The following is a 72089-nucleotide window of genomic DNA, read 5'->3' as shown; positions in this document are numbered from 1 at the left end:
CAATGTTTTTCAATATATTCAACCCACGTTGAAAGTTAACATCTTCTTTCCAAGTAGGTAGGCATGTTTGCAGAAAATGTGTATTTATCGAAAATCTTGAGAAACATGTCTTCGAATCTGCGGAAACGAAGCCTGAGAATTCTTTTTCTCTGAAGCTGTTGAGTTCTGCACTATTTATAGAGTATCGCTTTATTTGGTTTTGTGCATCACATTCTTCTGTACTCCCTTTTATATTAAGAACCATTTTTTCTTTCACATGTTGTGGCACTTCATCATCAAAGAATGCAAATGCCGCAGTTTCTGGTGACAGATACCATAAGTGGTTAGCGAATTTTTTCACAGTACAATTGCTAATTTCTGGATCTACTTCTCTGTATTCGATTAATTTCTGTAAAAACTTGTAATCTTGATACGGAGCTTTCACAGCCAGTGGTGCAAGAAACCAAGCTCGTAAATAGATTTGGACGAGGAAAATGCATAGTCTCTTGATTGAATTCTTTTCTTTTCTCGTCAGTTCAAATTGGTCTTGGAATAAATATATCTTCAATGCATATATAGCCTTTGCCATCCACCGAGCATGGCTTACACCTCCAGGAATGCGAAATGAAACTCCTTGTGGAGGGGTGCCGCCTAGGAAGATAACGGCCAATTCTAATAATTCGCGATAGTCATCTGTATGATGTTTCTGATGTATCTGTTGTTGTATGAATTCCAACATATTGACACGGACATCTTCCGGGACATCATCTACCCCAGTTCGGTAATTGCTTTTATCTATTGACGACCAGGATTGACCAAATCTCTTAAACAAAAGCACATCAGGTCCGGAACTTGTACTGGCAGCTGTAGCACCATCCATTACTGCGTGAAAGCTACTTTGAAGAACTAATTCAAATTTGTGGTGTCGACACGGTTGCTAGAGCAAATCACGATCAAATTTCTTATCAAGGTTTGCACACGCGCCTTTTATTATGTCGGTGTTGCTTGCAGTTGTATCGAAGCGCAATGCCTGTATTTTGTGCTCTACGTCCCATTTCTCTACCGCTTCGTAAACAGCTGTGGCTTGTGCTTCTCCTGTAGATGACGGTATTTCTGGGATGCCTAATAATTGTTCTTTGCCGTTAAAAGTTACAAATATCGCAAGTCTGTCAACTTTCCCTATATTACTTGTAGCTGGAACTAGCTTGCCATCCCAGTGAAGCACCAAAGCATCAGAATCGGCGACATCAAATCTCCCTTTAATTTTTGCTTGCCTTTTCTCCCGCATTTCTTTCCTGCGAAGTCGAATGGAAGAGCGATTAATAATTAAGCTTTCAATATTACAGTGAAAAGCTTCTGCTGCTGCCACTAAAAGATGAACTGCATTGCGGTCGCTGATTTTGCATCTGTCCAGTACTTCGCACAGACCTGGAGTTAAAATATCCTGAATACCTCTTGTACCAGAGGTACGTGGTTCATTTACCAACATTGGATCTCCTAAACATGATTAGGTAGGTGGAGTGGAATTAGAATCTGTATCTTTATTATCACTGCCAGACAATGTTGCTGACGAAACTGTGGCTTTTCCTTCCATTTCTTCGTAAGTTCGTTTTCTTCTTCCTTTTTCCTAAGTTCCTTTATTCTTTCTTCAGTTGCTTTAAGTTTGCGGTCAATGCCACCCATATAACCTTGTCGTCCTTTCATGCGTTGCATTACTAAAAATTGCTTATCCTCTTCCTTCTTGATCATATCTAACGCATTCTCGTGGGCAATATCAAACAAGTCATTAGTTGGAAAATAAATGTCGCTCTTTTAGTTTCTTCCACATCAGTTTTTCTGTGTAACCTTTTCTGTAAATCTTGCCATTCTTTGTATAGTACTAGAACTTTCTCAATACAGTGATCACTTCGTTTCGTAGGAATTCGTATCTTTTCCCAAAACACAAGAACTTCCTTCACAATTAAAGTCGCACTTTCTTTTATGGTCAACTTAAGTACACGCACATTGAAAAATAAAACACTAAGTACTTGTCGTTTTGAAGGCAGTTTTGTTCCTACAATTTGGTTTTTAATAGGTCCAATGAGGGCGCATTCGTAGTCTTTGCGTAAACAGCGCGAAGCTGACTTCGGGGATAATGCCATTGCATTGCATAAATTGGTTACACTTCGTAAAAAACTACAAATTCAACAGCACTGTGTGCGAAGAAACTAAAACAAACAATCGCACAGGAAAACAATCGTACTTTCTCGAAGCCTTCAAATAAACTGACTCAGCTGAGCATTGCTGTTATCGTTTCATTGTTGGCAGATATGCATTTTACTAGTCCCCTTTCTAAGAGATAAAAAACCATTCTGAATATTTTTTCATTGATAAATTGGAACATATTGTTTAAATTATTGATTAGGAAATAATCATATTTACTTTTTCTTGCACTGGAGAGAAACGAATGTGCATTTCTTTCTTTACTTTATGGTTTAATTCAAATAAGGGAGACTATTCAACAATCTTATAAATCTGCAGCCCGTACAGATATATAAACTTACAGAATATTAAGTTTTATTACTTGGGAGCATCTATTTTCCATAATTGGTAATTATTATATGTTCAGAGGTAAGTGGAAAATAAAGGCAGACGTCTGTTGGTCGTCAAAAGCTACCTCAAAATGATATATCAATACGAGGTCATTTCTATTTAAAATTTTGTGCCCGAATCCAAGATGCCTCATCTCGGTCACTACTCAGTATCACGTATGGAGCTACTTCTACAATCTCTATCCAAGATATGATTCCTTTCCCTCAGCCATTTTTAAGTTACAAGAGTTTATTACAAACTTTTGCCATATAATATATATTGTAAATGCATTCAGATCTTTAGGTCGCTTGGGGGTCGGTTAAATATTCTTCGATTGAGCCCATTTTTTTCACAGATTATTTTGGTCCGACATGGAACCAATTTAGGGGTTGGGAGCAAAGAAATTCGGAATTCGAAAATTAAGGACCACCCTAATATATATAAACACTGATTTCGTGTTATGTGAATTTGCACTAATATTTGCAACTGCACTACACTGAATAATTGTGAATATATGAATATATAGATATAAGTAACATGAAGATGATCATAATTATATCCATCACCATAACTATTCGTGGGTTCACTCTCATCTTTCTTTTCTTTTCTTCTTTTACTAAAAATTAAATATGCACTAAAATCACCACACTATTTACATAATTATATATATATAACATTTTCACTATTGATACGACATTATTTCACACATAATCACTTATCACTGTTCACTTTCACATATAGACTTGGAGGAGGGAAATTCACACTAGAGGGTGGAGGTTGAGACGAGTATTTTTCTGGTCCATTCTATTTCCAGTTGATATGGCGGGAATCCAGATGTGTTCTCTTCCGTGGCACTTGGCGAACTTTTAGTGTCCATGGAAAATATTGGTGGAATGAAGTAGTTAATATCGTCTTGATGTAGAGATGATTATTTATTTAGCATATAGGTATGTCGACATAGCCGTCTTGAATATATTCTTTAAAGTCAATGGTTGGTGATTTGCAATTACAAAACTCTTGGGGTGTTTTAGAGTATATGCATGTTGGTTTGATTGACACGACACAAATTTGACATAAGGAGAAATATTGGAAGTATAGTTGGAATATGTAACTATGTAATTTAAACCATGAATGCGCATTTGAGTTTGCCCATTTTCGTAGTAGATATCCTCATATACAGGGTCTAATTGAGATAAAGATGGGATTTGAATAGAACTAATTTTCTGCTGTGGTTGTTAAATTACATTTTCTGAAGATTTTCTGCATTGAAAATAAATAAAAATGGGTAACATAAGAAAAATTAAGATAGGAATGACAGTCAATATAATTATATAGAATATGGCGAAGTTCATGTTGATTATTTGCCTATAAAGAAAAACAGAAGAAAATACTATATAATTTTAGTATGGGAGTTTAATGCATAGATTTATATAATTACATAAGACACAACATATATTTGTTTCATATGCGCATACACATTTCCGAAAATTCGCTTTGCGAATATCTTTTTGTGTACTTTTTTTTTTTTTTTTTTTGTCCATTTGATGTCTTCGTCTCGCTTTGCAAGAAATTGATTTTCAAAACTGGAATTTTTCTTTCAAGGAAAATAATAGTCTGTCTTTGGATTTGCTTTGCAAATCATGTGACTATTATTTGATTACTTCAGCAATATAACCTAGGTTTCTATCATCATGTTGCAACAATATTTTTCGTATAAGGAAACATTTCATACATTATTCATTTGCACGTGCTTAAAATCGTTTAAAGTTTCTTCATTATGTAGATGTAATTTCGTGTTTATATTCGATAACTCCCTATTAATTTTAAATAATTTTATAGATAAAAATATGATAATGAGAGGTGACAGTACAGAACTTGTAATAGATATTATTAATAGTATTGATATTGGGTCATTAGAGATTTGTAAAGATGGAGTGTAGGCATTTACAGTTATATTTTCTATTTGCTGCGCTAAAGATTCCAACTTATTCGAAAAAGTATCCATATGAGGAGAAAAGGGAGGATAAGTGATGTTAGGCATTAAAATTTTGTGAGTTAAATTTAAAGTGCGTCGTGAATCAAGAATTTGATCGGCTATTGTTATGGACTCAAAATCTTCGTACACGAAAAATGAAGCATTTTCATGATTGACGTTGACACTGCTATAGACTGGTTTTCCATGTATCCTTTTAATTAGGTGACCATTTACATTTGTGGAGATAACTATTCCCAACGAAGTATGCTTGAAAATAAACTTAGCATTTGTTTCTTTGGTTTGCATTTCACAAAATTCTGTAGAATTATGAAACAATAAGTTTGACAAGTTGTGTACTTTACTAATATAGAAAATATAACATTAATTAATCTAAAATGCTATATATAATATATATCCGTTTCAGCTAATATCTCCAACGAAAATGTTTATTCTAAGGGGGGGAATGGGAGCGGATTCCGATTCGAATGACGTCCTATTCTGCCCCAAAGATAGATGAAAGAGACAACACAATGTTACAAGAGTACTAAATCGTATTCAATGTTCGAAAAATGAAGGTTTGAGCTACATTTCTGCAGCTCGCTTTTGCAGCTTTTAGCTTAAGGTTTGGTTGAGTTTTAGGAGAGCGCCTTATACTCGCTCACCCACAAAGAATACTGTTTAGTACAAATAGACCATACCAACTTAAACCGTATTTACAGAGGGGAAAAGGGGATGAAATGAAAAATATTCTATTTCACTCTTTTCTTTCATGAATTTCACTAGTTATGATATTTGAGTTATTTTGATAATTTAGATATAAACTACTACTTCATGATATAAACCTAATAGTGCCTTCATTTCTACGAGGTTTGTATCTCGAATGAAACTTGGACCTTCATTGCCAGCCATACCGTCATTAGAGTTGTATTTTTCACACTGAACTTAAATTTCAGCATTCGTAAACGTAACAAGTTCATTTAGTGTGTTGTCATCCAAGAGCATTAACAAGTCGAGCACTACCTTTTTATTTCCTGGCAAATGAACAACCAAGTTCCGTTTTGGCGTTCGACTTGTAGCAGGCTTAGCTCTACTCCACTTGTATTTATTTCTTCCATAAAGGTTCACTGGAGTCTCATACACTGTTAGTAAGTTAGTTTGCTCTGAATCACTTGATTTTTCACTCACGTGGACGTTTCTTTGACTGAAGTTCTTTCCAGAACGATCCAAATTCACAGGAGAGTTTTCTCTGTCACTATCATTTGACCCTTCACTTGACGTAATATTTTCAACAACAACACTCTCCTCACTGTCCGAGCCATCTGTTGAAGAAGTGTCAGTTGAATCTTCCATCAAACACTGTTGAATGTGCTGAACGTTGAGACTTTCCATTCTGACATTTACTACGATCACAACAAAAATCACTATACGTTAACCGTACACAAGGGTACAGGTGCGCCCCGAAATTGCCACACAGCAGTTACAGACAACAATATACACTGGCTGCTATTAACAAAGTAACCGGCTACTCAAACAATGAAACTAGAAGCAGAGTGATTTCAGTGTAGCAAACTACAGATTTAAAATGGAACTTAACATTATAACAGGTGTATACCCCGTGTACGGTTTCAGAGTTAAACAAGAACAACACGTCACATTCCATCAACGCAGTGGTAGCTGACATCAAGTGACGGAAAAAGTAATCACGACAGTTACCGGTATCTGCGAGTAACAATATACAATAATGGATATATTTGTTTCTACCGGATAATTAGAAACAAACATACATTTTGTTACCTGTAAGTAAGAATATGCAATGTAGGGTTACTAGGAAAATCTTATGAATCTACTGTGGTTGAAGAAATTAGAAACAAAAACTCTGTTCGTATTTAATAACCATTTAATACCTTCAACAATAAATATACGAATTTGTATTATTATTATTTTTAGTTGTCCCCAAATTCTAGTTCGTAAAACATCTGTACGCTCAGTTTTAATTTTGCCTGCTGTTGCGCACTTAATCTCTCCATGCTTTTAGCAACAGACATGCAAAAATGTTTATCTTCTGTTAAGTCGTTTGGATTTCTTAATTCAGCAAGGAGTGCATCTTCGAAGTCGCTTCCTGACCTTTTCTTTGCTGAAATACAAAACATTACAATAATTACTCTTCCGTAACATAAAAAATAAAATGGAGAAGTTTATACAATAATATTTGGTTCGTATACTTTAAAAAATACACTATTTTTTCTCTAACGCAAAAATGTCAATACGATACGTTTATTGATTCACTAAAATATGGAAAACTTGTTATAAATGCCAATCAAGCTTGTTGATAAACTGTTTTCTAGTGACTACTGTAAACAATAAAACTATATCTTTCTTCTTGAGTCTCATATGTATGAAGTGTAAGGCAAAAACCATCGATAATACAACTAGTTAATGATGAAAGAATTCACCATTTGTTCCATTCATGGACTAGACAACGGACTGAGATGCGGGAAATCTTAATACATCTGCAGATTCCACTGTCTTTTCCATAATTCTACATAACCTGTTATCATTGGTTGTGTCACACGTATTCTGAATAACTGTGCATAAACAGCGCTATACAATATTCTTTGATGCATACGTAGGATAGAAGTATTTATTTATTGGCATTCTTCATATATCTGATCACATTATCTCTGATCTTGTTGAAATAATTTTTGCATATTGTAATCTTCTGTAAATTCTCGTACCAGAAAAATACATTCCTTTTTATTTATTTATTTTTTTACAGGAAATTGGAAGAAGGTGAAATTACATATCATTACTCACAATATATAAAAGTTGTATTATATTTACTTACACTTCCAAAGCAGGTTTTCTCTTTGACAAATAGTTTCTGGACCAGTAAGGAAATTTTGCCTCTTAGTTTAAACAATGAGACTTCGTTGACATCACAAAATAATTTCCCATAATTAATCTAACGATTTAAAGATCGAAGCACCCAAATCGCAATACAACGGAAGCGTTTCAACGAAACGACATTGTGTACCTCACTGCACACTCCTTAACAATTCTGCTTGAAGAAGTATTCATTTTCATTAGCTTCCTTCATTGTAGAAGGAATGGACATGTTTTTTTTTTAATTATTGCTGTTAACTTTCGCTGTTATCACTTTGCTGCCCCCCCTTCTTTTTTTATCTTAATCCAAACCCCAAATAGCACCATCATTCGTTCTCTCAAGTACTTTTGTCTCCCCGTTCTGAATCTCCTTCGTGTTCTGTCCCGCCGCAAATGGGATACTGATCATACTGTTCTGCTTCGCTTATACCGTTGTCTAATCCGGTCCAAGTTAGACTATGGCTGTATTGTGTATTTTGCTCGCTGTTCTCTGCTGCGGCGATACAGTCAATGACCTGGGTGTCCGACTATCTACTGGCGCTTTCCGTACTAGTCCTGTTGCCAGCCTTTGAGGCCAACGAACCTCCGTCAAGATTTCGTCGTGAAATTCTGCTGCTGAATTATTCTGCACATGTGCCCTGTATCTCTGGCCATCCCTGGCGACCATGTCTCCGTGGGGCCGGATTTACGAGCGCTATACCGCACGTCCTCATGCTACACGCCCATGGTACGTTCGAACGTCTGCGAGCTCTTTCACTGTCTTTTTCGTGTGGCCCTCTCCCTCGCTGGCTCAGTTTTGTGCTGTCGCGCCATGGATGCTTCTGCCCCCAAGACTTGATTTACGCTTGTGCTGCTATTCGAAGCAGGATACAAGTTCCCAGGTCTACCGGCAGGAGTTCGCAACATTACTCGAACAATACCCCGATATTAATGTGTTTTATACGGGCGGTTCTCAAGATGGAAATTCTGTTGTCTGTGCCATTTGGAGTCCGCCATTTTGGGTACTTTCCCCCAAAAATTCAGCCTGGCATCCGGCAAAGCGTGTTCCAGGGGTCTATGCACTATGACTCTACGGTGGATGCCTGTTGCTAACACGCAAATGCCATCGGTTGACAAGTACCGATAAAGTGACCGGCTAACTAATAGGACTAGGTGTTACTGAAACAATTTTAACTAACCAGGCAGATTCTGTTACTCAAAATATTTTGTCTAGAGAAAAAGTGTTTTGGTAAATGTCTGATTTCAGAGTAGTTAAAATGAAGCTTTTTATTATTTATTTATTTATTGATTGATTTATTAATTTATTTTTGCTCAAATATAGTGACTTTTGATGCCAAAAAGTGGATTTGTGCCCTTGTACTTCCGAATATGCAAGAAATTTTAAATGACAGCTTTGAATATTTTCTCCCATTGACTTTAATAATCTACAAAATGGAACTATGTGTCCTTATTCAGAAAGCAGTTTGTAACAAAAAGTCCTATGGCATTGAATCGGTTATTTTGATGCTGTAAATTAGGAATAATGGTGTTATTGTCTGTAAACCACCTGTTGAGTTAGGTATAATATTAATGCAGTGTAACCTTAGGATTATTATTTCACACAGTTTTTTTTCTGGCAGCATTTTGTTTTATTTTCAGAATTTCTCTGGTGCAATTACTATACCATCTCGTGGTAGGAAATGCAAAAGAAATGGGAGCATGGAGAGTAAAATGCGGCGACGACGCGACTCCGGTGAAGAATACAAATCAAGAAGAAGGAAAGAACATACCTTACCACGAAGAGAACCTGATCTGATTGCACGTGTAGAAAAAAAAGTGCTTCGGGAAGGTAAATGCTAAATACAGGGAAAGTATTTATAATAATTTTGGAGTATGGGAAACAGTTTATTACACGGGTGCAACAAGAAAGTTGAAATTAAACGAAGAACCAAGAAGAGTCAACGTGCATCTCCTCGTAAGGTTTCTATATAATACTTTGTGATAGTTGCTGGGTTCGCAATGGAGGTTTGTGAAACTGAATTCATGAATATCAATGGTTTGCAGAAAAACAGAGGACGTGTTGAGTATATCGCTTCTCAGGTTATGGATAACAGGAAAGCATTCGAAGCATGTCCTAAAATTTTCTTTGGCTGGTATTCAATGTCAATACTTGCAGAAGGTCTTCCTTTCTTTCTCATAACACCTTTCCCTGCATTGCATAATGCTTCAGCTAGGGATGCGTTGAAGGTTTAAAGTAGGTATTGGTTCTTTTGAGGAACACCGAAAAATTTACAACCTCTTCTGTATAATAGCCATCCTGTAACGATTCTTGTGTCCAGGAAGTGGAAAAATAAGTGCATGTAGTATTTCTTAGACTTTGTTGTGATTCAGTATAGTGATAGAAGTGAATCCAGCAAATTAACTCTCATAAACTTATTGTATGTTAAAACTGTAGAAGGGCAACTGACTCCAATTCTAGTTTACATTGACGATTTACTTTCCAACAAGGCTCTGCTGACGCAGGACCATCGCGTATGCGCCACAACAAAGGGGGGTGCCGGAACGACAAATCAACAAAATTCAAATGGTAAATGATTATTTTTTAAATTAATGTTAATTCAGATATTTTAATAATGATCAGGCTACTTCTAAGTAAAATTACCAGTAATGTAAATCATCGTCTAGAATTATTGAACGGGAACTCTCTCCAATTCTTTGTGAGAAGAGATTTTATTTTGGAAAACACTAAGATCCGCTATTACTTACTTATCCCACAGTTTGGTACAAACTGAAGAAAGTTTAGTAGAATTTAATCACATTTCTTTATTCCTATTCCGTCCAAGAAATGCTCCAAGAACAGAATAAACATCTTTCCAGTCCTTCAATTCTGTACTAACCTCATACAACTGTGTTTATTAACTATCAGGGACGTAGCTATGGAGGGGGCTCAAGAGTCCGCGCTACTAAAATGGAAAAAGAAATCTTATTAAAATTAAAATTTAGGCTCTTGTATATTGGTTTAAACTGAAAACAGTTTTAAAAAGGGCATTGCAATCCAAGTTTAAGGCTTAAGTTTTACAGAATGTTTCGAATGGACTTCGTGTACTCGGGGCTGGATATTCCCACAAACCCTTTCCCGGTGTCCTCGAATCGAAATCCTGGCTGAGTCCCTGTGAACTATTACAATATCAACCACAGAAAACGTTGTCGTGTCCAAAAACATCTATTTTTTTTTTAAAAAAAAATAATTGTCTATTTTTCATATTTATGTAAGATTGCCTGTTCCATTGACATTTTAGTAAGTTAAAGCTGATAAAGACGTATTTATACTCAATAATGGCCCAGGAAAAACTTAATTAATTGACCATAGTAGCTATTGAAAATTAAGCCACAAAGTTAGATTTCAAAGATATATATTGTCCATATTTGCTCACAGAAAAATCGGGAGAATTCCATTTAGTGTTTGAATGAAGTATGTATATGTCATTATGCAGTTAATTTTGCTCACTTCTATTTTAATATATTAGTATTTTTATGTTACCATTATATGATCTTTACATGTTTTGGAACGTATCGTTAACATCGTCTTGCAAATACACGTTAACAAGCCATATATTTTGATTTCAAACATAAATTATAATTGTAGGGTTGAATTGAAGCAAATGCAAATGCAGTACAACCCCTCAAATTCGAACCCCGGAGATCCGAAAACCCGGCAAATCCGAACACGTTCTCAGGAAAAAAAATTAACTGGAAAATAAAAAAAAAGATTTAATCACACAAATTTAGTTTTTTTAAGGTTTTAACAGTTTTAGACTTAATGCTTATTCAAAACGTTATAAAGTACAGTTAAGTTTAGATAAAATAGGAAATAGTTTACGTCTACTTACGTATTACGTATAGTGTCTGAAGAAGGATATGCTGGATATCCGAAACAGTAACAAATTATAATTTAAAATAAAGTGGGTTTTAAGCTTTGGTCAGTGTCTCTTTTGTTAAAAAAATCCAAAACAATGAAATTATTTTAGGTTAACTGGATTACGATTAACACGAAAAATTACAACACAAGATTGAACAAACACTGATTTTTCACTTGAAGTTAGTTATTTTTAACGGTCGAAGATGAGAAAATCTTCCCGCGGAGGCAATTCCAAGCCAGCGTCGCATTAACATCACGTCGTTCGGAGTGGCTGACGGGTGTTGTTCCAGAAAGCGTAGTGCAACGTCAAGAGCAGAAGCAGCCTCTGTGTACGTCACGACGTCCGTAGGAGCTTCCTCTCCCTCACTGTCACTGCCACGTACATCGCTGTCACGGTGTCCCTGGACCATGTTTACTAAGTCGTGGTCACTATATTCTTCGTTCACATCAACTGTTGCCCACTCTTCTAAGCAACCTTCTCCTTCATTCTCACAGCCTGGGACCTGCTGCACAAGATTAAGGAGCTCTTGTGTGACAGGGGTAGGGTCAGGTGCGTCTTTAAACTGGAGATCAGGCCAAAGCTTCTTCAACTTTTACGCAGAAAGTTCTCGCTTGTGTTTTCCCATGATTCAGCTAACCAGTAAATAACGTCTTTAATAGTTATTTTTTCAAGTTTTCACGAATAGAAACAGAGTCATTTTCAATTAAAAATCGGAGCTTCTTCCTGTAGTTTAGTTTCACGTGGTTGAGAATCCCTTGGTCCACTGGCTGCAGAAGTGACGTAACATTCGGAGGCAGGAAAATCGCTTTTATGTCCCCGCACATCAACTGCATGTCGGACGGATGGGAAGAGGCATTGTCGATGAGAAGTGCTCGTTGTGGCAGATCATTTCCTTTATTGAACTTCTTCACTGACGGAACGAATTGCTTATCGAACTACTACTTGAAAAGAGTACCTGTCATCCATGAGTTACTCTTGATTTCTATAAAATACTGGAAGTGAATTCATATTTAAGTTCTTCAAAGCCCTAGGTTTGGCAGATTTTCCTATCACCATCAATAGCAGCTTGTCTGTTCTTGTGACATAACTGCAAGCTAAAACTGTAAGCCGCTGTTTGTTCATTTTGAAGCCTGGTGCAGAGAATTCCTCTTAAGAAGCGAGACTTTTTGTAGGGAGAGCTTTAAAATTCCAGCCTGTCTCGTTTGCATTACAAATTTGCTGAGGCGAATAATTTTGCGATGACACTATTTCAGCAAATTCTGTAATGTACTTTTCAGCGGAAGCTGTGTCAGCTGACAGTTTTTCTCCACAAATCGATAGCTGTCTAATTCCATGCCGCTTTTTCCATCGATCCAACCATCCGTTGCTCGCTGAGAAGGATGAATCATCGTTCATCAATATTTTCAGATGCAACACTTTTTCCTGAATCAATGGACCACTAATTGTCACACTTTTCTGTTGTTCTTGCGAAAACCATAAAAAATTGCTTCATTGATTTTTTGATTGACAGACACTGCAGCGTGATGGCGCTGTTTTAATGCCTTTTCACTTGTGGTTGCAGAACACTGTTCGATTTTAGCACGATTATTGTTTTTAGTCACTTATTGTTGCTTTTCCAACTCCGTACTCCACCGCTAACGGTCAAACTTTCGCCGTCGTCTAAACGTTTTAAGGCTTTTAACTTTTGTTCCACGTTACACGAACTGTGTTTCCGCTTACTCGACTCAGCCATTGCAGTACGTACTTTTAAAACGTCAATTCAAGCTGTTTATTAGAATACGTAAACAAATATTAACCGCACAAACGTTTAAACACTTAACTAACGCCTTATTTATACGCACGATCCGCACTATTCAGCAGGTGAACGCTCACTAGATAGACGAAATAATTACATCAATAAATACAGTAAGAAGAAGTGGTAGGGGTAGAGTGATAATAGGCTATTTTTAGCACACGCTCGCCTAGCAACAATGACAACATACCGGACGTACACTTATGTCCAAAATTATTGTCTCATGTCTATAAATATGTTGTTGTAGGAATATAATTTGATAACGAATTCGCCCGGTATTTCTTACAATGTTAGTACGTGTATAATTGGCAAAGACATGTATGTGGCAAATTTCATGTCGAAAGAGCAGTAATTAAGAACAATAAAACAAAAACAAAACTTTCTTGTCCATTTAGCAACATTTTGTTTTATTCATTCTAATTTTCGTATTTGTAATTCTATTCCTGTGAAATTTACCACAAATATACATTTCCCGATTATACACATAGTATCAGTATTAAAAGTATCCTGCAAAATCATTATCTAATTATATTACAAGAAGACAGTTATAGATATGCGACAATCATTTTGGACATGAGTGTACACCCGCCAGTCAAGGTCACTGCCCTTTTGACCACTGGGCCACCCTGTCTAACCTCAGTCGCTTTACCGCCAATTCAGTGACGAAATAGCTACGTAATATTATTTCCCCGGTAATCCGAACCCCCCGAAATTCGAACAGGCTTCAGCCCTAATTAGTTCGGATTTGAGGGGCTGTACTGTAATTACAAACGTCATCTGTAAAAATTAGTATTCAACGCTATAATAAATTTACTGAAAAATTTATGTTCATCACAAGGAGAGAAAAGTTTATTTTGTTGTTTTTTCCTAAAGCAAAAGTCAGAAAATTACAAAGTTTTTATCACTTATACATTGGGCTTTAATATTTGTATCGTTATTTGTATATTATGCTATTACTATGTTGATGTGTATCAAGCTCAAAACAAACAAAAGTAAAACTGGATTTCAATAATTCAAAACCATGTTTTCTTTAACTTTTATGTTTTAACTACAAAAGCCATTCAATTAAGAAAAATGACATAGTACCAACTTCTTTTATCTTACATTTCATATTTCAATCTAGGAGTACAGAATAAACTATGGTTGTTTTTCATAACACACCGGGGGGAAAGGGTGCCTAGGTGTTCTCGTCCCTGGTGCAAACAACCCAGACGACGGCCCTGGGCTGACGCAAATGTGAATGCAAGAATCACTGGCCGATTGTCCATCCAGTTCACAACACGAACTTTTTGGCCATTTGTTGTTCCTTCTTTCTCTACGTGTGTTCCTTTCCCCTTCGCTTTCAGTTCTTGGTCAGATGGGAGCTTACGTTCCCGTAACCGATTTGCTCTAACTGTTCCTAGGCAGTACATTCCTTTCTTTGCAAATTCCATCATTAACTCAAGTGAATTGACCCACATATCAGAGTATAGTAAATGAATCACATTTGTAGGAATAACTTCGGCTAAACGAAGCACTATATTTGAACTTACTCCCAAATCTTACTCGACCACTATATATATCTCAAAGTTACGTATTACACCATTTGAATCAGAAAGCACGAAAGTTTATACCCTCATTTGTTTGACTTCGAAGGATTGTACTGCTTGAAACAAGATTGTCCTTTGAAAGGAACTATTTGTTCATCCACCACTAACATTCGATCTATAGGTATTCTCGTGAATACAGAAAGAAGATTAAGATTATTGATCACAGGCCTCAATTTGTAGAGTTTGTCTCTGTTTGGATCACTAGTTGGAGGCATGGCTGAATTGTCCTTGAAATGGAGATTAGATTTGATTTCCCATCGATCTCCCACTCATGTCACTTACTAATGTGATATTCTGAAGAAATTTGACCAGTAGAGACGCGCACGTGGAATAACGATGTGTGACGTACATTGCTCCTCCAGTAAATTGTCCCAACTGATTTTTGAGGGGTCAACAAGCGCCTGGTGTGGTATTTGGAATCCAATTCACTTCTGAGCAAGCATCAAAGTGGATTCCGTCGTTTCCGATCCACTACAGACAATCTCGCTTATCTTGAGGGTCATTTTCAAGACACCTTTCTCAACGGCGAACATCTTGTCGCTATATTTTTTGACTTAGAGAAGGCGTATGACACCACGTGGCGTTACGGAATCCTAAAACAATTATATGACTGGGGTCTCCGTGGGCATATGGCCCAGTTTATCTCGAATTTTCTTTACGAGCGACACTTTAGAGTGCGTGTGGGATCTAATCTCTCAGAGCGCTTTGTACAAGAAAATGGTGTTCCACAAGGCAGTGTCCTTAGTGTCACGTTGTTTGCTGTCGCCGTCAACAGCGTTCTTTAGGAGATCCAGGCTCCTGTGTCTGGCTTGCTTTATGTTGACGACCTTGTAATTTTCTGTCGCTCCCGTCATCTTCGCGGCGTTACTCGACAGCTTCAACTGACTCTCAATCGTCTTGTTCGCTGGTCGAATGAGACTGGATTTCGCTTTTCTACCGAGAAATCCCAATGTGTACACTTCTGCCGGCTGCGTACGTGCGTTGTTGACCCGGACTTGTACCTCGATGGCACCCGTCTGTCATTCGTTGATACAGTCCGTTTCTTGGGTCTGGTGTTTGACCGTCGCTTGTCGTAGGCACCACATGTACGGAATCTTAAATACTCTTGTCTTCGAGCTCTGAATCTCCTTCGTGTCCTTTCCCACCGCACGTGGGGTGCTGATCGTACTGTTCTACTTCGTTTGTACCGTAGTCTAATTCGGTCCAAGTTAGACTATGGCTGTATTGCCTATGGCTCTACAGGTGATCCCTTGTTGCGCCAACTTGATACAGTGCATCACCTGGGTATTCGGATTGCTACTGGCGCCTACCGTACTAGTCCTGTTGCAAGCCTGTACGTTGAAGCCAATGAACCTTCCCTAGCGTATCGTCGCAAGAGGCTCTTTCCTAATTATTTTGCACATGTGCGCTGTATTCCAGACCACCCTTGTAGACCACGTGTCCGTGGTGGTCGGAATTACGAGCGCAATGCTGCACGTTCTCGTTCTACACGTCCATGGTACATCCGGGCGTGTGAGAGTTTCCTTGCTGATGATTTCGTGTGGCCCTATCTTTCTTTGGTTCAGTTTTGTGCTATTCCACCATGGCTGCTTCGTATACCTCGCTATGATACCAGTTTGTCTCTGCATTCGAAACAAGCTACTAGTTCCCAGGTGTACAAGCAGATGTTTGCCGCACTGTTAGGTCAGTACCCCGATTTTAGTGTGTTCTATACGGACGGTTCTAAGGATGGTGATTCCGTAGGCTGTGCCTTTGTCACTGACGAGGGCAGCTCTGAATTCCATTTGCATCGCCTGTGTTCTGTGTTCACTGCAGAATTGACTGCTCTTAAGCTTGCCATAGACCACGCTTTCACGCTTTCGTTACGTCGTGTGCTTGTTTGCACCGATTCTCAGAGTGTGGTTCTGAGTCTACAGAATGTCTTCAGTATGAACTCTCTCGTGCAGGACATTCTTGTGAGATGCCATCACTTGCAGCAACAGGGCTGTGTCGTCGTTGTCTGCTGGGTGCCGGGTCATGTCGGCATTCGGGGAAACGAACTTGCTGACACAGCTGCCAAGAACGCCGCTTTGGCAGGGGTTGCATTGGAGCATAGCCTTCCCTGCTCCGATCTTCATTCGTATTTTTCTCCCTTGATGCGCTCTCACTGGCAAGCAGATTGGGACCAGGCGATTGAAAATAAATTGCACGCAGTCAAGCCACTCCTAGGAGAGTGGCGTACGTCCTCGTCCTCTCGTCGTCGAGATGAAGTGCTCCTGGCGCGTCTGCGTATCGGACACTCTCATCTGACGCATGGCTACTTGCTGGAAAGATTGAACCGTCCATACTGTGAGGAGTGTATAGTCCCGCTGAGTATTCGGCACGTTCTTCTTGAATGTCCTGAATACTCAGCTCTCAGAGAACGTTTCAGATTGCCTTCTGCTCTTGCCCGTGCTTTGGGGGATTCAAGTGTTATTGTTCGCCGGGTACTTGAGTTTGTTAATGCTTCTGGGGTTGCTCACGTTCTTTGAGCTGTTTTAGTGTGTTTCCACTTTTTTATTGCTGCCGCATTTTTAATTTCTGTCAGCTTTTATTGTGTTTCTATATATTTTTATTGTTATATATTTTAATTTATTTATTCCATTTATCTTTTACTTTCTCTTATTTAGCAGCAGTTTTGTTTTTCCTATTCTTTTAAGCTTTTTCTTTACATGTTTTATTCCAGAGCAACCATGTAAATCGTGACGGGGACATATAGCCTAGCTGCTGACGTCCCCATTACCCCCATAATCACTCACTCACTCACTCATTTTTGAGGGGTGCAATAATCCATTAGTTTCTTTTTGCGCAGGATATAAATTTGACTGGTAAAGAATATGTTCAAACAAATTATCAGTGGAAAATTTTTTGAAGTATTGAATAGGTTCCCTAACTGATGTTGAAGCAAGAATCTTCCTCAACCACTTAGGAAAATCCTTTTTACTTGCTTCCGTTCTTACATTCTTGCAGTTGATACTACTACCAAAGGCTTGTGTCGTGGCTGCTTGAGTTGGGTGATCCTCATACTCAATGTCAGTGTGTACAGGGCTATTATATTTATCCAGAACAGAATTTATGTCATCATTCTCAAGTCCATGCTCAAACAACTATCATCACTTTCTCCGCTTTTAACTCTTACAGAATATAATGTTTCCTTTGCGACCGAAAACGAAACTGGATCCATAATCTGGAAATAATAAAACGTCCTATGGTGTCCCGTGCCGCAGTAGAAGAAAGAACATGGTAGAAAAGCGAGGTAAGAGCAACTTTTGCCGGTGTCCTGTGATGCGCTATTTGAAGCCAAAGTAAAGTAGAGTAGAAGGGTGGGCACTTATCCTATCAAGTGACAGTCCATGTTGACCTGTTGGTCTTTTAGCTTCCGAACAAAGCAAGTATACGGTAAATGAACCAGTAACACCGTGCTGCCTTGGATTATATTCATACAATTGCACATGTGGATGAAAAGAAGGCTACGCATCATTCTCACTTCCCCCTTTCTCTTATATCTCCCCTTAGGGCAATTAGCTGAAAGAAGTATCTTTACAGTCTTCTAAAAGTTGAGGCAAGAAAGAATGCAAGAGAGTTGTTAGAGTTTTGGGACAGAATGTCTGTATATCTGTATCATGAGGGGCCGGATGGTGCTCTTTAATATCGTATCTTAAATTGTGGTGTGTGTGTGTGTGTGTGTTTGAGTAGAGACAAAATGTCTCTCTTGAAGTATTTTTAAAAATTCAGTGGCAGTAGTAGTGTCAATTCAAAAAGAAGTGGAGAGAACTCCTCACTGTGAGTGCTGCGCAGAGTACACTCGAAACTGGTGAATCATCTTGTATCAACAGTGAAGATAGCAATTCCAGTGTAAGTGTTGAGTCGAGACCGGGAAGTTCAGATGTCAATAATGTGTCTGACAAACAACAGCTGTTTAACACATCGCACGTAGACAGTGATACTATAAAATTGCAAGATATTAGTGCTCCCAATCAATCACGTGATATTTCTATGCCTCAAGTGTATTTCGGTAAAGTTCGTCGATGCTTTCGGGCTTGTTGGTTCGATAACTACCCTTGGCTTCATTGGGATACATTGTCAGAGCGGGTGTTTTGTTTCACTTGCATTAAAGCTACGGAGAAAAATCTTGTTTCGTTTTCAAAAAATATGGACGAAGGGTTTACAAAAAAAAAAAAAAAATGGTTTCAAGAACTGGAAAAAAGCACTTGAAAAATTTTCTTGTCACGAAAATTTTCATGTTCACCGAGAAGCAGCTTTAAAATTAGTGCTTAGTGAAAAAGTGAACATGAACTGTAAATTGAACAAACAAATAGCCGAAAATGTGGTGTCTGCACAAAATGCGCTTCTTAAGGTGATTTCCTCAATTCGTTACCTGGCGAAACAGGTATGTGCTTTCCGTGGACATTCTGAGGAAGCAGGAAACTAATACCAGCTCCTGCAGTTGAGAGCAAAGGATTCCGAAGATTTAAGCAAGTGGCTTCTTCGTCGAAAGAAGTGGCTCGGCCATGACATTCAAAGTGAAATTTTAGAACTTCTTGCTCAATTCGTTCTTCGTGGCATAGCATCTGATATTAAACGGCAACAGTATTTTTCTCTTATTGTTGACAAAACTTCAGACATTTCGCGTCAGGAGCAAGTGAGCTTGTGTATTCGTTATGTAAATGAAACATTCGAAGTATACGAGGATTTCTTTGGTTTCTATAAAGTAGAAGGAATGGATGCATCTACATTAACAGCAGTGATTACAGATGTGCTTCTACGAATGGATCTATCACTACAGAACATCCTCAATACCCTCCAACCAATCAGTCAGTCAGTCATGCAGTTTGAGGCCAGCGATATAACGTGATCGGCAATGTGAAACGGAAAAAGAAAACCTGCTAAATCAAAAGATAGATCCCCACCAGCCCAGAGCAAAAATAAAACGGTGCGGATATTTTGGATTTTTGGTTCTGTAATTTTTTGGTTTTCTGTTTTAATTTTTTTGTTTTTTAAATATCTACAAAAACTCAGCATGGCGGACAACGCAAACACTGGACGAACACAATAGTAGGCCGGGCGTGTGCACGTCCTCCCTACATGGGGGAAGACATCCACAGACCTTCCTCTTCCTTCAACCACCCGCGAGTCCGGTAGCGGTATTCGCGGCTGAGAGGGTATGCAATAATGTGCAGATGAGGGGTGAGAACTGAATGAAACCGCCCTCTCAGCTCCACTCTCTCCCCGACAATGACGTTCCGCTACATGGAGGGGGCATATCTTTACTATAAATAAAAGTATTCTTAGAGTACTGATAGTATGTTACTTCTTAAAGTACTCATTCTGAACATACACTTTGATATTTAAACAAGACTTATTTTAGGAAGTTTCTGAAATTCACCACTAACTCTCATACTCTGCCTTTTTGAGCTATTTTTTTTAAAAGGGAAATATCTTTGAGGAATTTATTAACTATACTCTTCTGCTGATGAAGCGAGATTTCTCTTATTTTTCTTTAAGTGTCCATTAACAATGTTGCGAGATTTTTCAGGGGTTGTTTCATATTTCTTATCACTAGATTGAAAATTAACCTCTTCCAATATGCTTTCTTGATATTCAGACATTAACAAATCTTCCTGCATGTCAATTTTTATTTCATTGATTTTTCTTTTTCACTGAGCTGCACTGCCACTCTCCATAGTTAAAAGCAGTTTAGAAATGTAGGTGTCTAATTAATATCATCAGCAAAACTGTATTCTGCTCTGTATGCCCCATAAATGCAGCTAATTGTTCTGTCACCTGTCATGCTAAGAACTTGAGTAATGGTTGCCAGGTACCTTCTCAGCCGAGTTCCCGTCAATGCTGTGGGATTTTTCACTACATTTAATTGTATGTTTCTCTGCAAAATCTTATAGCGAGATATAGGTGTGGAATGTAGAGATCGACCAAAGAGGAAAGAATTTGTGATAGCAATGAAGAAATTCGAACGAACTGATCGGAAATTACTTATGTGATCTTTGACATCATTACTAAAGAGAACTGAACACTGTGACCTCTTTTCCCACGAATTACTACTCTCTTGAATGTTTTCATAAGAATTTCTTTCGGCGTCATAACTTCTTTTAATATCTTCGTACCTCTGGTAACCTTCCGAATCAGTGTACATTGACACATGAATTTTTCTAATTCCTCCATTCTCTTCCTGTCAGTATAAGGATTCTCCAGAATACTGTTTGCAATAGTTGTTTATAGGTATTCTGGTCTTTGAGATTCTCTTTTAGTTTAGCAACTGCAACTGACCCTTTTGAAATTAAATACTGCTTGAAACAGCGTAAATCACTTGAAAACAGTATGGTGGTAATTTTGTTTTAGTTTTTCGTATTAAGTTGTTTGAAACTTGGCTTAACACGTCGTTATTCCCGCTTAGATTCAAGCAAATGAAACATAGTTTTGAGCTCTGCTTTTGTTTCAGCAACAGAAACTGTAAAACTTATTCCTTTCCTTTCCATAAGATTTATAATGACAATTCTGCAACATTCCTTTAAACTCGTACATATGTTAAGGCATAGGATGGAGAAGAGATCGAATCGTCACTGATACACTCCTGATACACTTTTTGTTGCGTGTACTAAAATATCAAAATGTTGCGGTCTTAATGCTTGTTCGAATTTTGATACCACAGGTGTAGTTTTCAATTTAATATTCTTGACAGTTCATGGATCTTTCTTGACGTGACTGGTATATTATGTCACTCGCTATGTGCAATAACATATCTAGCTCCAAATATAAAAGTAGAGTATCCTTCTTAGCCACTAGGGTTATTTCGTATACTCTCATAGTATGAATACTCTGCTCTAGAGAAACGGCTATTTCCTGAATTATGGCAGCATCTTGCCTGTGAATCCACAAGCTCCTTCTAGAATAAAATCCGTAGCAGTATATGCTACGGTAAAAATTTGTTTTACACAGTTTTCACTGTTTTGTAAGAAGTTTCCCTTTTTCTTATGAGACAAATAATATCTTTCTTTTCCTTAATGTTTGGGTGGCTTATTAAAAAAAGCTTGTAAATAATTTTCTGAGAAATAGTTACGTTCTAGATGTATTGCGAAGTTTAATACAGGAGTTACACTGTACATGCAGAAGTCTTTTGCACGTATTCTCTTCTTTGGAGATTTATTTGGTGTGTCAGTTGTCTTATTATTTTCATTAAAAAAATAGTTTGGTATTGTTCTGAAAGGACATTATCAGTATTTGATTGGGGTGAAGAAGAATGAAGCAAAGAATCAAAAGAAATATCTTTGGATGCTTCATTATTGGGAACATAATCAAAATCTTCATCTGTGTCATATATGCTTGAAAATCAAGAAGAAATGCCATCAAATTCATGGCTATTACTAGAGGGATAGTTACCCTTTTTGAAAAATGTAAGTGAAGAGTAGTGACACTAGAAGAAGTGGTCGCCATCTTGAACTTCTAAATACTCAACCATCGTTTCTTTTTTTAAATTTAATAAACGAAGTAAGTTGATTGCTAAATTTAATATTATATTTATTTATTTAATGGTTATACAATGAAACTTCCGAAGATAAAACGAATTAAATCTATTGACCGCGCACATGGTGACAACTCTCAGTCACGACTTCCTTCAGTTTTATTAAAATAGAAAAGACTGAGAGAGATATAGGAAAGTCAAGGGGAAGGTAAAGGAAGCAGAGGAGGAAGAAAAAGTCTTAGGAAGGTCTTTTGATGGAAATATATCTGAGATAGTAAAAGAGAAGAAGAAAATGTTACATGAAAGGTATAATGAATGGTCTGTGGTGAAGACAGAAGATAAAAGAGAAAGGAAAAGAATAGATAGAGACGAAGAAATACGGGATGATTGTCGAAATATAGTAAAGAAACTTAAATAGGTACAAGAGGTTCTTTATATTCCCGTTCTATTATTTGAGAATCGAGTTTGAATTGGTTGTTGTAAGACACGTGTTTACTCATATAACTCTGACATGGATCCAGGTAAATACACAAGTCGGAGTTATCTAGACCCAGCCGAGATGGTGAGAAATTTTAAGGTGATTGTGCTATTCGTCGTTGCTTATTATGAAATAATCTTTATTTGCTTACTGAATCTTGCTCAGTGAATCACAGTCATATTTGAGTAAGTCAAGGAAAAGCAATTTAGGTCATAAATTTATTATCCATGAATTGGAGTTCTTGAAGTCTTAGATAGAAGTTATTATCTCTAGTTCCATTTCATTGCTTCAGCTTGCCTTATAAACCTGTTTCGAGTTAACGAGTCAGAGACTAGTAACCTTCATGATCTAGGTCATGAATCATACGTAACTACTTTTTTCAATAAAAGTACTTATGTAACAAAGCTTACTAGTTTACACTAAATTATAGGGTTCTCTTCTTAAGACTAAAATTACCATTAATGCAGTCACACATTCATACCATATTTGACAATTTATTAATATAGGCAAATAAATTAAATATGGCTTTAGAAGGAGAGCTATTTAGTTCAGTAAATAGAGGCCAAAATAGGGGTTACCCTACAAAAGTTCCGGTAGTTCTGGATTTTTGATATGTTGTATAGATTGATGGGCTAAAGAAAAATCGAAGTTTTTGTCACTCTATCCCCTGTGCTTCCTCCGCCATCTTGGAGAAACTCACTTTTGGGATTTTTTCAGCTTTGCAGACTGATTACCTATAAAATCTATCAAATAGTTTTTATGTACAATAGAAAGAAGTGAGAGTAAATTTGGAGGAACATGGAAAAGTTGCTTTTTTCAAGTTGTTCTTTACTTACATTTTACGTTTATTGTTCTTTACTTACGTTTTAAAGTGAAGAGAACACACAAAAAAATCGAAAATTATGACGTACAATATTTACTCAAATTATTCAAATCTTGAACGTTTTGAAGGAGGGGGAGGAAAATAGGCTAAAGAAGAGATAGATTCGGTATTCAATTCTTCTTGAAAAGCAGACAGTCGGTCGACAATTTCTTCTTCTTCGTCTTTATCAAAAAGCAATCCTGGGCGATTTTCGCAGGATTGGCCGCTGCACATCTTGCGCATGATAGAACACTTTAGACCCGCCTTCCTACAGCCACAGGCTCCCATGCAAACTGTGGAGCATTTACAAGACACGGTTTGTAAGAGTTTGAGAGGAACAGCATAACTTTCTGTTGTAATAGGTTCTAAACCTCTGCTTCCTGTCTTCCAACCCCATTTAAGTGGATCTTTTTTCTCCCAACCACCACATCACCTGGTAATATGTCCGAAAGGCATGGAATTTTGCGGTATCCGGCGTTGGTGGAAGTTTTGCCAGATTAAGTTTGGTACTGCTGGAAATAAATTTATTTTATCTTAAAGTGCTGAGGGATTGATACAAATCTCCACCATACAAGGCTATCAAAATCATCTCTCCTGTCTCCGAAATTTGTGTAGCTGTGGTATTAGGATCGAGAAACTTCTCTGCTTCATCAAGCAACAGTGGGCTTTGTTGGAACAAGCGGCAAAATCGTTTTTTTCCGAAAACCAAATACATTGGAGGCAGTGTCGCAGCCACTTATTGCGTGGAGGAGCAGAACGTTCTCCTGTGGATTGTACTTGAATGATGATGAGCTGTATATTGCGTCCGGTGAATTACCTCTCCGTTTTTTTTGTGTTTTTTTTTTTTTTTTTGGAAGTACACGTTATTGAGCATAGCTGCAGTTCCGGTGAGTAGAACGAGCAACACCTGATGTTTATGTCCAAACAACAGTCTGAAATTCTACTGCAGTCTGAATGCGCTTCATATGCCCGCGTGAAAAATTGTGTCGTGTAGCAAGATGCTTAACTGAACCGCCAACACTGTCACATGCTGATTTTAGATGCCCAGTGGCTGTGAACATCCATTTCCTGATTGGAATGTTGAATGTTCCAAATTCATGGAGTTGGTAACGATTTTTAAAGTGACTTGCAGCTCCATCTGATATAACCGTTAGTGCTGCAATTGCACCTGCATTCTCACAAGTAAACCTTACGTTTGGGTGAATCGAGTTGCTGACTGAGATACATATGAGAAAGTAGTACTAAATGTGGTCAGTATTTCAGTGAAGTTGTAGGTGCGAAGCTCCAGGGGTTTAGGAGATACAGCTACCAGAACATCAAATGAAAGGACAGAATAGTCTTCATACAGTTGGAGGTAAAAGCCCTGTAAGACCTCTTGTAACGGCAAAAGGTGAATAACAAATACATGGGTACATATTAGGACTAGGGAGAAGTCATATAGTAAGGGTATACCTGACGGCGGCCATCTTGAAATCCGCCATTTTGAATTAAGGTTAAGTTTTTAAAATAGGAATAGGGTCATGTCATACATGATTTAAGGCGCAAATTTAATCAGAAGAACAATGGTGACGTTAATTTTGATTTACGCGCAATTGGTAAAAAGTTACAGGGAAATTAAATATTGTTGCAGCATATGTATTAGTCTTTTACGCCCGCCACCTTCGCAATATGATTCGATTCGCTTTCAATCAGGCTGGATATTTGAATAAAGAACCTGGATGTTTGATCGCTCCTTACGACTACTGCTTTGACGGAATTGTTAACGACAAATGTGTCAAGTGTAACTCGATTGCCTTTGTCAGGTGTGCTCACTGTGAGCAGAGCATTTGTGCAAGTCATGCACTCTTTTTTGAACTACATATTGATTGTACTAATTGAGGACTTTTCTGGAAGAAAGACTCAAATTCAATTATGACTCAATTCCACTTTGGTCATTTTTCCTTAAATTAACAACTTGTTTATGCGATAACAAATGCTGGTTAATGATAAAGCAAAAATGGTTATACCGTTGGACTTATGGTAAAATTTGCTATTAATAAGGTGTCAATGTTATGCGTTTTGTTTAAATCTTTTGTCTGATTCAAAATGGCGTATTTGAACATGGCCGCCATCAAGGCAACTCTCACCATAGACCTAATATTTATCCACCTGCTTTTTATTTAATTAGTATCATTAACACAAAATTTACAAGGTGGGGTAAAAGACTAATAGGCCCCTACATATGCTGCAACAATATTTAATTTCCCTGTAACTTTTTACCAATTGCGCGTAAATCAAAATTAACGTCACCATTGTTCTTCTGATTAAATTTGCGCCTTAAATCATGTATCACATGTCCCTATTCCTATTTTAAAAACTTAACCTTAATTCAAAATGGCGGATTTCAAGATGGCCGCCGTCAGGTATACCCTTACTATATGACTTCTCCCTAGTCCTAATATGTACCCATATATTTTTTATTCACCTTTTGTCGTTACAAGAGGTCTTACAGGGCTTTTACCTCCAACTGTATGAAGACTATTCTGTCCTTCCATGTGATGTTCTGGTAGCTGTATCTCCTAAACCCCTGGAGCTTCGCACCTACAACTTCACTGAAATACTGACCACATTTAATACTACTTTCTCATATGTGTCTCAGTCAGCAACTCGATTCACCCAAACGTAAGGTTTACTTGTCAGTAATGCATGTAATGATTTTCTTAATAGCCAGAAGAGCATACCCTGAATCAGGGTTCTGTCATCACTGACAATAGCAAAACTGTGTACAATCTTCCTTATATGCTACTGCAGTGAATATAGACACCTGGTCGTTTTTCCAGTGGTAGCTTTGAATCTCATTTTGTAGCAGTATTGCCCAGTTTTCAGCTAAATCAACATGAAGCACTACATGTTGAGTGTCTCTCATTGCTCTGTTTATTCTTCTGCCACTGCTTTTCTTTGAATGTCTTTCACATGCAAGTGTGGAATAGCTTTGACTGTTCATTTAGCAATGTCACAAATGAACAGACCTACTGGAACTGTCTTTAATTAGGTCCTTATTCTTCCAGATGGCAAACGATATGTCTTCACTGTCCTCTTCATCACGTAATTCCAAAGACTAACCTGATTCCAGCACTCCTGGGACATTCGCCACATTTACCAAGACGACAGGACTCTCTTGGTGGATAACACACTACAAGCTTTTGTAAATGTTGCATTACGTCAGGACAGTGGTTGATAACGTACTGTGGTTTGTCACTGCTATGGAACAAAGATCGAAATTGGCACAGTACATGCATACACACTCGTTTTGTGCAGGATGGAGAATAACTCATGTAGGCCGTAGGGAATAAAACTTGGAACGACCTATTTTAATATCGGGGTGGTCTTTGCGAAATTTACTGTACACTTGCTTTATAGTTCGAGAGAGGTAACGTTTTGGTTTCGGAATTTTCACACCATTTTCACGGATTAAAATTACAGCTTTTGCATTGGGATCTAGAACAGAACAGTCCACATCATTACTCAGGAAGTAGCTTGTTGCCAAATCAGTACTTGAAGATGGAAGTGGATGTGCTTGGTAAGGATCTGATGTGTGATACATTCCTTTCATTTTCGGAATTTGCCGTGATTTGTCTATCATGTGTTTTGCTGTCTGTGGTATTGTAGTTAGTACCTGCTTATTTGATATTCCTGCTGGGACAATTGTCAGTAACCGCACTTTGTCATGATACGACTTGCATGCACCAAAGGATTCTGTGATATTCTGTAACCATTCTGCACATTGCCCACATTCTGCCGATCCCGAATCATTGACTAGTTGGCTCAACATTAATATAGAGTTTCGCTAACTTTGCACCTGTAGTAGTCGCAAATTCTGTTGCCAACTGCTGACGTTTCCCACTTACGTAGGCTTTCCTTCTTTCTGTCCTCACAAGACGTGGTGTTTTCAAAGGACTCATATTCATTGCAAGGTTAGAGGAGCTCCAAAGCAAAAAGCGCTAAGCGCCAAATAATTTTTCTCAGGAGAGCAGAAAAAGTAATAGCGCCTTAACTGTCATGAACTGAAGTAAACTGTTAGTGCAATATGTTGGTTAAAGTACTACAAGTTCAGATGACATGATTAGAAAAATCAGTTATTCTGTAATAGCGGACTTATTGTTAGAAACATTTTGATGCGAACACACCGAACACGATATATTTGAGACTATAAATGAAATACAAAAGTACGTTTGAGCATGTTTTTTTTTATAAATGCTACACATAACAGTATATGGGCATGTAATATAATTCTCTGTATATATATATATATATATATATATATATATATATATATATATATAGATATAGATATATATATATATGATTATGAAAGGGTTACCGCCATAAAACGAACACACACTATTAAAAACAATGAACTTTTGTTATGAGAATACACAATAACATATACATTAGCATTCTCTCCAGTAATATGCTCTCAATTTTGTTTTGTGTTTCATACAATATTCACTTCCTCGTCCAAGCAGTTGCATTCAAACACACATTCGTTTTCAGTGCAACGTACAGCCTGCACATCCAGTGCATCAAGAACTGCATCAGATAGAGCTGCAGCACAGGTTCACCTCTCCAGTGATCTCCGAATAGTTTCTTCAGAAGATTTGCAACGTCAGCTTTCTTTGCATCTGAGATTCGACTTTCCAGGGGTAGTGCTGCGGCATCTGGTATGCTGTCAAACATCATCCCTCGTTTCAGTGGTGACACATACTGCTTAGAAGGATCGTCCAAAGTGTACGTTGGTTCCATTTTGAAAACCTCTCCGGGACGTCCTTTGCGCATTGCTTTCTTTACGAATACACGTTTTATGTCACTGATACCTGTAATTGGTTTTAGGGAAGTGCCTAACGCGTTCACATCCCGCAAATGCCAGTCGACGCCTAGAACTCTCACAGACCCAATTTCACGGTATATTGCAGTGTAGCTATCAGGATTCAGAATTAAGGAATGTTTCCGAAACGACTTTTCTAACACTCCAAACATTCGGTCGGCGGGGAGATAGGAATGCCCTCGCACTGGAAAGTGCATAGTAATATTCGTGAAGAAGAAGGAAATTTTCGCAGCAACCACATGATTAGGGCATGTACAACATGTGTACTTTTATTTTGACCACAACATCCGTCGGAAAAAATTCTAATTGACTTTGTAGAGGCGTCAAACTCCTGCCTTTCTAAAAATTATCAAAGCAGACGCCACCTCAACAGAGCCTCTGGATGCTTGTTTCTCTGTCCACACATAAAACACGGGACTCTTACTCTCAACATCCGTTACGCACAATGCATAATACGAAATTTGCCTAGAATAATACGTATCGCCAACATATAATTTCGGAAGGGGTTGCACCTGCTGCAGGTCAAAGCAATACAATACAGATTCAGGTACTTTTTTTCTTCATAAGAGTGTGAAAGGCACGTACTCTTGCCTTATGACCAGTGACGTGAGCACACAACATTTTCCTTTCGCTTTCATAGTTAGATGCTTTGGCAAGATGATGCATGCGCGTGCAATAACTACAGGTGTCAGTATCAGGGCCCCCAAACCCTATATTGCATTATTGCCTGTTAAAGATCTTATAGAAACAAATTCTTTTCACTTTCAACGACTCTGATACCTTAGCATTTTACATTTTGAATAACTTGTTGATGGACAGTTCAGAAGGGAGATACAATCTTTGACTTCTTTTAACGCGAATAATGACTTGCTCTTGCTCTTAAACTGCCAATGAAATCCATCACCGGCTTCTTTTTAGCAGCAAATTTGCCAGATGTGCGATCCCCTCCTCTTCTTTCTGTAATCTTTTAACTTGCTTGATGCAGGCAGCAATGGTATTCAGGCATCTTCTTGATACACTGAATAGGTTAGCAAAAAAATTGGCACACACAGGAATGTCCTCGTTGTCCTTTCGTATTTGTAAAAATAAAATAGAAAAAATAGTCAAGGAATCTCTATTGTAATTGCATAATTGAAGCTAATTAGACTAAACTTTTAATTGATTGATTAATTGGATTTGATTCAATTGGATTAAATGCATAACACTCGCCACAATTCCATTAAATTAGTTTATAATGAATGCCTCAGTGACAGTAAAATAGTCCTATCATTGTAAGAATGTTGGTAAATACTTTCTTCGACACGAGCCATACCTTGGTCACTTACAACAGTTCAAACGTTGTGTTAATACGTCATGAAGTACGTTTCAGCTTTGCACGAGGCAATACAGTACTAAGTGGTTATTCCATCTACACTTTTCACACGTTACATCACATAATGCTCTGTAGTTTCTTGGTTTATTGTATATATTAAATGCTGAGAAAAGAGTGAGCAAAAACTACAGTACTTTTCTAAAATGGAAAACCTACAGTACGTTTGATATATTAAAATGAATACTTAGGATTCTAGTTTCTACATAAATACATAGAGGCGTTGCACAAAAAGTCTAAAACGTTTGCAAAAGTGTGAAAATCATACCTAGTATGGTGAGGGACCTCCTTTTCAGTCTATTTGATTCTGCTCTTCGTGAATCGTACAATACTGCTCCAGGGCTAGATCGTATATCCTACGAAATGTTGCGCAACCTTTCCCGCGATACCCAGCTTGCTTTATTGCAACTGTATGATCACATCTGGGTAGAGGAGTTTTTTCCACCCTCTTGGCGTGAGGCAGTCGTTCTCCCTATCTTAAAGCCAGGCAAAGTCGCAAATAGTTCCACAAGCTACAGACCCATTGCTCTCACGAGCTGCGTCTGTAAGCTGTTTGAGCGCATGGTCAAAAAGAGCCTGGTGCGGTATTTGGAATCAAATCCACATTTGAGACAGTTTCAAAGTGGATTTCGTCGTTTCCGATCCACTACTGACAATCTCGCTTATCTTGAGGGTGAAATTCAAGACGCCTTTCTCAACGGAGAACATCTTGTAGCTATATTTTTTGACTTAGAAAAGGCGTATGACACCACATGGCGTTACGGTATCTTAAAACAATTATATGGCTGGGGTCTTCGTGGGCATATGGCACAATTTGTTGAAAATTTTCTTCACGAGCGCCATTTTAGAGTTCCTGTGGGATCTAATCTCTCAGAGCGCTTTCTGCAAGAAAATGGTGTTTCAGAAGGCAGTGTCCTTAGTGTCACGTTGTTTGCTGTCGCCGTCAACAGCGTTCTTCCGAAGATCCAGGCTCCTGTGTCTGGTCTGCTTTATATCGACGATCTTCTCATTTTCTGTCCTTCCCGTCATCTTCTCAGATTTAATCTCCTCATCAGTAGCATTGAGGAGATCCCAACAGGATATCACACCTCGAGAAACGTTTAGTAGGCGATATGGTTCTACTGACACGTTCACCCATCCAGTAGAAATCAATTTCAGTAACTTCGCCGTTTGCTTCTCGTCCATCGTTTCCACCAATAAAGTGCCATTACGCAATTTCTTGATATATTTAACCTGTCCGGCGTTGTAAGTGATAACTTTATGAATAACAAAAGGGGATAAGCCCTTAATAGCACTCGGGCGGCTTGCATTAGAGTTGGCGCTATCAATCTCTTTATCTTTAATTACAAGATATCGGACAAGATGAGTCGCGATACTTGTGTTTTCCACATTTTCGATAATTACACTCCCACCTTGTTTGGACGCTTTCCGTGAGGGAGAGCCCGGATCACTTTTTAAAGTTTTAGTACGCATAGAAAGAGGATATTAAGTGAACATTTGTGAAATGAAAACGTGGTGTGCATGCCGCAAAGGCACACCAGGGCACTAACGGGGAGCACTTACGGTACCCTCTGGCAATCCTCTTGTCATGCCCAAAACCGTAGAATGAGCGTGGGGTCGACACGGTTTAAGTGGAATGCGGGTGGAACAAAACTATTCCCATCGACAAAAACGCGTGTTCCCAGAAAAAGGAAGAAGGAAAAAAGTCTGGCCAACAAAACATAGACCCCCATCAGGCAGGGAAACCAATACAAAAGTTGCGTATTTATTATTATTATTATTATTTTGAAGCTTTTAAGTTTTATGATTTTTTCATTTTTTGTTTTCCAAAAGACTCGACACACAGGACAGACATAACAGCACGCCGGGTGAGTGTACGTCCTTCCCAGATGGAGGAAGACGTCCACTAGACCTTCCGCTTCCCGACTTCCACCATCTACCGGCAAGTGCGGTACCGGTATTCGCGGCTGAGATTTCATGCAATAACGCGCACCTGAGGGGTGGAAAATGAATGACTAATGAAGCCGCCCTCTCTGCTCCATCTCCACCCCTACGATAACGGTTCGCTACATGGAGGGGGCGTTGGAAATCTGTGGCACTAGTTTTGTGTATCGAATTATTTTTCAACAACAGTCTGTTTCGATTACTATCTTCACTTCAGTCATGCATAGTTTCTGAACCACCTAGGTATATAAATAAAGAACACTCTACTCAATAATAATAATAATAATAATAATAATAATAAAGCGGTAGCTCAGTATTTGAAAATATGATTGGGTTCCCGATTGCTAATTTCCTCGGGTAAATTTTAGGTCAGTTTACTGTACATTTACTTCACTCTGCTGGCAACCAGTGATACCACATCACCTCCACGCGGAAAGGCCAAGCATAAACCATTGTTCACTCGTAGATTCTGAAAACAGATTTGGCCGAAGTCTAGGCGTGAGGTCTGTACCCCCATGCTAAAAAAAAGAAAGAAAAAAAAGAAATGCGCATATACTGTAACTCACAAATATTTTACTTTTATTCCATTTTCCTTACATTTATGGATAAAATTTTGTTGTTAGTATGTTTTTTCTGTATATTGTTATTGTTATAAATTTTATCTTATTTCTTCTTTTATCTTCCACTTTTGCTTTTGCTTCCTTTTCCCTTTCATTTAGCAGCACTTTCGTTCATTTGAACTGTATTCGTTTTAGCCTTTAATCCTTTAAATCTTGCACTCAAGAGCAACGTTAATCGTGACGGGGATTCCCCACCATCATCTCCACCACGCAAATGCACTTCCTCATCTCCTTCATCTTCCGCTTCCTGCTCTCCTTCACTTCCCCCGTCCTCACTATCATCCCCTTCCAAACCTTCCCTCTGTCTTCCTGTATCAGCTCCTTCCGGGAAGTCAAACTCATCTTCCATATCCTCAACGTCAGTGTCAAAGCCTTCAAGGGCATTGCGTATTTCAGCGTCGGTTAGAGAAGCTATGACAGATTTCGAAACTTCCTACTAGAGATGGAACACGAACCTTCCTCACTACTCAAACCTTTGCAAGCACTGCAACCCTTTTGTGAAGTCAAAGGACAAATTGTGCACGTAATGTATCTTGTAAAGTGCAACAGGACGATAATTACTGCAGCAAACAAACATAAAATGTTTCTTGATACCAATAAATGCAAAGAGAATTTTCTCTTCTGGATCACACAAGTCTTAAAAAAAATAGCAACACACTGAATTTACCGACAAGAACTCACGAACTGAACAGACTCCATAAAGAGAAAAGAAATACTGCAAAAGGGGGTTGAAGGGATGAGAAGGGAAGAAGTTGAGTCTAGACATAGTTTATTGTTGCTATTTTCAACACACAACAATCGGGCTCTTTTATTTTTCAGCAGAGGTGCAGGCATTTAACTTGTAAAACCAATGGCTCTTAACCTCTTGTAAACAAAGATAAGAATGACTGATTACAACAGGGAAAGGGGGGAGAAGGCAAAGCGACATAATAGACGAACGGATAGCAGCAAGTGGTGTGTGCTGGTCACATATAATGCACCTGTTTGTTTTGTTCTTGTCTGACTAACGTAGATAATCATAGGAATTCCTCCAACCTTTTTTCCTCTCTCTTTCTTCGTAGAACAAAACCGGTAGAAAAATTATCAATAGCAGAGTTATAACGAAAAGCACCATGGTACACTCGTGTGCTAAAAAAATATAAACGATGTAATATGACGTCACTACCTCTATAGGGCGCACGCGATTGCTCTAAAGCGAAAAGAAAATTACTTTCCAATATTTCTGCGATTGAAAAACAAAACAAACCCGGAAATAGAAGATTTATAACGCGAAGTGCCATGGTACACCCGTGTACTAGAAAAATATACCACATTGATGATTTATATGACGTCACTACACCTACGGGGGCGTACATATTCGCTGTAAATCGTACAGAAACTTACTTTGGAATGTCTCTGTGGCTGGAAAAGAAACAAAAACCAGACGAAAAGGCTAAAATAGGAGAGTTATAACGCAAAGTTCTAGAAAACACCCAATGAATACATCACATTGATGAGGTATATGACGTCACTACCCCTACGGGCCGTACGCATTCGCTGTAAAATGTAAAGAAACTTAGTATGTGATCCTTCTGTAGCTGAAAAAAAAACGGCCGAAAAAGCTCAAATAGGAGAATTATAACGCAAAGTGCCATGGTACACCTGTGTACTAAAAAAATATATCATTGCCGATGGATATGACGTCACTACCCCTACAGGGCACACACGATTGCTCTAAAGCGTACAGAAAATTACTTTGCAATACTTCTGCGGTTGAAAAACAAAAGAAACCCGGACAAGAAACCCTAAATAGAAGATTTATAACGCGAAGTGCCATGGTACACCCGTATACTAAAAAAAAAAAAAAAAAAAAAATTGATGATTTATATGACGTCAGTACACCTACGGGGCGTACACGTTCGCTGTAAATCGTACAGAAACTTACTTTGCAATGTCTCTATGGCTGGAAAAGAAACAAAAACCAGACGAAAAGGCTAAAATAGGAGAGTTATAACGCAAAATCCCAGAAAACACCCGTATGGTACAAATTGTACCATAGGATCCCCAAAGGGGTAAATTTAAAATAAAAGGATAAGAAAAGAACGCATGCTAAATACCTTTTAATCACTTTCACTGCTACCACTTAAAGGTGAAATGCCTTCCAGGTATTCAGTCTGTAGCTGCAAACCCGAAGAGCAGGGTTGAGGTGACGACGACGATGAAGTTGAAGATGATGATGATAGTGCTATGAGAAGACGTTCTCGATCGTCTTGCAATTCATCGGCCTTCCGTATTTCTTGTTCCAGTTCTTTACATGGTCCACACGATTGCTTCATTTTTGTGGGGAAATCTGGGAGTAACCTTCAGATATTATTTTTTTCTATATCACTGACTTTCAATGTTGTTGTGTAATTTAATGAATGCTTTTAATTGCGCTCTAATCAATTCTTTTGGGATTCAGCTCACAGTGGTATGGAGGTAGCCGAATCACTGTTTTCCCCACACTTCTTGCCATTTCATCGAGACTACTTTTCATATTTTTCTCTTACTCCTGTCACTATGTGTAAAAGCTCTCGTTTTATCATATTATCTTCGATTGCAATGCTTTTTTTGCTTAACCATTGTTTGATTTCACCTACACGCCATTTTTGTGTCGGAATGGATTCGCACAATCGACTATGTTAAGATGAGTTATCAAGTACAATAACAGCCTTTTCCGGTGTATTTGGTATTAATTGTTCCGCAAACCAGTTTTCATAAGTATCTGCTGTCATCTAATCGAGGACGTCAGTGGTATTTTTCTTACAAAGAAATGTCAACTCGGCATTGTTTACAAACCCCCTTTCATTCCCCGCCTGGACTAGCGCAAATCGCGGCCCCCTTTCACATGGAGGTTTCAAGTCAGAACTCACACCTAACACAGCCTGTCGAGCACTTTTAATGTTGGTGTCTTTCCATTTTTTATCCACTGTAAGCCCAACATTTACCCAAGATTCATCTGTATAAAAAAATCGGTAAACCCATTGCCGGAAACTGTTTGATTTGCCTCACGTACCGATGACGCCATCATCGCGTTCTATGAAACCCCACTTATTACTTCGCCTTACATATCGGAATTCGATGTCATATAGAAACCTGTGCAAAGTACTTCTTGAAAAATTATGTAAGGTTTCGTCTCCATTAACGTTTTTAAAAATAACATTCAGTGTTAGTGGAATATTTGCGAAAAGTAACGAGTGAACAATACGGCGCACTCAACTCTGAACAATACCATCGTAGTCACCGATCTTGCATTTTTCTGCAGTCCTTTTTTCTTTGCTTGACCTTCGCAGGAGTCGTCAATTTTCCCTTTTGTTCTTCCTTTCATAATGTGTAAATAGTTCTTTCTGAACATCCTGTAGCTCTTGGGACTTCTTTAACTGCAGAACTAACACTCATACTTCGTGCAAAATGTTTAAACAAGTTCAGCACTATTTGACGGTCTCTCCCACGCAGCTTAGCAATTGAACGTCTTTTTCGCACTTCACTTTCCATGGTGAACAATACAGTAAATACAATATTATTGTACACGACACACCAAATAGTTTAAATATTTCAACAATCTACACCCGAAACTGAACCGCTCTTGTTTCTATACTGACTTCTGACACCTCAGATACACAATGACAGTCTGGAAACAGAAGAAGGACGAAAAGAAACCCTATTATATTCATTCTAAACAAACGCACCAAGTTGTGACTTTAAATCATGTATAGCGACAGCCAACAGATCGTTGGGGAAGGAAACAAAACCAATCCTCCGAAAATTCATTTTGTTTCTTCCATGCTTTCTAAAAAAACATCGAGGAAAAGAACAAAGAGCCTTTTCATTCTGCTTTGTGTTTTATTATTAACAGATATTGGCCTGTTTTTTCTCTTCTATAGATATTGTTCTTCTGAAGAAACAGTTCGTTTTGTTTGAGTACCGACTGCAATTTTGTGATTTATGTTACTGCTAACTGAATTACTATCCAGATTCAAGTGTCCACTGTAGTTACCATTGATCCGCGATTGAAATTTGTCTTTCTCGGAAAAGAGAAAATAAGAACTGTAAACTCGCGCACGTCTGTATGTTTGTCTATAGGGTGGCCCTAAAGTAGGTATACAGTACAGTATTGCTTTTTATATAATTTCTTATTGTTATCGATCAGGTAGACTTAGTTTTTTCATTATTTGTTCTGAATATGCTTTTACTTACATCTTAATCTCGGAAGAGCCGAAGCAAATAAACCCATAAACTAGAATATTATATTTGATCAATGCAGGGGTGTATACCTACTGTATATCAGTAGATTCATGCTCACATAGCATCAACAGTGAATACTCATCGGTATAACACGACACTCTACATCAGTAAATTTAAAATAAACATTATAAGAAAAATAGCATTGGCAAGATTTGTCACTGTCTTTCTTCTGGTCAGATGCGCGCGCTTTGGAAAGTTGACTCTTAACTCTAAAAGTCATAAAACCCAAATAAAGAAAGATATCGAACTGCGAATTGTTTTTAAAATAACTTCAATCATTTCTCAATATTTTCCTCGCTTTGCACCCCCATCTCACCTGAAAAATAAAAAAGTTTCTCACTACTTAACTTTTTAGATATTGGATTGCAATAGTATACGCATTTTCTCTTACATTTTCTTTTTTATTTTAAAATTCAAAAAGTTTTTTGAAATCAAACTTTTCCAACATTGGACCAAATATGGTGTGAATAGCTATATAAATCTCAATTTCGTATCTCTTATAGTTCCGAGCTTATGACGTTATATATTTAAAGCAACGTTAGAATTTGCCATTAGCAAGATTTCACTATTTCAATTTATTTCAATACTTGAAAATTCTTCTTTATATGAGAAAAACACATTATTTGATAGAGAATACAATGTTCTACAAAAAATTATCCATATCTAGTAAATAAAACTATTTCTAAAATTCAGGCTAAATTTGCAACTATGGACATAAGGAAAAGCATTGCCATTTACTCCTGTACTGCAATCTAAGGGTGAGACGCTCTATAGTAAAAATTGTATATCATGTAAGAATGCAGTCGTTGCGTGTAAGACGTTAGTTACTAGAAATGCAGACATCAACACCGCTGTGATGGTAACATTGTGCGTGTGTTGCCACCACGTGGCAATTGGTGTTGGGCTCTGCTCTGCCATCTATCGATGATAATGAGAAATAATAGCAGGTTATACGTTTCGGGGCTACTCTGAAGGAAATTTATGAGGTGACTCTGAACGCTGTATTGTGAGGGAATAATCACGAAGGGAAGCATAGGGAAATTCTTTTCTGTATTGTTGCAGATGCCCACAACGTACAAAAGAGTAGAAAATGGAAAGAAATATAAACATTGGTCAGAATTGGATAGATTTCAGCTCTTGCAGAAATAAAGAACAATGCCTTGTCTTTATCAGCAGCTTGTAAGAAATATAATATACCGAAAGGACATTACATCTCAACATATCTGGTAATAAGTATAAGAAGTCTCCACGTAGACAAACAACATTTACAGCAGAAGAATAATCTCAATTAGCAGAAATACGTCAGTTTTAGACAACGGGCGGAGATTTCTAGTGAACATCTACATATCCTATACCACTAAGCTATCTGGTCCACTTACTTAGTAACTCAAGAACAACACTTTACCAAGAGTATGCCACATTACCATAATCATAGATCTTAGCAACTTGTAGCTTCATCTTAATGTATAATTTAGACATTCATGCATTAAATGTCTTTCGTTCAGAGTCACCTCATCAACTTTCAGAGTCACTCGCCGCTGTGGGGTCACTCAACATTATAATGGGTCAACAATTTGTTCTTTTTCTCCATTGTTTCACTACAGCAGCACACTAAACTTTATGCACTCGCTCCCCCTCCATGTAGCGGACCGTCATCGTCGGGGAGGGGGTGGAGCTGGGAGGGCAGCTTCATCACTCATTCATTTATCACCCCATTTTTTCGCCTCATTGCTTGCCCTCTCAGCCGCGAATACCGCTACCGGACTTGAGGGTGGTTAGTGGGAGTCGGGAAGCGGAAGGTCTAGTGAACGTCATCCTCCTGTTGGGAGGACATGCACCCACCAGGCCTGCTGTTGTGTATGTCCACTGTTTGTGTTGTCCGGCGTGTTGACTCTTTGAGAAAATTTTAAAAAAAGGAAAAAATCCTAAAAATAAAGGCCAAAAAATATAAAACAATAAAAATAAAAAAATCCGCACCTATTGTTTTGTTTTGTTTCTTTTGGGCTGGTGGGGGTCTATCTTTTTGTTGGCCAGGTCTCTTTTGTTTAGTTCTACTTATTCCTTTTCAGCGGCCGCGCGTTTTGTCGACTGGAATGGTTTTGTTGCACGCCAATTTCCCTTGACCGCGTCGGCCCCACGCTGATCCTAAGTTTGAGGGCGTGGCGAAAGGATATCCAGGCGGTAGCGTTAGTTCTAACTATTAACGCCCTGGTGTGACATCACACCCTTTTTTCCTTTATAAATGATTCCTAAAATTCTTTTCTTATGGTTAAAAAAAAAACTTTCATCACTGAACCAGACTCTCTCTCACGGAAGAAGCCCAAACAAAATGATAGTGAAATTGAGGAACAGACAAGTATCGCGACCCCTGTTGTGCGATATCTTGTAATTAAAGAGAAAGACGTTGATAGTGCCAGTACTGAGGAAAACCGTTTCAGTGCTATTAAGGGCTTATCCCCTTTTGTAATCAATAAATTCATTACTTATCAAGCCGGACAAGTTACAGATATAAAGAAACTGCGGAATGGCTCTTTATTGGTGGAAACGATGGACGAGAACGAAACGGCGAAACTAATGAAATTGCAATCTATTGGCCCGGTAAACCCGTCAGTAGAACCCCATCGTCTACTCAACGTTTCTAGAAGGGTGATATCGTGTTGGGATCTTCTTAATGCCACCGAGGAAAAGATTAATTTGGAGTTAGCGGACCAACACGTTATAGACGCAGCTCGCATCAAGAGTAACAAGTCAGGTGAACTTGTTGCCAGCCAGTCACTGATTCTTACTTTTAGTCTGCCCACGCTTCTGGAGTCTGTGAAAGCTGGCTACTATCGTTTAAAAGTTCGGCCCTACATACTCAGTCCTCTGCGCTGCTTTAAATGTCAACATTTTGGACACACCAGCACGTCTGTAATACGAGTGCTGCTCTTTGTGCGAATTGTTGCCAGGGTAGTCATGATGCGGAACCCTGTAAAGCGACCAAGCCCTTCTGTGTTAACTGCAAAGGAGGACATTCTGCTTGGTCTCGGGATTGTCCAACTTATCAGCGCGAGAAGCGTATCCGAGAACTCATGGTAGTTGAGAAGATTTCTGCTACAGATGCGAATCGTCGATTGAAAAGAAGCCTTCCTTCCTCACTTTCTGTTCCCTTCGCTACTGTCGCTGCTATTTCTCGGAAATCTGTAGCTACACATGCCATCGATGTTTCCACCCAAACGGACTTGGTCCCAAAGCGCAGTTCTGACTCGAAGACCCCAGTTACAAAGATGAGCGAACTTCTTAAGACCCCCGTTGCAACAACAAGCGAACATCCCAAGCTTCCAGCTGTAACGCCGAGCGCACATCCGAAAACCCCTTGTGTTACTGTTTGTGGTGGTCTTCGGCGTACTCCACCCATCTCCGATCACCTTAAATGGTTGGCCTGAAACTTAGTCAGCATATCCGCAGGTTGAACGACAAAGTTCTCTCTCAGCAGAGACAGAAATGTACTCCAGTTCGTAAGCCACCTGCATTCTGTGAAGTCTGACATTGTGGAGGGCGAACTCGTGGATATTGAGTGGGCTGTGATTGGACCGCGTGGGAAAGTTCGCCTTAAACGTTGATTTCTTCCAGTATGGCGCTTCTTCAGTGGAACCTGAATGGCTTCTGTAGTCATCGTGAAGAATTGATACAACTGGTCTCTGACCACTCGCCAGTTGTTGTCTGCTTGCAAGAAACCCATTTCAAGCCTACCTAGTCTTTCCTTTTTTCTGGGTACTCTATGTACAGATAAGTCAGATGCTGCACACGCTGCTGGTGGCGTGGCCGTATGTGTTTTCGATGCTGTTTATTCTCGGCACATTCACCTTGTCTCTCGAGTGCAAGCAGTTGCGGTACGAATCTACTTCTCTCGTTTGTTTGTTATACATTCCTCACTTGGAAGCGTTTTCAGCCGCCGATCTCCTTCAGCTTTTCCATCAGCTCGAGCCACCAGTTTTGCTAATCGGAGACCTTAAAGCATACAACCGCCTGTAGGTCTCTGTACGTACTGACGAGCGCGGTCGTCAGGTAACGGAATTTCTTGAGGCTGTGGCTTGCTCATCCTCAAGGATAGCAGCCCTACTCATTTTTCCACTGCTCATGGTACCTATTCCAGTCTCGACCTCTCCATGTGCAGTGCTGTCCTTTTGCCTTCACTGACATGGAGAGTGCATCCTGATCTTTGTGGCAGTGATTATTTTCCTTTGTCCCTTGACTGTCTCCCTGTAGCACCAAGTTTACCTCTCCGCCGCTTTAATCCGAAGCGTGCTGACTGGCATAAATTTAGCGAGCTGAGTGAGTTTCATTCTCGTGATGATCTCCCTGTAGCCGCTGTTGCAGAGAATTTTGAGGAGACTGTTCTTGATGCTGCTCATGGTTCCATTCCAGAACGTGGTGGCGAAGTGTCCTGTCGACGTGTTCCATGGTGGTCTGCGGAGATATGAGGCTGGTCTGAGGCTACCCTGTCTCGTCGACATGCTCTTGTAACTTTCAATAGTCATCCCACTGACAAAACTCTTCAGCACTGCCGCATTCTGCGTGCTCGAGCTACATGCCTTATCAAGCTCTCGAAGCGCCAAAGCTGGAAGACTTATGTTTCGTCCATAAATAGTCGCACATCAATGCTTATTTTGTGGCGTCGGGTCCGCACCCTTACTGACACTTATTCTTCTATTAATGTCCCTGCTTTATCTGTGAATGATGTCCTTGAGACTAACCCTTCAGAGGTATGTGACGTTTTGGGCCAGTATTTTGCATCTATCTCTGAGTCGGGACACTACCCTCCCGCGTTCGCACGTATTAGGACTCGGTTAGAGCGGAACCCGTTAAATTTCCGTAACGCCAACAGCGAGGATTACAATGCCACTTGGGGGCCGCGGTGGCTCAGCGGTAGAGCGTTCACCTCTGGTGCTTGGGGTCCCGGGTTCGGTCCCAGCCCCCGCCAAGTGAACTTTGTGGTGGACAAACACCGTGTGCGTGGGTTTTCTCGGGGTTCTCCCGTTTCCTCCCACTTTCTTCATTCCACTATTTCATTCATTACTCATCATCACCGTCTCCTTTAGCCTAACCGGCATAATCGTGGGACGTAAAACTCAAAGATTTCATTTCATTTCATTTTTACAATGCCACTTTCACGCTTGTTGACTTCGATTCAGCTCTTCGTGAATCCTCCAATACTGCCCAGGGCTTGACCGTATTTCTTACGAAATGTTGCGCCACCTCTCCCGCGATACTCAGCTTGCTTTACTGCAGCTGTATAACCGCCTTTGGGTAGAGGAGTTCTTTCCGCCTGCTTGGGGTTCTTCCAATCCTAAAGCCTAGGAAAGTCGCAACTAGCCCCAGGAGCTACAGACCCATTGCTCTTACGAGCTGCGTATGTAAGTTGTTTGAGCGCATGGTCAACAAGCGCCTGGTGTGGTACTTGGAATCGAATTCACTTTTGAGCAAGGTTCAATCTGGATTTCGTTGTTTCCGATCCATTATAGACAATCTCGCTTATTTTGAGGCTGCAATTCAAGACGCCTTTCTGCGCGGCGAGCACCTTGTAGCTATATTTTTTTGATTTAGAAAAGCCGTATGACACCACATGGCGTTACGGAATCTTAAGGCAATTACATGACTGGGGTCTTCGTGGGCATATGGCAGAATTTATTAGGAATTTTATTCACGAGCGCCTTTTTAAAGTGCGTGTGGGATCTTGTCTCTCAGAGCGGTTTGTGCAAGAAAATGGTGTTCCACAAGGCAGTGTCCTTAGTGTCACGTTGTTTGCTGTTGGCGTCAACAGTGTTCTTTGGCAGATCCAAGCTCCTGTGTCTGGTCTGCTTTAATTTCACAAACTTTTCATTTTTTGTCGCTCCTGCCATCTTCGCGGCATTACTCGACAGCTCAACTGACTCTCAATCGTCCCTTTCGCTGGTCGAATGAGACGGGATTTCGCTTTTCCCCTGAGAAATCCCAATGTGTTCACTTCTGCCGGCAGTGTACTTGCCCTGTTTACCCGGATTGTATTTTGATGGCACCCATCTGTCTTTCGTTGATAGTATCCGTTTCTTGGGTCTGCTCTTTGACCGTCGCTTGTCGTGGGCACTACATATTCGGAATCCTAAATACTCTTGTATGCGAGCTCTTCGTGGAATTTCCTTCGTGTTCTTTCTCACCGCACATGGGGTGGTGATCTTACCGTTCTGCTTCGCATGTACCGTTTTCCAAGTAAGACTATGGCTGTATTGCCTATGGATCTGCTCGTGAATCCTTGTTCCGCCAACTTGATACAGTGCATCACCTGAGTATTCGGATTGCTACTGGCGCCTATTGTACTAGTCCCGTTGCAAGCCAGTACGTTGAAGCCAAGGAACCTTCCCTAGCGTATCGTCGCAGGAGGCTCCTTCTTAATTATTCTGCACATGTGCGCTGTATTCCAGACTACCCTTTTGGACCACGTGTACGTGGTGGTCGAAATTACGAGCCCTATGCTGCACGTCCTCGTTCTACACGTCAATGGTACATCCGGGCGTGTGGTCCTCGCTGATGATTTCGTGTGGCCCTCTCTTTCGTTGGTTCAGTTTTGTGCTATTCCACCGTGGCTGCTTTGTATATCTCGTTATGATACCAGTTTGTCTGTACATTCGGAACAGGCTACTAGTTCCCAGGTGTACCAGCAGAAGTTTGGTGCACTGTTAGATCAGTACCCCGATTTTAATGTGTTCTATACGGACGTTTCTAAGGATGGTGATTCTGTAGGCTGTGCCTTTGTCACTGAGGAGGGCAGCTCAGAATTCCATTTACATCGCCTGTGTTTCGTGTTTACGGCTGAATTAATTGCACTTAAGCTTGCCTTGGACCATGCTCTCTTGCTTTCTTTACGTCGTGTGCTTGTTTGCACCGATTCTCAGAGCGTGTTTCTGAGTCCACAGAATGTCTTCAGTATGCACTTTCTCACTCCGGACATTCTTGTGAGATGCCATCAGTTGCAGCAACAGGATTGTGTCGTCGTTGTCTGCTGGGTGCCGGGTCATGTTGACATCCGGGGAAACAAACGTACTGACGCAGGTGCCAAGAATGCCGCCTTAGCTGGGGTTGCAATGAAGCATAGGCTTCCTTGCTCCGACGTTCAGAATCATTTCCATTCTTTGATGCACTCTCACTGGCCAGCGGATTGGGACCAGGCCCTTGAGAATAAAGTACATGCAGTTAAGCCGGTACTTGGAGAGTGGCGTACGTCTTTTTATTCCTGTCGTCGAGATGAAGTGCTCCTGGCGCGTCTGCGTATCGGACACTCTCATTTCACACATAGCTATTTATTATGTCACGTGAACCGTCCGTGTTGTGGAAAGTGTATTGTCCCACTGAGTATTCAACACATTCTTGTTGAATGCCCTGAATACTCAGAGAATGATTTGGACTGCCTTGTTTACTTGCCCGTGCCTTGGGGGATAATAGTGATATTGTTACCCGCGCACTTAAGTTTGTATCTGCCATTGGGGTTGCTCACCTTCTCTGAGCAGTTTTAGAATGAATGAATGAATGAATAGGGGGAGTAATGGGGACGTCAGCAACGAGGCTATATGTCCCCGTCTCGATTAACAGCGTTGCTCAGGACTGCATCTTAAAAAGAAAACAAACTAAAATGAATACTGTGCAAACAACGAAAGCGTGGCTAAATGAAAGGCAAACGGAACCACGGGGAAATTGAAGATAAAAGAATAAATAAGTTAAAATATATAACGATAACAATATACTGAAAAAAAGATAAAAGATGAGAGATAATATTAAAAATTTAGCAGCGATAAAACAAGCACAACAGACTAAAACAGCTCAGAGAACGTGAGCAACTCCATAATCAGAAACAAACTTAACTACCCGGCTAACAACGTCATGATCATCCCCCAAAGCACGGGTAAGGAGACAAGGCAGTCCGTAACGTTCTCTGAGATCTGAATATTCAGGACAGTCAACAAGAATGTGCTGAATACTCAGGGGGACTATACATTCCTCACAATAAGGACGGTCTAAACCACGCAATAAATAACTATGCGTCAGATGAGAGTGGCTGATACGCAGACGCGCCAGGAGCACCTCATCCCGACGACAAGAGGAAGAAGATGTATGACACGTTCCAAGAATCGGCTTAACTGCGTGAAGTTTATTCCCAATCGCCTGGTCCCAATCAGCTTGCCAGTGAGAGCGCATCAAGCTGGAAAAATGACGACAAAGATCCGAGCAGGGAATGGTATGCTCCAGTGCAACTTCGGCCAAGGCGGCGTGCTTAGCAGCTGTGTCAGCAAGTTCGTTTCCCCGGATGCCGACATGACTCGGCACCCAGCAGACAACGACGACACAACCCTGTTGCTGCAAGTGATGGCATCTCACGAGAATGTCCTGCACTAGACAGTTCATACTGAAGACATTCTGTAGACTCTGAACCACGCTCCGAGAATCGGTACAAACAAGCACACGACGTAATGAAAGTGTCAGAGCATGGTCCAAGGCAAGCTTAAGTGCAGTTAATTCAGCAGTGAACACGGAACACAGGCGATGCAAATGAAATTCTGAGCTGCCCTCGTCGGTGACAAAGGCACAGCCTACAGAATCCCCATCCTTAGAACCGTCCGCAAAGAACACATTAAAACAAGAACACATTAAGAACACAGTGCGGCAAACTCTTGCTGATACACCTGGGGACTAGTCTGCTGTTTCGAATGTATAGACAGACGTAAATCATGGCGAGGTAGACGAAGTAGCCAGGGTGGAATGGCACAAAAGTGAACCGACGAAAGAGAGGGCCAAAGGAAATCGTCGCCAAGGAAGGTCTCACACGCACGGATGTACCATGGACGTGTAGAGCGAGGAAGTGCAGCATAGCGCTCGTATATCCGACCACCGCGGAGACATGGTCTACACGGGTGGTCTGGAATACAACGCACATGCGCAGAGTAATTAAGAAGTAGTTTACTGCGACGATACGCTAGCGAAGGTTCATTGGCTTCAGCATACAGGCTGGCGACGGGACTTGTTCGGTAGGCGCCAGTAGCAATACGAATACCCAGGTGATGCACTCTGTCAAGTTGTCGTAACAGACAAGCACGAGCAGAACCATAGACAATACAGCCATAGTCTAACTTGGACCGAATGAGACTACGGTACAAACGAAGTAGAACAGTACGATCAGCACCCCACGTGCGGTGGGAAAGGACACGAAGGAGATTCAGAGCTCGAAGACAAGAATATTTAAGATTCCGTATATGTGGTGCCCACGACAAGCGACGGTCAAACACCAGACCCAAGAATCGGACCGTATCAACGAAGGACAAACGGGTGCCATCGAGGTACAAGTCCGGGTCAATAACGCACGTACGCTGCCGGCAGAAGTGAACACATTGGGATTTCTCGGTGGAAAAGCGAAATCCAGTCTCATTCGACCAGCGAACGAGACGATTGAGAGTCAGTTGAAGCTGTCGAGTAATGCCGCGAAGGTGGCGGGAGCGACAGAAAATGACAAGATCGTCAACATAAAGCAGACCAGACACAGGAGCCTGGATCTGCGAAAGAACGCTGTTGACTGTGACAGCAAACAACGTGTCACTAAGAACACTGCCTTGTGGAACACCATTTTCTTGTACAAAGCGCTCTGAGAGAGTAGAGCCCACACGCACTCTAAAGTGTCGTTCGTGAAGAAAATTTGAAATAAAGTGGGCGATATGCCCACGAAGACCCCAGTCATATAATTGTTTTAGAAGTCCGTAACGCCATGTGGTGTCATACGCCTTCTCTAGGTCGAAAAATATAGCTACAAGATGTTCGCCGTTGAGAAAGGCGTCTTGAATTTCACCCTCAAGATAGGCGAGATTGTCTGTAGTGGAGCGGAAACGACGAAATCCACTTTGAAATTTGCTCAAAAGTGTGTGCTATCTCCGAATGGTGAGTAACTAAGACACCATTCACAGACAAAGCAGGAACATCAACAGTAGGAGTATTGCCATTAAGAGAGCGGACCCGACGCCACACAGTGGACATTGCTGTGCGACTATTCATGGACGAAACGTAATTCATCCAGCTTTGGCGCTTCGAAAGCTTGATAAGACGTCTAGCTCGAGCACGTAGAATGCGGAAACGCTGCAGATTGTCTCAGTTGGATGACGATTGAAAGTGGCAAGAGCGTGTCGACGAGCCAGGATAGCCTCACGGATTTCCGCAGACCACCATGGAACACGCCGGCGGGAAACATCGCCACCGCATTCTGGAATGGAAGCATGAGCAGCATGAAGAACAGTCTGCTCAAAAGTCTCTGCCAAAACAGCTACAGGGAGATCATCACGACAATGAAACTCACTGAGCTCACGGAATTTACGCCAGTCAGCACGCTTCAAATTGAAGCGGCGGAGAGGAAAAGGAGGAGTAACAGGGAGACCTTCGACAAACAACGGGAAGTGATCACTGCCACAAAGGTCGGGATGCACTCGCCATGTCAATGAGGTCAAGAGACCAGCATTGCACATGGAGAGGTCGATACAAGAATATGTGCCATGGGCAGTGGAAAAATGAGTAGGACTGCCATCATTAAGGATAAGCAAACCACTCTCCTCAAGAAATGCCTGAGCAGTTTTAGAGGGTTGCATTTTTTATTGCTGCTAAATTTTTATCTTTTCTCCCGTTTTTAGTGTTGTTTTTCTATATATTGTTCTTGTTATCTCTTTTGACTTATTTATTATTTTATCTTGGGCCGCGGTGGCTCAGTGGTAGAGCGTTCACCTCTGGTGCTTGGGGTCCCGGGTTCGATCCCAGCCCCCGCCAAGTAAACTTTGTGGTGGACAAACACCGTGTGCGTGGGTTTTCTCTGGGTTCTCCCGTTTCCTCCCACATTTCATTCCACCATTTCATTCATCACTCATCATCACCGTCTCCTTTAGCCTAACCGGCATAACCGTGGGACGTAAAACTCAAAGATTTCATTTTATTATTTTTATCTTCTGTAGCTTTTGCTTTATTCCCTATTCTGTAGCAGCACTTTCGTCTCTGTGAACACTCTTGGTTTTAGTCTTTTCCATTTTTAATCGTGCAGTTCTGAGCAACCCAATCAATCGTGACGGGGATATATAGCCAGTGTTTCTTTCAGAAAAAATGTTCCGGGGGGGGGGCACACGTAGTATACAGAGGGGCATATATTATTTTCATGCGGTCTCGGTATAACTTAGCAGCTTCTTTTTTAAATTTATGTAAAAATGTCAATATTGTTATTTCTTGTCCACGAAAATACTGAACTGTATGATCCCAATCATCACCATAAAGTTAAAATATTTATTCATGGCCTGTAAAAGTTTTCTTTTTTCTGTTCAAAAAATCTAATTGGCAAATACAATAGAAATGTATTAATAATATTAAATACAGTAGACATTTATAAAAGTTTTACATTAGAATTTCGTCCGTATGACAAAAATTCACTTCGTAGTTTGTTTTTAATCATTAAAGAAGACGTATTCTTCTCATCTTTGCTTTGGCGTATGAATTGATTACCTCATTGATAAAATTCGAATTTGGCACTTCTTCACTGTCAATGCTGATCAACATACAGTGCTTCAAGTTTTCTTCTGCTATACGAGATCGCAATTTTTTTAATATCCTGTTCATTGTGCTGAAAGACCTTTCAACACTGGCTGTTGATATAGGTACACACATGACCGATTCACATACTTTATGTAGATTTTCATAACCAATTTTCACTTCAAGTACTTTTGGAAGAACGGGTGTATATCCAAACAAGCATTTTCCGTGCTCTTCATCAGTGACCGAATGAAAAATTGAAATGACTTTATATCTGCCCATAACGGTTCCATATCAACATCGACGAAATAGTTGCACAGTTTCTTTACATCATCTACACACTTGCTACTTAAAAACATGCCTGTTTTCGAAGTAAAATGCACTTTCCATTAGGCCAAGGGCGCGGTCGTTGAATCTATTTGATATCTCTTCGACAACCTGCAACACCTAACCCTTCAGCTCCTTAAGCGTTTTCTCAGGATCTTCGTCTTCCACAAAAGTCTTCGAAAATTCTTCAGGCTTTTCCATGACCTCCAAAATCATAGTCCTCAAATCGCTATTGGTGCTACAACATTCATCCGCTATCTTCGTAAGATTTTCTTTAGTGGCATCGATCATAGACATCAGAGATGAAAATGACAAGGTTGCATTTTGAAGCTGCTTACTCAAGTGAGACAACGCACTTAGTAATGCATCCAAAACACAAAGTGTGATAACAAAACTTTTGTTGGTTATTTCGCCTAAAATTCCTCCCGCAAGTGACGCAAAATCAACCCCTTCTTTTTGAATATGCTCCAGAGCCAACAAAATTCCCGAGAAGCACCTTTTCACTGCATTCACAATTCTATAGTGACTTAGCCACCGTACTTCAATGCATTCAGGTGCTTTTAATATAGGATCGTTTATGATTGCCTGAATTTCATGCAGAATGTTTTCCCGCTTAGATGATCTACTAAACAGATTGTATATATCTTTCAATGTATGGAAAAATCTTTTAACTTTGGGATTCTTGTTTCTGCACGTAGCAGCAGCAAGTGACAGCACATGAGCTCTGCAGTGAATATACGGTATATCTCTGCCAGCTTTTGTTGACAGAATCCTGCAAACACCAGAACTGTTGCCAGAAAAGTTAGACACACCATCGAAACTAAACGCTATGAGATTTTCGTATTTCAAATTGTGATTTTTCATTTCAGTGTCTATAGCATTAGCAATGGTATCGGCTTTGCAATCAGGTATGGTCACCAGCGCCAAAGATATTTCAACCGGAGCACTGTCCTCTACATATCGCAAGCACATGCTAAGGGCATTTTATTATTTATTGATGTACTTTCATCAGCCATTATCGAAAACTTTTTATCTCTGATTTTTTGAGTCACTTTAGAAGGTAGGACTTCACCAACACAACTCAACAATTCGGAAGCAGTGTTCTTACTGCAGTAGTTAGAGCGTTCACTTTGTTCATTTTTCCACGTTTCTAGTTCTGGACTACACTGTACAAACAAATTATTCACTAGTGCCTCATATTTTGTTGTATGTGGCACTTCTTTAACCAAGAAGTACAATCCACGAACAAGCATTCCCAGCGATTGGCGGTTTCGATCTTTTTCGGCTTCACTTTGACGAAGAACTTGAGAGTACACAGGGTTATTTTTTTTACTTGCATTCGCAGCCTGTCCATCTCAAGGCTTGCAATGTGCATTTTGAATGATTATGCTTTTCCAGTTTTCCGTCTTTTCCTAATGCATTTTTATATGTTGTGAATGGATGAATCACAAAAACACCTCCCGTTTTCTGCTGCACATTAGGGTCATTCTTCATATATCGCTCACAATATTTACAAAAGGCACCTCCACGTACTTTGTCCTAGTACAGCTACTCATACTGTTGTTCCCATTGTTTATTATACTAACGCTTCTTGTCAACAGAACAAAGGTTTTGCTCATTTATATTTGCCCTATCATCTGCACACTTTGAAATACATTTCGACTGCTCAACATCAATACCTACATCCTTCTTCTGTTCTAGTCCGTTTGCATTTCCCTTACACTTACTTTTATCTGGCGTATTATCACTTAGACTTGTACAGTCAGTCGACAAGGAATTCAATGGGCCAGGGTCCACAGATGCTTCAAGCTTAATGTCCAACTTTTTTCCTTTATAACAAAATTCAAGATGGATGTTTGACTTTCGTTTTTCCTTTTCTTGTTAGAAGACATACTGAACAAATCAGTCACCTGTAAACAAGACGCACTAATTGAAAGCACAAAACTATAATCGCCAATATTAACCTAAACAGAATAACTTACATGTGTTATTCGTTTCAGATATACGTGCAACACGACGTTCAATTGTTACTCTTCCGTTCAAGGTTGGCATTTACAGACACAAGATACCACCTAATCGCTAAATATAAAAAAGAAAACAAACTATCGGCACGAGCTTTAGAACACCTTGGTAAAGTAGCAAGATAAAAACCGTTTGTTTATCTGTTGATTGTCTTCTGAAAATATTTATTTCCCACTGCTGTTACTATCCTATTTATTATATTATAGATGTATTACTTTGGTCTCTCCGGGGGGCAGTGCCCCCCCAAAAAAACGTGTCTGGAAGAAACACTGCATATAGCCTCGTTGCTGACGTCCCCATTAACCCTCTACTCACTCACTCACTTTATGCACTCGTTGCTGAAGGACTATGAGTTACAATGACCTATTGCTTTCTTGTTCACTGCCTATGGATGATACGTGTAAACTAATTTCCCGCGAATTGTTCAGAGTCCCCCCGCCGCACTCTACGAGTAATTTCGTATGTTTTTTTTGTTTTGGAGTTAACTCAGACTTCCTTGTTCAATCAATAGTAGCAAAAACTGATTTTCGTTTACTAGCGGGCATGGACGAAACATTATTTCCTTCATGCTAAGGAAATAATACTTGACGTTCCTCACAATGCTGATCCGAAGTCGAAGGAAAAGGTTGAAAAATGACATTTCAAGAAGTGGTAGGATCTGAAGGAAAAAGTTCAACGGACCATTTACGTCGTTGCTTGGGTGGGGTAACATCAGAACTAGACTGGAGTAAGGAAGGAACACAGTAGTTGTGATCAAGGAAAACAAAAGAAAAGTCTGCTTCTGATGAACAACTTGACTGCTCTTCTGTTATCTCACTTGATGGAAGGCGAACGCAGAGCTGGTTGGTTTTGTAACATAATCACTTCAGCATACTGTATCTATCATCGGTAGAGCAGCATTAACGAGAAAGATCATACTTGGAGACTTAAACTGTCTGTCATCGAAGTGATTTCCACACATGTATACGTTTTCCGCAACTTTTCCAATGCATCAAGAATTCTCTGCTGCTTCTGTCCATTTCTCACACCTGTCAAAATAAAGATACATCAAAATGTGGTAAGAGCTTAAAACGCTTTGACATACATATTTATATTACTTCGTAGGATTCTATGAAAAGATAATCTTATTACAAATAAGTTTCTTATTTCTGATATTACAATCTCGAAATATAAACCAAATCAAAATTATTATTTTCATTTCAACTTATCATACGAAATGTACTCTGCGTAACTCTTCCACATTTTAAGATTATTAATATACTTTTGACTCCGTTTGTTGATCTGAGTAGTGAAAGCAAATATTTAATTTCCATTTAATTGGTATCTACAAGGTGCATCTCGTAAATACCCATATAATCCAAACACGGCAGTTACAGACTTTGTAAACTATTCTAAAGGGAGCAGAGGTTCTTCGTGACTAAGCTGTTAGCGTAACCACCTTTGGCGTGGGAGACCCGGGTTCAATTCCCGGCGGGAGCTCATGTGGTTCGGATTCCATGTTAATCAGTAGGTCCCGTCTCATATAGATTCGCTGCTGAAAGAGACGCTAAACTAAAATAATCAATTAATCTAAAGGGAGCACACACTTGGTGGAAGCATCAAATTTGCAGCTATTCTTTAGTCATGCTATCAAGGTATCGCACTGGCTGGCAAGCTCACAACATACAGCAGTCAAAAATGTAGACTTAACTTAGCTTCAAGTAAGTTTCACATTTTTGGTGCAATAAACGAAACCATACTACATAAAATATTTCTTCTACTACTAGGAATAACTGGTACATAACTGCCCGTTCATCCCAATATTAGGCGTATATAATCACTTTTCGTCGGCATAGATAATAGATCTGGAATTATAATCAAGTTCTCCAAAGTTTCAGGACGAGTCAACAAAAACAGAACTCCCGGAATATAAAAACTTATAGGCCGATAGTAAATGAGTGTTGCCATAGTAGAGGACTTCATGTATTTGTTTCATCCAGTAGTTTACATGTAACTTTCAGCTATTTATTTGTACGCTCAATTTTAATGCAAAGTTGAACCTCATAGGGTAGATAGAGAAATTATATAAAAATATTGAAAACTGGATGTAAAATCCGCAAGAAAAGCAAGAAACTGAAGAAACTGCATTTTTCTTTTTAAATTAGTTTAGATAGTGAAATATATTTGTAGAATCCAAACGAAAATTTGTTAACTTTCGTGACAAGTAGTACATCATAAATACGAATATACAGTTAAACATATTTATGTTCCACAATTGGAAATTAAAAAAATGCAGTAGTAGTAAAAAAAATTATCGCATATCGACCCTTAACTTTGATGAAGTAACATTCACTTTGACTATACATATAATTACAAAAATTAAAATAAATATTACATAGATATCGCATCAGTAACTTGTCACTTATAACTATTAGTAAACTTAGGCACGTTAACCGGAGAGTAAGCAATATAAACTATTTGTTCAGAGTTATTTTTTACAGTGTAACAGGTGTCCAAGAGAATAATATCAAAATCTATTAATATAAATGCTACATGAGAAATGTACTTGTAAGCAGGATTGCATTTGTAATGATTTTTTTCCGTAGTCAAACTTAATAATTGTGTTCCATTTGCCAATGTTTGCCGTATAAGTTACAGGGTGGCAAATAAGTCAGTTCATACAGTCAATAACTTTCAAAAAGTGACTTATGGTACACCTTGTACAGACAGCATATCATAAAATGTTTGTGTCGTCTATTCAAACTTGGATGTGAGTCTATTTATTCAAAAACGGCAAGGGAAATGTGCTGATGTTACAGGAACACATTTTGATCAAAGAAAACTAAAAAATTTGGTTATGACTTGGTCCTTGACAACGAATCGTGAATACACCATGGTGTCGCGAAAACTGTCAGCGATAGTAATTCATATTAAAACTTACGAGTACATGCAAAACTGGGAAATCGGTTACTTAAATAAGTACAATCCTTTGATGTAACATCTAAATATGTACCAATAGGCAGAGTATTTGTTTAAAGAATGCTATCCGGAAAGACAAGGATAGCAGGATTGTCTTTCTTCTGCTTTCCAAAAGAAGCCTACAAGAGTCAGAAACAAACACGTGTTTATAGTCGCAAATATCACAACATAATAGTCGTTAATAGTCGTTTAAGTTTGAAACAATCATTATTACATTAATGCTCTTGCGTCCTCAACACGTTGCCAATTAACTACAAATGAGAATACCTCAAGTAATGCAGTGTGAAAAACTAATGATAATGAACAAAAATAAGTTATTGCGACGCCCTAAATCAATCTTCATTAGGAATAATATTGTTTTGCTCAGTTGTGAGTAAATTATGAAGGAAGCCAAAGGCGAATTTTCGAATTACTTTTCTGTACATCCTTCTCAATTACTGACGCGTTTTATTACATCATAGTGCATACCTGTTGAATTATCTAAATATAGTGCGTATTTATTTTATTTAGAATAAAAGTGAGTGCATTTTAAATTTCTGCCAGACACTTTTCCCCTTACTTTAAATGAGTGAATAGACATATTTGTCTGTAAAAGGGACGCTGTTGCAATAATTTCAGTTCCACTATTTTGGACATCATTATCATCGTCAGTAAGGTTTTCCAAATTTTCTTTTACTCTTGGATTAATCATATAATTGCACAAGAGTGATCGGAATTTATGGTAATCATTTTGTTCTTCCGTTAGACTTATCAGATAGTCCTAAAAAAAAAAAAAAGAGTTACTATCCCCAATAATTTTCTTTACTCATCTGGTTTACAATCTCTGTTTCCACTTCCTAATATAGATTTCCTTATTTACCGTAAATTAACCCCTTCAGACCTGAATTACTATGTGCTGCAAAAAAAAAATATTTTCAATACAATTTTATTATTATACTATACAGTTTGTTCAGAACTGAGCGTTCTTCTCAATAAAAACTAACACCAGTAAGTAAATGGTTAGGCAGCAACATAAAAACTAGTACTTTTTCTCCCCAGCAGGTGTGTGTGTGTGTGTGTGTGTGTAAAACAGGACACCAAGAAAGCAGCGGTAGCTACGTGTGTTGTGTTAATATCGCATTAATCCACACATACTAATGTTCATCAAGCGATTTTGTTTATATTTTTTGAATTCATATAATCTTGTGTGTTATGAAATGCAAATATGTTGAACAGTGTCAAAGCAACGTCGAAGAATTATTAAGAAACCAGTGCCTACACAAGGATTACAGCGACCAAGTGGTCCATCCACGTCGGATCAGGATTCTACAGTGCAGTTAACAAGGTAGGTAGTGAGTGCATATTTCAATGTAATATTATCCTTGTATTACTTATACAAAATAAGACTGTAATAGGAAAGTCTCATTTAGAACGTAAATGTTAAAAGTATTTAATTTGAGTGACAGAATGAAAGAATTAGTGGTCAAGAGAGGTCAAATTAAGGCCAAACTCACTCGTTTTAAACCTTTTGTAGATAGCTTTACAGAAAATCAGAATATTACGCAGTTAGTGTTACGTTACGATAAAATAAAACAGTACTATGATGAATTTGATGCAATACAATCCGAAATAGAAATGTTACAGGGTTCATCAGAAATTGATCAGGAAACGGAAGAAAGAGAGCAATTCGAGAGTATTTATTTTGATTTAGCAGCTAAGGCAGAAGTGTTGATAAATCAACGCAGCTCCAGTGCAGAGAAAAATGAAAACAATGAAGCAAGCAATTCTAATCCATCAGTTAGGTTGCCGGTGATAAACTTTCCGACCTTTCCTGGAAGCTACGATGAGTGGTTGTCGTTCTATGACACGTTTCAGACATTAATACATAACAATAGCACATCGCAGCCGGTCCAAAGGTTTCATTATATGCGTTCTTCTCTACGTCGGGAGGCGCTTGAAGTAATACAAGCCTTGGAAATTTCTTCTGAAAACTATGACGTAGCATGGCTTTACTCAAAGAACGTTTTGAAAACAAAAGGTATATTGTTAACAAAAACGTCAAAGCTTTATTTGAAATGTCAATGGTGGAACGTGAGTCGGCTGTTTCGCTTAAATCTCTTTTAGACAGCACGGTAAAACATTTGGTCAACCGACAGAAAGCTGGAATGCATTACTTATTTATTTGATTGCGACCAAACTAGACAATACAACACATAAGGAGTGAGAGAAAACGCAATCAACGAATGAATTACCGAGCATGTCACAGCTGACAATTTTTACAACAGCGTTGCCAAGTTTTAGACGCAGTTGATAATAAGCATAGACCTGAAGACACAACCTCAGTTCCAATGAATGAATGAATAGGGGGTTTAATGGGGACGTCAGCATCAAGGCTATATGTCCCCGTCACAATTTACATGGTTGCTCTGGACTAAAACATGTAAAGAAAAAGGTTAAAATACTAGAGTGCGAAAACGAAAGTGCTGCTAAATAAAAACATAAAATGATAAAAGAATAAATAGTCTAAAACAGATAACAAAAACAATACATAGAAAACAATAAAAGATAACAGAAATTAAAAGTTTAGCAGCAATAAAAATCGACAACACATTAAAAACGCTCAGAGAACGTGAGCAACCCCACAAGCTTTAACAAAGTCCAGTACCCGGCTAACTATATCATGTGAATCCCCCAAAGCGCGGGTAAGAACAGAAGACAATCCGAAACGTTCTCTGAGAGCTGAGTATTCAGGACATTCAACAAGAATGTGCTGAATACTCAGCGGGACTATACACTCCTCACAGTACGGACGGTTCAATCTTTGCAGCAAGTAGCCATGCGTCAGATGAGAGTGTCCAATACGCAGACGCGCCAGGAGCACTTCATCTCGACGACGATGGCACGACGACGTACGCCATTCTCCTAGAAGTGGCTTCACTACATGTAACTTATTCTCAAAAGCCTGGTCCCAATCTGCTTGCCAGTGAGAGCGCAACAAAGAATAGAAATGACACTGAAGATCGGAGCAGGGAAGGCTATGCTCCAGTGCAACCCCGGCCAAGGCGGCGTTCTTGGCAGCTGTGTCAGCACGTTCGTTTCCCCGGATGCCGACATGACCCGGCACCCAGCAGACAACGACGACACAACCCTGTTGCTGCAATTCATGGCATCTCACAAGAATGTCCTGCACGACAGAGTGCATACTAAAGACATTCTGTAGACTCAAAATCACACTCTGAGAATCGGTGCAAATAAGCACACGACGGAGGGAAAGCGTGAGAGCGTGGTCTAAGGCAAGCTTAACTGCAGTCAATTCAGCAGTGAACACTGAACACAGGCGATGTAAAAGAAATTCGGAGCTGGCCCCGTCGGTGACAAAGGCACAGCCTACAGAATCCTCATTCTTAGAACCGTCCGTAAAGAACACACTAAAATCGGGGTACTGATCTAACAGTGCGGCAAACTCTTGCTGGTACACCTGGGGACTAGTTTGCTGTTTCGAATGCAGAGACAAACTGGTATCATAGCGAGGTATACGAAGCAGCCATGGTGGAATAGCACAAAACTGAACCAAAGAAAGAGAGGGCTACACGAAATCATCAGCAAGGAAACTCGCACACGCCCGGATGTAGCATGGACGTGTAGAACGAGGACGTGCAGCATAGCGCTCGTAATTCCGACCACCACGGAGACATGGTCTACAAGGGTGGTCTGGAATACAGCGCACATGTGCAGAATAATTAAGAAGGAGCCTTTTGCGACGATACGCTAGGGAAGGTTCATTGGCTTCAACGTACAGGCTTGCAACAGGACTACTACGGTAGGCGCCAGTAGCAATCCGAATACCCAGGTGATGCACTGTATCAAGTTGGCGCAACAAGGAATCACGAGCAGAGCCATAGGCAATGCAGCCATAGTCCAACTTGGACCGAATTAGACTACGGTACAAACGAAGTAGAACAGTACGATCAGCACCCCACGTGCGGTGGGAAAGGACACGAAGGAGATTCAGAGCTCGAAGACAAGAATATTTAAGATTCCGTACATGTGGTGCCCACGACAAGCGACGGTCAAACACCAGACCCAAGAAACGGACTGTATCAACGAATGACAAACGGGTGCCATCGAGGTACAAGTTCGGGTCAACAATGCAGGTACGCTGCCGGCAGAAGTGAACACATTGTGATGTCTCGGTTGAAAAGCGAAAGCCAGTCTCATTCGACCAGCGAACGAGACGATTCAGAGTCAGTTGAAGCTGTCGAGTAATGCCGCGAAGGTGGCGGGAGCGACAGAAGATGACAAGATCGTCAACATAAAGCAGACCAGACACAGGAGCCTGGATCTGCGAAAGAACACTGTTGACTGCGACAGCAAACAACGTGACACTAAGAACACTGCCTTGTGGAACACCATTTTTTTGTACAAAGCGCTCTGAAAGAGTAGAGCCCACACGCACTCTAAAGTGTCGCTCGTGAAGAAAATTCGAAATAAAGTGGGCCATATGCCCACGAAGACCCCAGTCATATAATTGTTTTAGGATGCCGTAACGCCACGTGGTGTCATACGCCTTCTCTAAGTCAAAAAATATAGCAACAAGATGTTCGCCGTTGAGAAAGGCGTCTTGAATATGACCCTCAAGATAAGCAAGATTGTCCGTAGTGGATCGAAAACGACGAAATCCACTTTGAAGTTTGCTCAGAAGTGAATTGGATTCCAAATACCACACCAGGCGCTTGTTAACCATGCGTTCAACCAGCTTACAGACGCAGCTCGTCAGAGCAATGGGTCTGTAGCTCGTGGGGCTAGTTGCGACTTTGCCTGGCTTCAAGATAGGAAGAACGAGAGCCTCACGCCAAGCAGGGGGAAAAAACTCCTCGACCCAGAGGCGATTATACAGTTGCAAGAGAGCAAGCTGTGTATCGCGGGGGAGGTTGCGCAACATTTCGTAGGGTATACGATCAAGCCCTGGAGCAGTGTTGGATGATTCACGAAGAGCACAATCAAATTCAACAAGGGTGAAAGGAGCATTGTAATCTTCGCTGTTGGCGGTACGGAAGTTTAACGGGTTCCGCTCTAAACGCGCTCTAATGGGAACGAATGCTGGAGGATAATGATCAGACTCAGAGATAGATGCAAAATACTGGCCCAAAGTGTGTGCTATCTCCGAAGGGTGAGTAACTAAGACACCATTCTCAGACAAAGCAAGAACATCAACAGTAGGAGTATTGCCATTAAGAGAGCGGACCCGACGCCACACAGTGGACATCGCTGTGCGACTATTGATGGACGAAACGTAATTCAGCCAGCTTTGGCGCTTCGAAAGCTTGATAAGACGTCTAGCTCGAGCACGTAGAATGCGGAAACGCTGCAGATTGTCGTCAGTTGGATGACGATTAAAAGTGGCAAGAGCGTGCCGACGAGCCAGGATAGCTTCACGGATTTCCGCAGACCACCAGGGAACACGCCGGGGGGAAACGGCGCCACCGCATTCTGGAATGGAAGCATGAGCAGCATCAAGAACAGTCTGCTCAAATGCCTCTGCCACAACAGCTACAGGGAGATCATCACGAGAATGGAACTCACTGAGCTCACGGAATTTACGCCAGTCAGCACGCTTCAAATTGAAGCGGGGGAGAGGAAAAGGAGGAGTAACAGGGAGACCTTCAACAAACAACGGGAAGTGATCACTGCCACAAAGATCAGGATGCACTCTCCAGGTCAATGAGGTCAAGAGACCAGCACTGCACATGTAGAGGTCGATACAAGAATATGTGCCATGGGCAGTGGAGAAATGAGTAGGACTGCCATCGTTAAGGATAAGCAAGCCACTCTCCTCAAGAAATTCGGTGACCTCGCGGCCACGACCGTCAGTACGGACAGAACCCCACAGACGGTGATAGGCATTAAGGTCTCCTACAAGCAAGACTGGCGGCTCAAGTTGATGGAAGAGCTGAAGCAGATCGGCGGTGCTAAAGGCTTCTGAATGAGGAATGTACAATGAACAAACTGTAAGCGGGCGAGAGAAGTATACTCGCACCGCAACTGCTTGCAGGCGGGAGACGAGGTGAATCTCCCGAGAATGAAAAGAATCAGAGACACAGACTGCCACGCCGCCAGCAGCGTGGTCACTATCAGGCTTGTCACACCGATACATATTGTACCCAGAAAGAAGGAAAGACTGGGTAGGCTTAAAATGGGTTTCTTGCAAGCAGACGACAACTGGTGAGTGGTCGGAGACCAGTTGTATCAATTCCTCACGGTGAGTACAGAAGCCATTCAGGTTCCACTGAAGAAGCGCCATACTGGAAGGAATCAACGTTTAAGGCGAACTTTTCCACGCGGTCCAATCACAGCCCACTCAGTATCCATGAGTTCGTCCTCCACCATGTCAGACTTCAGAGAAGCTGCAGGTGGCTTACGTACTGGAGGAGATTTCGGTTTCTTCGGAGAGAGAACCGTGTCGTTCAACCTGCGGATATGCTGACTAAGTTTCAGGCCAGCCATGTAAGGTGATCGGCGATGGGCTGGAGTGCGCCGAAGACCACTACTAACAGTAACACGAGGAGTTTTCGGACGTTCACTCGGCGTTACAGCTGTAGGCTTGGGTTGTTTGCTCGTTGTTGCAACGGGGGTCTTAAGAAGTTCGCTCATCTTTGCAACTGGGGTCTTCGAGTCAGAACTACGCTTTGGGGTCAAGTCCGTTTGGGTGGAAACGTCGACGGTCTGTGTAGCGACAGATTTCCGAGAAATAGCAGCGACAGTAGCGAAGGGAACAGAAAGCGAGGAAGGAAGGCTTTCTTTCAATCGACGCTTCGCATCTGTAGCAGAAATCTTCTCGACGACCATAAGTTCTCGGATACGCTTCTCGCGCTGATAAGCTGGACAATCCCGAGACCAAGCAGAATGCTCTCCCTTGCAGTTCACACAGAAGGGCTTGGTCGCTTTACAGGGTTCCGCACCATGACTACCCTGGCCACAATTCGCACAAAGAGCAGCACTCGCATTACACGAGGTACTGGTGTGCCCAAAATGTTGACATTTAAAGCAGCGCAGAGGACTGGGTATGTAGGGCCGAACTTTTAAACGATAGTAACCAGCTTTTACAAACTCCGGAAGCGTTGGCAGACTAAAAGTAAGAATCAGTGACTGAGTAGCGACAAGTTCACCTGACTTCTTACTTTTGATTCGAGCTACCTCTATAACGTGTTGGTCCGCTAATTCCGACTTGATCTCCTCTTCGGTGGCATTGAGGAGATCCCAACACGATATCACCCCTCTGGAAACGTTCAGCATACGATGCGGTTCGACTGTCACGTGCACCGGTCCAATGGAAGTTAACTTAAGTAACTTCGCCGTTTGCTTCTCGTCTGTCGTTTCCACCAATAAAGTGCCATTTCATAGTTTCTTTATATCTTTAACCTGTCCGGCTTGATAAGTGATGACTTTATTAATTACAAAAGGGGATAAACCTTTAATAGCACTCGGACGGTTTTCCTCGGTACTGGCACTATCAACGTCTTTCTCTTTAACTACAAGATATCGGACAACAGGGGTCGCGATACTTGTCTGTTCCTCAATTTCACTATCAGTTTTTTTGGGCTTCTTCCGTGAGGGAGAGCCCGGTTCAGTTTGAAATGTTTTTTTACCCATAAAAATATGATTATTTGTAAACATTTATAAAGAAAAAAAAGGGGTGTGAGGTCACACCGGGGCGTTAATAGGGGAACTAACGCTACCCCCTGGCAATCCCTTCAGCACGCCCAACACCTTAGGATCAGCGTGGGGCCAACGCGGTCAAGGGGAATGGAAGTGCAAGAAAACCATTCCCGTCGACAAAAACGCGTGGCCCCGGAAAAAGAAGAAGGGAAACAAAACGAAAGAAACCTGTTCAACAAAAAGATAGACCCCCACCGGCCCAGGAAGAACAAAACAAAATAGGTGCGGATTTTTTTGTACTTTTATTTTTTTATATTTTTTTTGGCTTTTCGTTTTAGGATTTTTTTATATTTTTTTTAATTTTCTCAAAGACTCAACACGTCGGACAACACAAACACTGGACAAACACAACAACAGGCCGGGTGGGTGCACGGTATTCGCGGCTGAGAGGGCATGCAATGATATGAGGATGAAGGGTGATAAAATGAATGAATGATGAAGCCGCCCTCTCAGCTCCACCCCCTCCCCGACGATGACGGTCCGCTACATGGAGGGGGAACCTCAGTTCCAAGTAACAAATATCAACAAACAAATAAGGCAGGCAAAAAGAGTTCTTACTCAACTACAGCACACGTAACGTGTTCCGACAACAATGCATGTCCCAGCTGTAAAGGCTCACACAAATTATTCCAATGCCAATCATTGTTGGGAAAATCTATAGCAGATAGAATTAAAGAAGCTAAACTTCTTTCTTTGTGTATAAATTGTCTCAAACGAGCGCATAAGGCAAATGAGTGCTTATCAGGTAATTGTAAAATATGCAATAAAAAGCATAACACATTACTGCACTACTCGCGTTGTCCATCGCCCACTAGAGCGAATGAACCACAAGATGAAAACGAAATAGGTCAAGGTCAAAATACCCTCGCTTTAACCACATCACTCGATCAGGAATGTGAAGGTAAGAATATTCGTTCTACAAACAGTGTACCGCAGAATCTTAGGAGACCACCAAGCGTTATGCTATCCACAGCTGTAGTATATGTTAAAGATAAACAGGGTAATTTTCAAATGTGTCGAACACTTCTCCATTGTGCTTCTCAGTAAAATTTCCTAACAAACAGAATGGTTCAATTATTGGGACTAACAATGAGTAATAGCGTTGTACACATAAATGTTATAGGTCATGCTAATACAAGGTCATGCCATAGCGTTCAGGCTACAATTAAGTCAAGACATAACACTTATTCAGCCACATTAGACTTCATTATATTGCCGCAAATATCACAAGACTTGCCCATGGTTCATGTAGACACGTCGTCGTGGGAAATGTCTTCCAGCATTGAATTAGCAGATCCTAGCTTCAACATACCACAGCGTATTGACATGTTACTGGGAGCGGAAGTATTCTTTGATCTATTTTGTGAAGGGCAAATAAGATTCAAGGCAGGATATCCAACCTTGCACAAACCATTGTTTGGTTGGATTGTAGCTGGAAAATAGACAATCAACCACACATGTTGACAAATGTGTGTCACCTATCCACAACAGAGAAAATACACGAACAATTACAAAAATTCTGGATGATAAAAGAATGTTCAACGAAACATCCATTAAGTCAAGAGCAGGCAGAATGTGAAAGACACTTCAAAGAAACACACCGGAAAGATGAGACTTGGAGATTCGTCGTCAGACTTCCCTTTAAAGAAAATGTGGGGAATCTTCGTAAATCCAAGGAGATTGCAACGAGAAGACTTTATTCAATGGAAAAAAGGCTTATAAAGGATACTGAGAAAAAAGGGCATATGTAGCGTTCATGAAAGAGTACGAAGATTTGGGCCATATGGAAGAAATAACTAAAGCAGAGAGCGATACAATGATGTCAGACTACTATCTTCCCCATCATTGCGTAATGAAAGAGAGTAGTACTACTACCAAACTCAGGGTTGTATTTGATGCATCTTGCAAAACAACTTCTGGACTTTCATTAAATGACACGATGAGAGTCGGGCCTACAATCCAAGAAGAATTAGTTTCCATAACAGCAAGATTCAGGCAAAGTCAATTCGTCATTACAGCTGATATAGAGATGTATCGCAACACTAGGGTACATGATTCAGATGCAAACTACCAGAAAATCCTCCAGAAGCAATAAAGATATATCGACTGAAAACTGTAATATATGGTACTGCAGCAGCTCCTTTCCTAACCACTAGATGTCTTCAGCAACTAGCCGTAGAAGAGAAGAATTTCCCTAAGGCAGCAGAAGTTGTAATGAGGGATTTTGTATATTGATGATGTTCAAACAGGGACAAACACGAAGAAGGAACTATATGAATTACACGGTCAACTCACAACTCTTCTGCAAAGAGGTGGCTTTTGTTTGAGAAAATGGTGTAGCAACGACACTTCACTGCTTTCAAGAATACCTAGTGAACTTCAAGAATCAAATTTCATCATTCAACCAAATGATGATTGCATCATAAGAAATTTAGGATTGTTGTGGAATCCGATTAAAGACACATTTTCTTTCTCTGTTAAACCAAGAAACAACCCTCAACAAATCACGAAAAGGACTATTCTTGCTACAGTAGTGAGCATATTTGATCCCTTAGGATTAATAGGACCACTTATTCTTGAGGCAAAAGTATTTCTGCAACGTTTGTGAGAATTAAAATTGAATTGGGATCAAGAAGTTTCGGGCCCATTGCATTCAGTGGGAAAGTTATGAGCAGCAACTTCACGAGTTGGAATCACTACATATTCAGCGGAAGGTTATTCAAGAAACACAATCGCAGGTAGAAATTCACGGATTTTACGACGGATCTCAGAATGGATATGCAGCTTGTATATTTGCAACATGTAGTACAAGAAATGGAAAATTCACAGCAAACTTACTATATTCAAAATCTCAAGTAGCACCTTTGAAGAAGTCAACTATTCCCCGCCTAGAACTTTGTGCAGCTTTGTTACTTGCACATTTAACTCAGAAAGTAATACAAGCACTACACTGCAAGATTGATAAGGTTGTTTTATGGTCAGATTCCACCATTGTATTAGCATAGAAAAGAGGACCTTGTTCCCAATGGAAGATGTATGTTGCAAATCATGTGCGGAAATTCAACAATTGACTTATAACTATGAATGGAGACACATCAGAACAGAGGAGAATCCATCAGATCATATATCGAGATGATTAACACCGTCAGAGATTCTTGATAATGAATTATGGTGGCATGGGCCTTCCTCGCTATCTGAGAAATTAGACTCACAGACGAGGAAAGATGTTTGTGACCTAAGCGATGTTCGCGAGCGACGAAAGAATACAGCAGTAATGGTTTCTACAACACAGTATGAACTCTTAGACAGATATTCATCATTAAGAATATTGCAACGTGTAACTGGTTATTGTCTACGATTTGCACGCAACATGAGAAGATCTAACAGACAGCATAGACATCTTACAGTAAGTGAATTACATGAAGCATTCGAATGTCTTATTAAACTATCACAGCAACAAGCATTTCACAAGGAATTAAATGCGTTGAGATCAGGAAAGGAAGTCGACAACCAAGGTCAACTGAGAAATTTGAACCCATACTTGGATGAGAGGCAAATCATCAGAGTCAGAGGAAGATTAAATGCAGCATATCTTACTGAAGGACAGAAACATCCTATTGTACTTCCAGCGAACTGCAGTTTGACAAGGTTAATCGCCCAAGAAGAACATAAGAAGCTATTGCATGCCGGGTCTCAATTGTTGTTATCATCCTTGCGACAATCATATGGGCCAATACGTGGACGAAACTTGGTTCGTCAAGTTGTGCATCAGTGTGTCACAAGTTTCAGAAACAATCCTAAAGTTGGTAAACAGATGATGGCAGATCTACCAGCTGACAGAGTTGAACCAACAAGACCATTTCTTCACAGCGGTGTTGACTACTGTGGGCCCATTTATCTTAAATCGAGTAACAGAAGGGGAGCCAAACTTCATAAGGCATATATAGCACTTTTCGTGTGTTTTGCGACTAAGGCGGTTAACATTGAACTCGTAAGTGATCTAACTACAGAGGCGTTTATTGGAGCATTAAAGCGATTCATGGCTCGTCGAGAAAATGTGCTAAACTGTATTCTGACAATGCAAGTAACTTCGTTGGTGCAAAAAGGGAACTACAAGAATTGAAGGCTGTATTTGAATCAGAACATTATAAAGAAAAATTACATAATTTTCTAGCAGCTGATAACATCACATGGGTTTTTATTCCAACAAGATCACCAAACTTTGGAGGCGTATGGCAATCATCAATTAAATCTCTCAAATATCATTTATCAAATGATCCAAACGACCTGCATCCTTTAACACCTGGTCATTTCCTAATAGGCGACGCACTCAGTACCATGTCAGAACCTAACTTGAAAAATATTCCTGTCAACAGATTTTCGAGATTTCAATACATACAACAACTTCATCAGCAATTTGGGTCCTGATGGTCAAAGAAGTATCTGTCAAGTCTTCTAGAACGATCCAAGTGGAGAAGAAAATTCCCCGATCTTCTGGAAGATGATTTGGTGCTCATCATCAAAGAAGATAACATTCCACCTCTAAAATGGAAAACTGCACGTATTGTGCAATTGTTTCCTGGGAGGGACGGAATAGTACGAGTGGCAACAGTGAAAACTACCAGAGGTACAACAAGATATATTCGTCAATTGTGCCCGCTTCCTAAGGGGAGTTAATGTTTTGGTGTTATTCATAGTGTGTACATTGTGTTATCCATAGTGTTGTGTTGTGTGTGCATTATTCTGTTTATGTTTATATCATTCATTCATAACTTGTGTTATCTATTGTTGTGTATATTAAGTTCATGAACCAAATTAATCATTTATAGATTTGTTGAAGGAATTCCTTCAAGGCGGGCGGTATGTTCAGAACTGAGCGTTCTTCTCAATAAAAACTAACGCCAGTAAGTAAATGGTTAGGCAGCATATATGGAAATGGTATTTAATACATAAAAACTAGTACTTTTTCTCTCCAGCAGGGGCGCGTTTGTGTGTGTGTGTGTGAAACAGGACACCAAGTAAGCAGCGGTAGCTACGTATGTTGTGTTAATATCGCATTAATCCACATATACTAATGTTCATCAAGCGATTTTGTTTGAATTTTTTGAATTCATATAATCTTGTGTGTTATGAAATGCAAATATATTGAACAGTCTCAAAGCAACTTCGAAGAATTATTAAGAAACCAGCGCCTACACAAGGATTACAGAAACCACAGTTTGACACAAAATATTTATTTTTTCGAAAATTGACATGGAAGTTTCAAAAATTTGATGTGCATAATTATGCCCAATTCTACTAGATGTGTATATTATATATATGGTATTTTAATTTCTAAACGCATATATGAGACAGCTGCTTTTACTACTTTTTCTTTAAATAAAAATGTTTTAAACCATCATATGAGTCATTCAAAATACAATTTAAGAATATGAGTAAAATAATTTAAGTATATCAAAAGTAGAAAATATTTATACAGCTGCTGAATATATAAAAATAACTGTAGTACACCAACACAAATGCATTGTATGCATCTCATCTATGTAAAAAAAAAAAAAACTTTACGATGGTAAGTGACGAAACAGTTTCTATATTTTGTAACACATATGTGTACTATAGATTTGTCACAATAGAAATGTGTTTTTCGTTTACATAGTCCATCGCTTTCCTTCCCTTTTCCCGTCTAACTTTGGCATGTGGTCAATAAGAACTTGACGAACTTTTGGAATTGGACGTTGCTCATCCTTGTTGCGATTTGGTTTGTTCACAGATTGAATATCAACTGGTAGATCTTCCTCATTTCTTCGCAATTGGTTTGCCTGCCTTCACAACACTTTCTGCAATTCACATACGAAAATGGAAATGGTCAAGAGTGTTCTTAGCTGATATCGAAAGTGCAGAACAACTACGCTTGTATTCGATCCAACTGCTTAAAGTTGCAAAGTCAATTGCATGGAAAATTAGTCTCAGAGTCCACTTTCTTGAATGTACAGAAATACGATATAAGGAAATTAGTTGATCTAAAAGATCAACGCCTCCCATTGCATGATTATACAATCGGACAATGTCCTACCGTAGTACTTTCACATACTTCTTGGGTGCTCTGTCCCATCCCAGTTATTCACGAAGTTTTCATCTTCAGATTGCAATGTGTTTGCTCCTTCTCGGATAGTCCTACCAGAGTTTGAGGTACCGCGAGCTTCCCAGCATCCTCAACATCGGTGAGGTCCAGATCAGATACATTTCCAGATTCGAGTAATTGTAGAATCTTGTCTACTTCGTCGGGATTGAACATGCTGCAAAGAAGAAAAGGTGTAGGAAAATAATTGTTTTCCATAATTATTGTAACAAAAGTTTGCATAGTAGAACCATAACAATAAATCAAAGCGCTTACCATATAGGAACAATCAGAGATGTCCGCAGGATTTTACTGGGATGAGAGTAACCCCTACTAACCAGAAGTCATATCTAGCAAATTTGCGTACACTCATCTTCTTGGCATCTTAAGGTGTTGTATAAGTTGACACTTTCAAGTCTACTTACAGAAATTCTTCGAATTTCTTATAATTTTCACATTTCATGGGCAGATGGTATATGCCAAAATTGATCAACGTTTATTCAAGTTTCATTTTCCAGAAGATCCATGGTTCCTGTTCCCGTGGAATCTTGTGGGAACAACGACAAGTTGTTTCTAACATTACTATTTGCCTTCAGTAATTTTATAATAATTAAATTCTTGTTCCATGTAAATATGCCACCTATTTAGCAATTTAATATTAACACTAATTTTATTATTGGAAAAAAATAATACGAATCATAATCTGCACCATTAATATTCCAAATTCTCTCTCAAAAATAACTACTAATATGTGATTATCTTCTGCATTGCCACCTCCTCTTCCCACAATCCAATGTGCACTCCTTCGATCTGAATGTGCATAATAAAGCACATCAATTTCAGACTGTATATTTGGCATAATATGATCTTATATTTAATGCTTTTATTTTACCAGTTCTTAACTACAGTCTTCAACTCCAAAATTATTGCGAAACCTATAAGCTAATGGGCTTTACAAAAATTTAAAAAGAAAATTATAAAAAAGCACTGACTTACCTTTGCGAGCTGAGGAACAACCGGCCATGATGCTGTCTTTGCACACATTTAATTCTATCTTTTTGATGCTAGATGGCTGCACCAGTGCCACAATCTTGCTACAATGGTGTGTACAACGCGTCACTATGTCCCTACTCTAATTCTGTTGCCTATTTTAAATATAACAAAATAATGTGCATAACTATGCACCGAGGGAATGAAGGGCCTAACTGCTCTTAAAATTCACCAACGATTTTAACTTGTATCTTCTTCCTTTATTTTCTCTGCGTTATTGAATACGTCTGGTACACTTTTCAACCTTTCAGCATATGCTTTTAAATTACGTATGTTAACTTCAGTTTTTAAAATGTCTTCTTTTCGATTCCTCAATCCGCTTACATTGTCAAGACAATAAACAGCCCTAACCAGGGTGACTCTGATCAGCCGTGTTTTCCTTTTCGTGCAAAGGAAAGTGCATGGGAATGTTAATTTCATTTCTTTGGGCATAATGTATCTTTGTCTCAACCTTGTGCATTTTTTATTACTCATTACTCTATTTACCACAGTGTTCTTTACCTTTAGTGTAGTATGCAAATTCATCTCAATGGACTTTCAATTAACAAGTTAGTTTTCACATCTCAACTCTCCTCTTTTCTATGTAAGTCTATTGGCAGTACTGGCTCACGCTGATATATATTAAAGCAAATATCCTGTCGAAAAATGCTTTGTTGTTCTATGTGCGAAAACCGCACCATCTAAAGCATAAGACCAGTAATTAACTCTGTTTTCTAAGACTTTTGACAACATATTTTTTCTCGTTGGTTACATCTCTCAACTGGGCCATTTGATTGAGGATAATATGCAGAGGTAATACGCTGCTGAAGACCTGTCATTCGGAGTAACTCACTTGAAAATTTGTTTACAAGTTCGCGGCATTGATCGTTTATTTGAATTTTTATGCATCCATATCTACTCATAATTTCATAGAGGAACAGCGACTCTTCAAGAGCACTTTTGTTTTTTTAACGCTTTGGCCTCTAACCATTTTGGAAAATAATCGATGGCCACAACAACATATCTGTAATCGTCTACGCGTGGAGGTGTAATAATGTCGACTCCAATTTGGGACATAACCTGCAATGAAACACCTACCAGATGAAGCTGTGGAGAAACTAATTTTTGAAGGGTTCTTCTCTGCGTGAATCGCATGTTTTAATTTATTCTTGAGTTTCGATGCTAAGTTGAGGCTAGTAGTATATTTTGCTTATTTATTTAGAGTTGATATTCGTACCCGATGTCCTGACATCGCAGCCAACTGAATACTTGTGGAACCTTGATGAAAGAGTTTTATTATTTCCTTTCTCTCATTAATATTTATTACGATTTTCACCAGTGTCATAACCACCTTGTCTCTTGTGAGGTCACTTTTTTTTGTAATATGCTTCTTGCGTCTTTGTCTTGTAACCTGTAAGAAACACATTTTCGACGGAAGTTACGTTTGTCTATAGTAAATGTTGCATGTGAAGAATATTTTCCAGTTGCAAGGTAACAGTATACTTCCTTTACTTTTACCTTTGAATAATGTTATTTTTTCCGGTTATACTTAGGTTGTTGTCCAAAAATAAAGTAAAATGAATTATATATATATATTAACATAAAATAATAATTCAGCACATGACCAGACATCAGAAAAGTTCTTCCATCATTGTAATGCAATAAAATGTTACTTCATTACATGTGTATAGAAAACTAACTTAAGTGTTACAACAAGAAATACCTATTCTCTATATTTAAATTAAAATTATTATTAAACCATTTCAGTTGACAGAAACCGGAAAAGAAAAAGGCAAAACAAAAGGAAAGAAACCTGGACAACAAAAAGGTAGACCCCTACGAGCCCAGAAAGAACAAAAAGGTGGCGACTTTTTCGGATTTTTCATTTTTATCTTTTTTTAATAATTTCTACCTTTGCAATCTTCTTTATATTTTTAAAGACTCAACATGTTTGGCGAAAGCCATCAAGGGTAGAATGAAAGATGTCATAATCAGTCTACCATAAGAAACGCTGGAGAAGGACTCTCTCGAATAGTTTAGAGATTCAGGGAAGTAAAGTAATGGATCTATAACTGGTTGGATCTTTAGAGGGTACGTAAGACTTTAGAACTGGTACGACTGAGATGATTTTTCCAAGATGGCGGGACATGGGAACTGCGAAGGACGTTATTGTATGGATGCAATAGTTGGGCGAAACGGGTAGCAGGAAACGGGTATCTGGAAATGTTGATAGATTATACCATCGTAAGCAGGTGCAGTACAGGAAGTAGTTGAGAGGAGGCGCTGATTCTTTAGATGTGATACGGGCAAGACAAATTGAATCTTGGCAGGTGGAAAAAGTATTTGCTGGTGGGTGATTTGATCCGGAAGTGGTGTAAGCGGCGTGACCATCTCATGAATTGCGCTAAACCAGTGCTACTCAATCTTTTTTGGCATACCCCTGGAGTCAGTTCGCCATCAAATTGTGCATCCCTGAAGCTATTTGAAAGAAATTAAATCGAGGTTAACTTATTGAACGTAATACACGTGTTCTGTTGAATAAAAAAAGGGGAGCAAGTAGAGACAAAACGAAAGAATAATCAGTGTACTAGTTAACAGACTATTTACAACGGGACAAAGTGCACATCCGAAAAAAATAACATGGGAAATTTCAAAACATATGGAAGACGTCCAGTTCTACTTATGCGGATTTCCCCCCATCCTTGCTGATAATTCGCACACTGAGGACAATGTTAAATATTTAAAAAAAACTAGAAGTAACTTTAGAACTAACCTGTTAAAAAGATAAATCCAGAATCAGATCTGATTTTCACCCTCTCGACCAAGAATCGAGGAGTTGGAGTTCCGGAAGCACGTTCACTCAAGGAATTTTTATGCTTCGTTTTTATTGATGTTATTGCAGAGAAACCCTGTTCACACAAATATGTTGATGGAAATGGAAAAAGTTTTCAAATAATTTTAATTTTATTGTACTCTTTTCGAGCATTAATACGAAGGCACAATTTGACAAGTTATCGAATTTCATTTGCAGTGACCTGTTAACAAACATTTCCAGCAGACCCCCAGAGGCAGCATTACGTATCCAAGGAAACATATGCATATTGGTTTTAATATATTGCCAGAGCTGTCGAGGGTGTTACATAGCATAAAGTCTTCGCAGAATTCAAGCCAGTAGGCTTTTTTCTTAGAGTGTTGAATACCGGAAATTGGGCATGTGCTTCCTGGTATCAGAGGTAAGAGTCTCTGGTCCAAGGCGGAGGAACTCGTATAGACAACGTCGACGATAGTTGCAGTTGTGTGGGCACTCGGTATCTCACCAGGGAGGGTCGCGAAGAGATGTGCGATATGTGCAAGCCTTAGGTAGAGGAGATTTATGGATTGAAGATGCTGTGCGAGCCACCGTGGCGATATTATTCTGGAAGGATCGAGGAGCCTGAGGAAAAGTAGCTGGGTTCACATCCAGTGTTATCTTTTGAAACTTCTGGAAAAATCGTGCCTTTGGTAAAATGTAGAGGCACGTGAGGTGTGTCGTTTACTACCAGCTGTACGAAGTCAGACGGTTGGTATGATGCCAAATGGAGAGGCAGAAGGATCGGGAATTGATCACTGCCATATGTGCAACCAGAGGCCCCTCCACGCAGCGGACCGTCATTGTCGGGGAGGGAGTGGAGCTCACAGGGCGGCTTCATTGCTTCACGTATCACACCTCATCTGCATTTTTTGCATGCCCTCTCAGCCGCGAATACCATTACCGGACTCGCAGTGTGGAAGCGACCAAGCCCCTCTGTGTTAACTATAAGG

General features: G+C 39.7%; 3 protein-coding genes across 3 annotated transcripts; 2 read left to right on the top strand and 1 right to left on the bottom strand.

The window, feature by feature from the left end:
* Positions 1-48586: 48586 nt before the first annotated feature.
* Positions 48587-49438, bottom strand: LOC145676563 (zinc finger MYM-type protein 1-like). Its single transcript, XM_081747397.1, has one exon. It carries the CDS (start codon positions 49436-49438, stop codon positions 48587-48589), a length of 852 nt encoding a protein of 283 aa, XP_081603523.1.
* A 13459-nt stretch (positions 49439-62897) lies between these two features.
* LOC145676561 (uncharacterized) lies at positions 62898-63236 on the top strand. The gene has a single exon (XM_081747396.1). It carries the CDS (start codon positions 62898-62900, stop codon positions 63234-63236), a length of 339 nt encoding a protein of 112 aa, XP_081603522.1.
* Positions 63237-64415: 1179 nt separating this feature from the next.
* Positions 64416-65264, top strand: LOC145676560 (uncharacterized). The gene has a single exon (XM_081747395.1). The coding sequence runs from the start codon at positions 64416-64418 to the stop codon at positions 65262-65264; it is 849 nt and encodes a 282-aa protein (XP_081603521.1).
* Positions 65265-72089: the final 6825 nt, after the last annotated feature.

The sequence above is a fragment of the Thermobia domestica genome, unplaced genomic scaffold (genome assembly GCF_964235325.1).
Source record: "Thermobia domestica unplaced genomic scaffold, izTheDome1.hap1.1 HAP1_SCAFFOLD_216, whole genome shotgun sequence".
NCBI classification, from domain to species: Eukaryota; Metazoa; Arthropoda; class Insecta; order Zygentoma; family Lepismatidae; genus Thermobia; species Thermobia domestica.
Note: the sequence above shows the minus strand (reverse complement) of the source record. Positions and strands in the feature narration are given on the sequence as shown.

Excerpts from the sequence above, each read along its gene's own strand:
- LOC145676563 (XM_081747397.1), bottom strand. The coding sequence starts at position 49,438 with ATGTGCTTGCGATATGTAGAGGACAGTGCTCCGGTTGAAATATCTTTG.
- LOC145676561 (XM_081747396.1), top strand. The coding sequence starts at position 62,898 with ATGAAAGAGTACGAAGATTTGGGCCATATGGAAGAAATAACTAAAGCA.
- LOC145676560 (XM_081747395.1), top strand. The coding sequence starts at position 64,416 with ATGGTTTCTACAACACAGTATGAACTCTTAGACAGATATTCATCATTA.